The 72,089-nt window shown below is 39.4% G+C and overlaps 1 protein-coding gene across 9 annotated transcripts; it reads left to right on the forward strand.

Annotated features, from left to right (window-relative positions):
- The first annotated feature begins 33,703 nt into the window (after nt 1-33,703).
- On the forward strand, nt 33,704-47,508 carry LOC133128577 (phospholipid scramblase 1-like). Of its 9 annotated transcripts, XM_061242209.1 has the most exons (12): nt 33,706-33,820; nt 34,482-34,566; nt 36,400-36,438; nt 39,016-39,057; nt 40,365-40,454; nt 40,880-40,956; nt 41,788-41,830; nt 43,943-44,163; nt 44,795-44,956; nt 46,335-46,496; nt 46,947-47,001; nt 47,137-47,508. In XM_061242209.1, exons 3-11 carry the CDS (start codon nt 36,426-36,428, stop codon nt 46,974-46,976), a joined length of 840 nt encoding a protein of 279 aa, XP_061098193.1. In that variant the 5' UTR covers nt 33,706-33,820; nt 34,482-34,566; nt 36,400-36,425; the 3' UTR covers nt 46,977-47,001; nt 47,137-47,508. The 9 variants fall into 9 exon arrangements, with proteins under 9 accessions (XP_061098196.1, XP_061098193.1, XP_061098195.1 ...); XM_061242211.1 differs by lacking the exon at nt 39,016-39,057 and having other exon boundaries at nt 33,707-33,820; XM_061242208.1 differs by lacking the exon at nt 34,482-34,566 and having other exon boundaries at nt 33,708-33,820.
- Nucleotides 47,509-72,089: the final 24,581 nt, after the last annotated feature.

Genomic DNA, 72,089 nt, shown 5'->3' on the forward strand with positions numbered 1-72,089 from the left:
CTTACTGGTTTGTGAAACAATTACCTTTTTCAGTTATTACAATCGTTTGGTCTTACTGGTTTGTGAAACAATTACCTTTTTCAGTTTACAGCAAGCAGGCCTCACCAGGGCCACCTCATTCATAATGAATGCCACCATTTGCAATTAACACTGGAAGAACAGTGCTTAACCAGTCTGTAAAATGCGTTTATTTGTGCTCTGACATTTTAAATGTTAGATATTAAATATTAACAGAACGAGTTAAGATACACTAGCAAATTACAAATGGTGTATTTATTTATACTATTAATTCAAAAATAATTATGCCGGGAGTATTTCAAGTAATTATAACTATTCCCATCAAGGGAATACTCTGTTTCTTTCTTCTTTTATTATTCTCAGAAAGCAAAAGCTATTAACATTGTCATTATTAATTGATTTTGCTTTCCAGAATGTCAGGGTACTTTCCTCCCTGGAGAACAATGGTCCAGCGCAAATATTAATGAAAGGGTATGGCAGGGACCCACATCGATTTCCTGTTTGTCAGTTTCCCCACTGGCGGCTGCAGAGGGCATATTTGTCAGTAGAGACAGTGGGGTATAATGTTTGGGGGACCACTTTCTCTGCATGGTTTCACCATTCAGACCTGACCGTGGAAGAATTCAGGAGAACACAAGGTCACAAAATACAACATATGGACTATGCCCACTGAGGTTAGATGGCTTCACAGTGGAATATTAAAATGTATTGCACATTCTTAAAAAAGGGTTCTGAAAGGGTTATCTGGTATGGATGATAATTCTATGTTGAATCGTGTCCACGTGATGCTTCCTTTGCCATTAAAAATGCCCCTTGGAAATGGCTTCAGAGGTGATTAGTAGATCAGGTATAAGAGAGCTTTCAGGATCTGATTCTTAGCTTTCGATTGCCTTTCGAGTCTGTTATTGGCATTTGTTAACATGAAGACCAGAGTTCTGTTAATAAAAGCAACTCTGTTACAAAGCTGTGAAATAAAAATAAAATAACTGTCAGAGACTTAGGCTTAGGTCTGCCAAAATCAACTAAATGGGATATCATTAAGAAGATAGAGAGTGCTGGTGAGCTCAGTAATCACAAAGGGCCTGGCAGGACAAGGAAGACCTCCACAGTTGATGACTGAAGAATTCTCACCATTGAAGTACAACTCCCGAACACCTGTTCAGCAGATCAGAAGCTTCAGGGGGCAGGCGTGAATGCGTCAGTGACTACTGTCTGCAGAAGACTTCACAATCAGAACAACAGAGGCTACCCTGCAAGACATAAACAGCAATAACAGGTTGGTCAGGTTACAGTTTGCCAAGACGTTTGCCTGCAGAGTTCTGGAAAAAGGCCTCATGGGCAGATGAGACAAGGATTTGTATCAGAGTGATGGAGAGAGCAAAGTGTGGAGATCAAAGGGAACTGTCCAGGATCCAAAGCATCCCCCCCCCTCATTTGTAAAATATGGTGGTGGGGATGTTATGGTTTGGGCATGTATGGCTGCCACCTGTACTCGCTCACTTTTCTTATTTGATCGCCTAACTGCTGATTGCAGCAGTGGAATTAATTGACCGTTTGTTAATTATGACATTGCAGTCCACCAATCACTGCTTAGAAATGGTTATGTGGACTTCCACTGACATCCATCTCTGATCCTGTCTGCAATATAATTGTAGTTGATAGTGAAAAACAAAAGGTTATTTTGTAGGTGGTTAGTTTTTCGGGGGAATAGTAAAACAGAGACCTTCTGAAGGGTATGGAGGACTTTTTGACTCAAAATGAAATGATTAAATATACAGCTTTATTTTGAAATGTTTGTTGGAAACTCAAAATGAAATTATCAAATTATAACCCTTTTTTTTAAGATATTTTTTAGGCCTTTTTCAGCTTTATTGGACAGTATATAGTATAGAGAGACAGGAAGAATGGGAGCGAGAGAGAGGGGAAGATATGCGACAAATGTCGGACGGTCGGATTCAAACCGCCGACGTCGCGGCTCGCAATGAGCATGCGGTCAGTGCTCTACAGGCTGCACCACCGAGACACCCTAAATAATAACCCTTTGCTTTTCTTAATTTTACATTGTGTAATAACAGTTCATATTTTTTCCCAGTATTTCCGAATTTATCTCATTATATTGAAATAGCCTTTTCAGAATGATGGGATACTTTTCATAGATATCAATCAACAGCAAGGAGGCGGTGAGGTAGACATTGGGGAAGCTAGTACAAAGATTTTAGAGAGGATGGCCCAGTATGTTAACATTGTCAATCAGGGAGTTGTACCTGGAGGAAACCCAAACGAACACAGGGAGAACATGCAAACTCCACTCAGAGAGGCCCCGGCCGACTGGGATTCGAACCCAGGACCTCCTTGCTGTGAGGCGGCTGTGCTACTCACTGCAACATCCGTGCCGCTGCCCATATAAAGACAGAGTTGCATGAACTCCGTTCAATCCAATGGGACTGTTTTTTAGAGCAATGGCGGACAGTTTGAATAGTTCCAAAAATTGCAGCAGCACCTATATAGTTTTTGACTGTATGTGATGTTCTTTTCAAAGGAAAAGGAGGCAGTATTTTAATACTTATCTTATTACCATATTTGTATCAAATTAACAATGTATGCTTATTAATTTCCACCAAATTAGGAAACGTTAGCTAGGTTAAAGATAGCAAGCAACACATAACAATATTGATGGAACCAAATATCCCACCTGGTTATGAACTACGACTGTCTTCTGACTAACATTGAAGTTTATTTTGTAGTCCGTTCAGCCATTTTCAAGAAAAATATATTTCCCCCGGAACTATACCTAAGCAAATGTCATCGTGAACTACTAGTTGTTGTTGCGTAAAAGCATTGCTGGGTAATTTCAGTACCAAACTAATTTAAATCTTCTTGTTTCCTACCCTTTCCAACAAGGTATAATGTGTCATATTCAGTTTAGAAATATTGCTGCGCTCGCATGGCAGAATTAATATTCAGACGTGCATAAAACATCCAGTGAGCGTTTGCATTGGGATTTCTATGGATGAACCTGTAATTGTACTGGCTAATGGGGCTAAAGGGGCTCTAGTTTAGCTAATTTTGAAACAAAGCTTTAGTTAAAATGTGATGCAGGTTCATTAAAAAGCATTAGGGTGAGTAATCCTTCTTGCAGACCTTTTTGGACACCTTGTACATGCTTTCATTCATGTGTCTGGACAAAATGATATGCAGATGTTTTGTATTTGGAGAGATTTGGGGACACATCTGGATGCAGTTTTGGGAAAACTCATGTGGAATTTGAATGCCTGTAGATATCTTTACCAAATCTTACACACATTGACATCAAGTTTGTGCACAAATATAAAGTAGTTCTGGGTAGGTCCTTGACTTAGAAATTGAAATATTCAGTGCTAATCCATAAAAACACAAGACATTTTGTAATTTATAATTATTATTATTAAAAAAAAAAAAAAAAATCTTCAACCATTTGTGTGAAGTAAACTGTTTTTGAGATATTTACAATTTTATAGGACTAGTACAAAATAGGTGGAAATTGCCTTCTAGGGGGCTAAAGTAGAAATGATTAAGGGGTTACTTTGAGGCTATTGACATCCATATTGGGCAAATCATCTAGGAATTACATCTCTTTAATACGAACTCTCTCCATTTTAGGGGACCAAAATTAATTGGAAGCTTTCAGTATCACTTGAAATGTTTCTTGATTCTAGGCTTTTGATTGCCTTTAGAGTCTGTTATTGCCTTTGTCAACATGAGGACCAGAGTTATGCCAATGACAGTCAAGGAAAGTTAGAGACATAAAAAAGTCAGAGGCATAGGCCCAATAATAGGCTGACCGAAACAAATTGCTTGGATAAGAAGAAGGAGAGCACTGGTGTATATTTGGGATCATTGCCTTGCTGTGGGATGAAGCACAATCCGATGGATTTGGAGATATTTGTTTGAACTTCAGCAGATAAGATACTTCTGTACACTTCAGCATTCATTATGCTGCTGCCATCAGCAGTTACATTACAATTAAAATTATATTACATTTTCAACAAAGACAAGTGAGCCAGCACCTGTGGCAGCTATACATGCCCAAACTATAATACCCCCACCACCATGTTTCACCAATGAAGGGGGTGCTTTGTATCTTAGGAAATTCCTTTTAGCCTCCTCAGCTATGCTATTGCCATTACTCTGATACAAGTCAATCTTGGCCTGTTCCTTCTATAAGACCGTTTCACAGAACAAAGTACTTCTTAGCAAGCTGAATCCTGGCCATCCTGTTATGCAACTAGTGGTCTGCATCTTGCAGTGTATATCTGTCTTCTGCAGAGAGTAGTCACTGACACATCCACGCCTGCCTCTTGAAGAGTGTTTCTGATCTGTCGGACATGTGTTTGCGGGTTTTTCTTCATTATGGTGAGAATTTGTCAGTCATCAACTGTAGATGTCTTTTTCGCTCTTCCACAGTTAGTTAGAAAAAGTTTCTGAGAAACCCTCAACAATTATATTCATAACCAGACAATACCAAATGCTGGATTATCTATTTGAATAATCTCTCCAGTGAAAAGAATGTGTCTCCTTTCTGTGTGTGTGTGTGTGTGTGTGTGTGTGTGTGTGTTCACATGCATGAAGACTCAAAGATTAATCTTGTTTGAGTCAAATTTGATCCACAAAACTATCCACAACTTTTCAATGCTACATATCATACTATCAACAGCCAATATTCTCTGCCGGGTCATTTTTTAGAGACCTTCAGAATTTAATAAAATGCCACACTAGACTTGGCTTTAGCGATAGGTTCAGCTGCTTTCCATTAGTATAGGCCTACCCGGGCTTAAATGTGTTCTCTTAGTGTACCCAGTCAGAAACAAATACAAAATATAAAACCATCATTCATCGATACTATACATATAAATATGCTGATGTACATGTGCCCAAATATCACAAAAGTAAAGGTAATGTTACTTCTGACTCCAAATCTTTTCATATTATTAACGTGACATATTAATTGAAACCATAACAGATGCTAGTATGCCTTAGCAACAGGTGCAACTGCATTCCTTTAGCATACCCAGTCTGAAGCTAATACAAAATATAAAACCACCATTTGTCTATCCATATAAATATGCATATATATTTGGCCTATTTAATTCTGGAGCCCACTGTATATGTTACAAAGGGAGAGTTTTTAATGCAGACTGTTGAAAGTAAGACAACATGTGTTGTTCTTCGCCAGACATGGACAAGTGTTGTTTTTAACACATATCTATTAAAATTGTATGAGTTATCATGTAACTGAACATTAATTGACTGTTTATTTATGTAAAATATATCACGTGAAATACTTTCATGTAAATTGCTGACTTATTTTTCAGTTAACAACCGCAGGTTCCCTTTATGCAGTTTATATTAAGTACTGGGCATTCTATACAGGTATGTGTGGGAGTCTTGGAACATACAGGCCCAATCTGTCCTGTTTCAGTACATATTTATGTACTTAAATGAAATTAAAACGTAAATACTTCTTTCCATTTCTAGCAGGAGAATGATACACACACGACATGGGACTTTTAGGAAAGCTATGACCTCATTTAAAATCCACATGAGCATATAAGAATGTGCCCAGCGGTTGTCCTCTCTTAGTATGTTATTACAGAAGGAGAGCGAGGTCAAATAGCAAGGCTGATATATGGAGGGCGCTTCGAAATAAGCAAGTTCTCGTACTCCGAACGTTGCATATTGACCTTGGCGTTTCTGACAACGGCATCCATCATGCTTATGAAACCATTCCAACAGGCTCAACTGGCCTATGTTGAGCCCAGATCAACTGGATTAAGGAATAACATAATGAGATGAATGATCGCTGTCAACGGAATAGATGGATGTAGCTCTTTTTAAATGTATTTCCTTTTTTCTTTCCTTCAGGATGACAACATAATATTTCAACCCACCCCCTCGCCCCCCCCACACAAACACACCGTGTTTTTATATAATCTCCTTATTACGAGGTGAATCGAGTCAGTATCCAAACTTTCCTGTGGGGAAAATATAGGTGTCATATAGCAATGCTGACTACTTGAAATAAAATTATATCAAAATAAAGAGCTAATTTATATGACATTAAAAGATAATTGCATGGCAAGTGTTCTTATAGGAAATTAGAATCTATTAATGGAGTTGGGGCATTGTGTGCAATGTTTAGGAAATCAGTTTACACATTAGAGGCTCTGACGGCTGTGCATTGCAGTACTTCAGAACAACATATCCCACAACTGGAAGTCGCCCGTTGATACCAACCGGCAAACATCTCTTTCTGTTGTTTTTGATTGCAGCTGTGACACCCCTTTATGAAGGAGGTTTCACTTTAGAAGCCAGGGCTGCTCAGATAGTTCAACGTCGGGTGCATAGATTCTGCCTCCAGGGAGCCGGAACTTTCCGGGTCCCACCATGTGACATTTGTGTTCATACCTGCTCCCATCATCCTCCTCAAAAATAAGCATCCTTTCAGTTTCGGACAGTGAGGCAGCAAGGTCCACACAGACAATGTACATATTAAAATATATATATAAGTCTGCCTGTATGTGTGCATGCATGGTTGCTTCTTATAGAAAAATAAATACTGAAAGCTTATATTTGAGAATATTTGAGAATAAGATTTTTATATATTTGGCAAGGCTATATATGTAGAATATTATCGAATAATATAAGTGCTAGTGATGAGTTTCCTGACCATATTTTTATATTGTGAGCAAGAACAGGGTGTTTTCCTAAATAATGTCTAGACATTTTGAATATAGAACAGCATATGAATTGTGCTTAAATTGCATTTAAAATATGCTGGTGTGAATTATAATAATAAATATATATATATATTTTTTTATATAAGCAGTTGCAAAAAAAATGCATTTACAATATGATCTATTTATTTGAATTGATTATTATTATTATTATTATTATTATTATTATTATTATTATTATTATTATTATTATTATTCTGGCTGTCATCTAAATCTACAATTGTAAAATGAAATGTGCAATTTCATTTAATTTTCTTTAGTTTTTGTATTAAAAAAGTATTCTTCTCAAGACTACTTTCTCTATAATTCATGTTTATAAACTGTTCTGCAACTTAAAATAACCACATAGTACATAATCACTGAAAATTTAGTACTAGACTCAAGCACCACGATTTAATCTGTAGTTTTATTCTATTATTCTCATGTAAATAGCTGCGGTTGTCGGGAAAGTAACATTACCGACACTAATAATACCAGTCAAGTAATAATCATTTCTCTTTCACCCTGGCATGGGTTTATTTTGGACAATTACATTTTATTACTTGATAATGTGATGTTGACTCCATAGGGAACATCTGAGGTACAGTATGATGGGAATTCCAGTCCTCCATTTCTCCTGCTGTAACTGCGTAATCGCCATGAACTCGTCACATTTTACATGAATTGGCTGGTAAGAGTGAATCTATGGCTATGTTACCAATGTGTAAGCTGCTGAAGTTATTTAGAAGATTCTTCCAACCTTTTGACTCATAGCGCCACATTTGGAAACAGCCATCCTCGCAGGCTTAAGGACTTTGGGTCCTCATTTTGTCAGGCTAGCCAAAGCAGCGCCCGCCTGGTCCAACACAAACTAAAATGGAGAGGGTACATTTTGTTCTTTTCCAGTTTTGGAACTTGGGCTCACGGCACCCTCTGTTGGCAATGCGCGGTAATGAACCAGAGGTGCTCAAGCCGGTCTAGTGAGCCTGCTGTGGTAGAAGTTTAACAGAAACGATGAAAGGAAATTCTTGAGGTTTCATCTATCTACTGTGGCTGGCCTCGTCGGCAGTAACCCGTATTACAGAGGCCACGGTTATGACATGCTCGGTAGCCCCCCGGAGGTGGAGGTGTCTTGGAGGAACAGACAGCCTCAGAAGTTGCCCCACCTTCTCTGCACTGGTGCAGAGGATAATCTGCAGGGGTCCCTTGGCCCGCTTTGAAAAGTAACACCTTTGTTTTTTCAAGTGTTGAGGAGAGACGACGCACAGTTGCAGATGGGCCCAGAGTTTTTCTTGCACAAACCCAAAACCCTCCCCCCTTCACCCAGAAAAAAAAACAGATGCCGACCAGGCGCTTTTGCAACTATGATGTGGTGAAAGCTCACCGTTGCTCGCTCGCAAAGGAACCAGGCCCTGGAACCTCCTGCCATTTTACGGCCGCTGGCGCTGACAGCGTCATTGGACGGAAGATTTACAGGTCCATTCACAAGGCGAAGGACACTGATTGTCGCTTTAGAAGGCCAGATGAACACAGCGTGCAGCAGCTTGGAAGCATAAGATCACAGGAAACCATCCTACTATGATAAATAAGTAAAAAAAAAAAAAAAAAAGATAAATAAGTAACCCTATTGTTCGACATGTTTTTGTTTTGATAATACAACATTCTATTTTCACTGAAATAATGTGCTGGCCATTTGTCAGTTTTGTACCGTTATACTTGTGGGAATATCTGATGGGAAGATACTACTAAAAGATAATTATTTTATCTGACAGTGCAATATTCTGTATACACTGCTTTAAGTATAATGTGCTGACATATTTTCAACTCTAATACTACAGTGAGTTTTCAGTAGCTACTAGTCGTAAAAGGAAAACCGCACACCAGTAATTTCCTTTCCTTATAAAACAATAATTCTCTTTTCAAATAAAGATCACCCTCCTCCACAAATCTTCCTCACACAGAGTAAAGTATATAATGGTATGGTGTGGAAACTCATCAAATGTCATCCCAAGATATGTCCTGTGAAATCCATAAGTCCTGGGAGAAAAAGGAAATCTGTTGACTGTGGTCTCGTGTCCTCATCTGGGAGGGGAAAACAGTTCTGTCAAAGTCATCATCTGGAATTTGTATGTTACATCTGTGTTCGTAGCTAACGTGATGCAGTGCCATGATGGTGTTTTCCTGATTTCCAGAGAACTGGTCCATTGTTTTTCCCTTTTCATCTTAGGTGCTAGTTGTGGGAGACAACAGCTCCCAGTTTTACCCAATGCACCTAATGTGCAGTTGTCTGTCTCTTAAATACACTTTTAACCCTTGTGTAGTCTTAACATTCTCTAAACTCCCATTGTCCTAAGGGTACAAAAATTACCTGCCTTCACTAAACCCCTAAAATAAAGCAGTTTAATTGAATTGTAAATCCAAAATATATTTAGCATGAAGTAACAATCTGTCGCTCATCACAAACCTTGTCATCAAATTTCAAGTTGAAAAAGATAATTTAGGGGGTTTTCTCTGCTGGTAAACAGGGCGGTTCACTTTTGACCCTTAAGACAACACAAGGGTTAAAATAGCAATACAGGTAAGAGTATAGTGAAGGTTCCTATCCAAAATCCTCCTCCCTCAGTGATAAACACATTAATATACAAACATTTATAAAGCTATAACTTACAGTTATTTAATGGTATACAAAACTGCCATGACCTCCTAAGACCTTGCAAGTAATGTTTGTCACTTGTCGCAGACATGAGTCACTGGTCTTAATCTGAAGAACCATATATCCTACTATGCTGAAACCGACACTACAACAGACACACAATAAAACAAGTAAACATAAAAATAAATTATGTAAATATTTTCAATGTAAAATAACACTTCATTATGTAAATACTTACTAAATATGTTTTCTGCAGTGTCTGAGTAGGATGGTATCAATGTGATAAATGGTTACATAGGCAAAATTCCTATATAGTAGTTGTTTTGTGTTTATCTTTTAATCTACGAGTGGCGTCAGATAAAAATATTGTACTGCTACGTCAGTGATAGTTTTCTCATGTTTCTCTAAAGCTGTATAGCACTTCAACAGACCCCTGCTATCTCCTCTAGTCCATAAACAGATTTAAAAAAGTATCACTTCATAAACACTCGAAGAATATCCGTGAATGAGTCATAAAAAAAATCTGGCGGTTATGTGGGGGTGGAGGGGGTGGTAGGGTTGTACACCTTCCCAGCACAAACACCACAGACTGCATTTACGCCTCCCCTTTAACATTACTCCTGTAGCGGCTTTACAGAACATCGTTCTTCATTTTTTTGTTAACGGGTTGAAGAAACGTCAATGCTAGGTGCGGAAAGTTAATAAATAAATAAAACGCTTGTCTTCAGGTTTACGGACAATTACAAAAATAAAATAAAAAACCAATAGGTGGCATACTACCCTTGAGGCAATATGTTATTTTAATTAGTGTCACCGGCACAGTGGTTAGTGGGTCCCCTGGATCTCTGGCCCATGCAGTTCTGGATAATCACGCAACCGAAGTGACAGGTGCGACGAAACCTCGCACAAAGAGCTCGAGGACCCATTAGAGGAGATCGCTTCCTAGGGTGTGTTCCCTCGGTCTCGTGCGCCCGGTAAACTTGCACAAGAAAGGTCTCTGTGAAGGCTTCTTTCCAGTACTGGTCCTGACTGGCCTTTTCAGGCACAACCTTGATTCCATCAACATACATCCCTTACGGCAAATTTGTTTTTCATTATGAAAAACTGAGGGGTTTTTTGGCGGGCACATTTGTGTACTCTCAGTACAGGAGAAAAAAAAAAGTGAAGACTGAATACAGACAAAGGCTTCCGTTCTATTATCAAAACAATCAAGAGTGCAGCACACACCGGAATTAACTGGCAAATGCAGAAAACAGTTTTTAATCTCAATTTGTGCATGTTTTTAATATAAAAGAGATAATAGAGAGATTTTATAAACAGAAATTCCTGGATTTTTTTTGTATCGAACATACCAAAGTCACAAGAAAACAGTTATGGGAACTTATAATATATATTTTTTACTTGTTTGTATTTGAAGAATAAGATGACACAAATCAATGGAAGCTTAATAAATACTTGTACATTAAATATCAGGACATCCTCTGTCTTTATGAGCCTGGTTACAATAACTGAATCATTTATACATTAAGTATGTGGCCTACAGAAAAAACATGCATCAAGCATATGCTCAGTATGCAATTTATTGCAGAATTATACCTGAACTATCTTGCAAAGGGCTATATAATCTCACCATCTGGCAGCATATACACATTTTCTAATTTCATGTGTGTTTCGGCTGAGAGAAATGCTGCACTTGGAACCAAGTGGAGCTTGGAGCATTTCCAAAACAATTATAAAGTCACCGTGGAAACCGGAGTTGGGTGCCAGTGTGTGGTTCGCTGTTGGGCCTCTGTTATCGTCACAGAAAGTCACACCAAATGAAGCACGGCGCTGGACTGGAGGACACACACTGGCATCTGTAGGGCGAAGCGGTTGGCATCCAACCCCGCTCAAATTGCACCGACTCGCTTATTTTCCACCCTTGATTTACATTTCAAAGCTGTTACACGCTGTTCCTCTGTGTAGTTTCTGCACGTTGTGACTACTGGCACTACAGAATCAATTTTGTTTACGGCTCTAATCTAAAGTGGTAAGAGAAGAGTCTAACTGTTTGAGAAGGGGAGGTGCAAGCTTTCAGGGAGATGCTGTGTATTGTAACATTTAATTTAAGCTGAGATAATGAACTAGAAAATTAAAATGGCATAATGGAGGTCTTTTTACAAAAACACACACAAATAAACAGAGAAAGTAGAACATAAACTCACCCTGCTCCCCACCCTACACACACATACATACACACACACACATAAATATGAAATAAATTTGCATAAAGAACCATCTTCCCTCCACCCGGAAACATACACACTTACACAAAAACACAGACAAACCCCTACACAAGCACACATGTAAACAAACAAGTATATACTAACACACACACACACACACATGCATGGATGGACACACACACACACACACACACACACTAAAAAGGTAAAAGACTGGACCATTCTTCTCAGTGTGGGAAAACGTTTGGATTATTTCTTTTTCTTTTCTGTCCATAAATCTTGCACTGAGCGGTCTGGACGGTGGGAGAGAAGGAAGAGCTATTGACAGACCTCAGATCAGTGGGCGTGCATGGACAGCCTGCGGAGCGCCTTCAAAGAAGACCCCTGCCCCTTCCCCTGTCTGTTTGGACAGTTGGTGTTGGGGAATGCCTTGATTTTAAGCTTTTCAATAATTCCTTTTGATCTCAGCTAGAGAAAAAAAAAGTTACTGTGTGATTTGGACCATTTATTTCCCCCGTACAAATTATAACAGTTTCCTGTCCTATTGAGCAGGACTTGTGAGCTCATTGGTTTACATCCTGTGGCAGAAAAAATCCCCAGACACTTGTATTTACAATTCTTTATTTTATTGTGTTTTTGTGTTTGTGTGTGTGTGTGTGTGTGTGCGCGCGCGCAATGAAACAGAAAGAACTTTGATTCAGAATTATTTGTTATTAATTTGTAGAGTACATTACAACGGAGTTCACATGTCAATTCATGGCTGCTACTGTCTCTGCTGTCCATAATTGGTACTGCACCATTCTTACTCATTCAACTAACCTCCTTGGATTGATATACTGTATCTGGTTGAGTAACAAAAATATGAACCTGAGCCAGCATTAAGCTCACCATAAAATGTCACTATAATTTAACTACAACGCAAGAGCAAGAGCAATGGAAGTATTTCATTTTTAATGCAGGTGTTGCCTTTGCATTCAACTATATGCAACAACCAATAATAAACAATCTTAAAAAAGAAAGCATAATAATACTATTAAGATTTTTCCTACCGGTGAACTGGGATGCTACTGGCAGATTCCTGGCCACAAATGTACTGTGCTGAACATCATGCTATCTGACATTTTATGAGATTGTTACAATGCACAATATGAACCTTTCTTTGCAGTTCATATGAACTTCTTCCGCTGTTTATTTATAAATAGCCAAATGTTTAGACTGGCCTCTTGGTGACCCTTTTTTAAAGACGTGCACCCTGTCTAATAATATAACAAACTATTCACAGGGTAGATTCTGGGCCTAATTGGTCCATGAGAAGTCTGTATATACTGTCAATAAGTCTGTATGTGACCAGTGAAGAATCGCCATTGAGAGAATCGATAAAGCATTACCTACATTTTAGTAATGTAATCAGTTTAGAGATGTGCGCGTGCAAGTGTGTGTCCGTGTGTGTGCGCATGCCTGCACGTGTGAGTGCATGTGTGTGGGATTTTATATATACATATCTCCATTTAGTGGCGGCACGGATGGTGCAGTGGGTAGCACTGCCGCCTCACAGCAAGGAGGTCCTGGGTTCGAATCCCCGTCGGCCGGGGCCTCTCTGTGTGGAGTTTGCATGTTCTCCCCATGTCTGCGTGGGTTTCCTCCGGGTACTCCGGTTTCCTCCCACAGTCCAAAGACATGCATGTTAGGCTGATTGGAGAGTCTAAATTGCCCTTAGGTATGAGTGTGTGAGTGAATGGTGTGTGTGCCCTGTGATGGACTGGCGACCTGTCCAGGGTGTATTCCTGCCTTTCGCTCAATGTATGCTGGGATACGCTCCAGCCCCCCTGCGACCCTGATCAGGATAAGCGGGTTCAGATAATGGATGAATGGATGGATGGATATCTCCATTTACATCTCATTGTCAAACAGAAGACAGAGTGCACTATAAGTAGACTGAATGTGGTTCTGTTATGTCTGTGGTATTGCAGCCCCAGACATAATAGATTCTCCCCAAAGGATTATTTTGATGTTGTGGACAAAACAAAGCCAAACCCACATTTCTCATCAGGGGGTGATTCATGCACTAACCTTTTAATGTGGAGTGAGCTATCTTTTCAAATGCACTCAAATGTCATCTGGTGCATTTTTTTTTGTAGATAAAATATCTAAAATGTATCACCAATCTCGAATTATATGTGCAAACTTATCTGTTCAATATTTGGTCATATTGATAGAATGGCCAAAGATATTGTTTGATAAGAAAGAAGATTAGTCTTCTTACTATCAGCCTACAGTCTGTTATTTTTCAGGTTTAATTTTGTAGTGTATTGTTACATATTTCATGACAGAGATTGCTGTGTGACAGTGGCTCATTTCAGATAGAACTTCCTAAATTTAACAATATGCATGTAATGCAGTGGTGCTGGATTTACCAAACTGTTTACCAAACCACCACAAGATGGTGCAATTCATCAATTTTGAAACAAATGAATAATCTGCATCATGCAGTACAATACCGAATTTGACGGCGACTCCACTGTACCTGTTTATTCCTGTCTCATAAAAACCCACTGGTCTGATTGTAGATGTATAGCCTTCATTCATAACATTAACATATACACTCAGTGAGCACTTTATTAGGTATTTATTATTTTTGACTTCTACTGCTGTAGCCTATCCACTTTGAGTTTTGATGTGTTATGTGTTCAGAGATGCTCTTCTTTAAGGGGCCTAGCCTATCCAGGTACCTAATTTGAGGGAAACCAGTTTACATGCAACCTAATTTGTGTTATATATGAGAAAAGCAATACAAATATTCTTTAAAAAAAAAAAAAAGCTCTTCTGCTTACCACTGTTGTAATGTGTGTTATTTGAGTTACTGTCACCTTCCTGTCAGCTTTGACCAGTCTGGCCATTCTCCCCTGACCACTCCCCTGAACAAGGCATTTCTGTCTGCAGAACTGCTGCTCATTTGTTCACTATTCTTTGCAAACTAGTGTACGTGAAAATCCCAGGAGATCAGCAGTTTCTGAGACACTCAGAAACCTGTCTGTCAAACCACCAACAATGATTCCACGGTTAAAGTCCCATCCATCCTGAATAGGGTTGCAGGGGAGCCTATCCCAGCATACATTGGGTGAAAGGCAGGAATACATCTTGGACAGGTTGCCAGTCCATCGCAGGGCACACACACAATTCACTCACACACTCATACCCACGGGCAATTTAGACTCTCCAATCAGCCTAACCTGCATGTCTTTGGACTGTGGGAGGAAACCCATGCAGACACGGGGAGAACATGCAAACTCCACACAGAGAGGCCCCGGCCGACGGGGATTCGAACCCAACACCTCCTTACTGTGAGGTGGCAGTGATACCCACTGCATAATCTGTGCCACCCTACGGTTAAAGTCACTTAGATCTGATGGTTCATGTGAATATTAACTGAAGCTCCTGACCCATACCTACATGATAATATGCATTGCTCTGCTGCCACACAATTGGTTGATTAGATAATCGCATGAATAAGTAGGTGTAATAAAGTAAAGATGTTCGGTGAGTGTAAGCCCTTCGCCTTTCACATTATTGAACACATATCTATAAACAGCCATTGTTTGCTCCATTTTCTGAAAAAGGCAATGGCCAAATCTATTTGGAGCTACTGTAATAATTGGGTTAGTGATCCTGGTGAGAGACCATATGACAGTAGCTACGTTAACCATTGCTGCCTGGGCTGAGTGGCGTTTCGCAGTGGAACCTGACTGTACTGTGTGGTGACTGTTCTCCCTTTATTGTCGAGGGGTAGAATTCCCGGCAAGGTGTTATATATGCAGATGTGTACGTGTGAATGGGAGGCATAAGTGTGCGTGGAGTGGAGACACACCACAAGGTGGCCATGGTGTAATGGGGGGTATTGTGCTTGTTATGGTTGTATCCTGTGCCACTGAAACATAGCTGTAGGTGGAGTGATAACTGTGGGGTGAATTGGGAATGTTTGAAACATTGCATGATGTTTTTCAGAAATGTTCCACTTGTCCGTATCCCCCCTTGTGCTGTTAATAATTGTTTTTGTGCTGGTCCCGCGGTTCCCTGCCCTTTTATGAATTTATATGTTTAACTTTGTTTCAATAAACAATATATGTTTGCACCTTGTCAAAAGCAATGCCAGAAACAAGCATGGCTCTGTAAGGAAATATTTTGAATGTTCTAACCACCAATTTGCATCTTTTCCCAGAATACTGCCCAAACACTGGTGCAGTCATAAATACCACAGGCTGTACACAAGACCTGGAGAAACAACATACCCAGGCTACATTTGCAGGTAAATAACTTTGGATCATGTGATTAATGCAGGGGACTGTGAATAATATCAACTGGAATGCTGGAGATACTGTATTCAAAGCACTCTGAACTACTTTGGGATGGTATAAGGACGTTATGGGGGGCAGGGTTTCGAGCATAGACTGAAAAGTGTTTCCCCCAGAACTGCACAGTACTCAAGTGTGGTCTACCAAGAGTATTGCGCAAGGTGCGTATAACTTCCTTCAATAGTCTTGGCCATGTATCCTAGCATCCTGTTGGCCTTTTTGTACTGCTATCGCAAATTGACTAGAACCTGAAAGGCTTTCTTCAATTATTACCCAAAAGTATTTTTCAACTTTGTAAAATTTTTTATTTTGTACCACCCATAAAGTCTTATGTTTTTATTTCCCACATGTATAATTTACATTTATTCATATTGAATTTAATTTACCAGGTTTCCGCTCACTTCTGGATTCTGTTTACATCTTCTTGGATAATTCAATAGATTCCAAACTGTTAGCTAAACTTAATTTTCATTTCCTCATTTCCTCATCAGCAAATTTAACTAAGCAAATTTAATTTAAGTACATTCAATGCCTCAGTCAAGGCCATTTATGTAAATTAGGAAGAACCCTGTGAGACTCCACTTCCCACAATGCCCTGCTCAGATAAGGTCCCTCCTATGACTCTTTGTGTTCTATCCCGTACCCAATTCCCCACTCTGAAACGGCTCCTGTAATTCCTACCTTCCTCATTTTGATAGTTTGGCATGCGGTACCTTATCAAATGCTTTTTGTAAACCTAAATATACAGTATCAATTAGCAGCTAAGATCAAAACATTGGGCGAAAGGCAGGAATACACCCTGGACAGGTCGCCAGTCCATCGCAGGGTACACACACCATTCACTCACACACTCATACCTATGGGCAATTTAGACTCTCCCATCAGCCTAACCTCTTTGGACTGTGGGAGGAAAGCGGAGTACCCAGAGGAAACCCACGAAGACATGGGGAGAACATGCATACTCCCCACAGAGAGGCCCCGGCCGACGGGAATTCGAACCCAGGACCTCCTTGCTGTGAGGTGGCAGTGCTACCCACTGCACCATCCGTGCCGCCTTTTTTATATATCTTATACAATTTATTATTTTTTCAGAAACTCTTTACTTAGATGTATTCATCCACTGTGGAGACATCATACTTTTCTGCACCTTTGGAATGAACTTAAACTGTGCATCAAGTATGACACTTTTGCCCCACATTTTATTCGCAGTCCTGCAATAAAGAACTTGCTTATAGTCCACATTATTTCAATTTGACCGCTTTTTAAACTCGCCCCTTAAAATGAAAAATCCTGGACTTAAGGGAGCCCCTCTTAATTAGCCAAAATGCATCAAAACCTATTGTAGAATGATTACTTGTCCCAAGTGGTTCCATTACCTATATACTGCAAATTGTCAGAATTGTTACCAGATCTAGAATCAATTACTCTCCTGTAGGCTGACTAAAATACTGTGTCATTGATAACATAAAAAAATCCCTCTCACTCTTCCCTGACCAGTCGTCAAATTCCAGTTAATATTTGGGTAATTAGTCTCACCTCCCTGACTACTGTCTGTCTGGCTATGCAAGAATTTTGCTCTGGAGATGATCAACAAGCTGACAACAATGGTTTCTGTTTTCATGTTCTGTATCATTTCGTTACACTGCATATACACTCAGTGAGCACTTTACTAGGTTTTTATTAGAATTATTTTTTTACTTTTACTGCTGTAGCCTATCCACTCAGTTATGATGCGTTGTATGTTCAGAAATAACTACCACTGTTGCAATGTGTGGTTATTTGTGTTACTGTCACCATCCTGTCAGCTTTGACCAGTTTGGCCATTCTCCTCTGACGTCTCTCATTAACACAACATTTCTGTCTGCAGAACTGCTGTTCACTGGATTATTATATTTTTTGCACCATTCTTTGCTAAATTTGGGAATCCCAGGAGATCAGAAGTCTCTGAGATACTAAACCAACCCTGTCTGCCACCAACAATCATTCCGTGGTCAAAGTCACTTTTAAATTTTTTCCCCATTCTGATGGTTGATGTTATGGCAACCTGTAGCATAGTGGTTAAGGTACATGACTGGGACCTGCAAGGTTGGTGGTTCGATCCCCGGTGTAGCCACAATAAAATCCGCACAGCCGTTGGGCCCTTGAGCAAGGCCCTTAACCCTGCATTGCTCCAGGGGAGGATTGTCTCCTGCTTAGTCTAATCAGCTGTACGTCACTCTGGATAAGAGTGTCTGCCAAATACCATTAATTTAATGGAATGAAACTGAAGCTCCTGACCCGTATCTACATGATTGTCTGCATTGCATTGCTGCCACACAATTGGCTGATTAGATAATCGTATGAGTAAGTAGGAATATATATCTGCGCATGTGCCTGCCGTTAGGTTTACACCAATTCGTCACACTCACATTCAGTCTGCATGGGGCTCCAGTGACCCTCCAGCATCTGATGGACAGGCTGATAAGATTGCATTCACGCCTCTGCCTATCTGGCACATATCATTTGCACACTTCCCTTGGTTTCGAGTGAGCCCTGCCCTTCGCAACTCCAAACCAAGGGAAATGTGCAACTAGGTGGAGGGAAGTACGCAAGTTCCTCTTGGGGGTACGTAAGTTCCTCATTTCGGAGTCTATCAATCAGAATGCACCGAGGCTGCAACTTGTGGTGGAGGTGTGTGACAAGTTTGTGGTTTGCAGGAAGGAAGCAGGGCAATCCGAGGAGCATGCATTCTAGCCAAGTAGGCACACACCTTGGCTACATTTCCGATTAGTCTCGGCTGTTAAAATGGGTGTTACAAATACAAAAACAGTTAAACATACCACTTAACACTGGAAATAATAAAAAGAATGGAATGGTTGCAAACTTGCTAGGAAGGACAGCAAAAGGGATATCATAATGCAGATCTCAATTTTATTTTTTTGATGTGAAACTAGAAGATCTGAGCTACAAAATGACCACTTGTTGGGATGGACCATTTTGGAGATATGGCTCGTTAAATTATATGTTTGACAGAAGTGGTTTTGAGAAATGTCTCTTCAATGTTGTGAGTGATTGTCACAGATTCTCTCCTAGAATGGTAAATGGTTGGCATTTATATAGCACCTTTATCCAAAGTGCTGCACAATTATAGTAGTGTAGGGGGAAAATGTTTTGCAGGACAATACGGGCAACAGATTTACTTGTTTGTTTCAACAAATTTATTCTGAACCAATTGACCCATTTGCCTCACAGAACAACATAGAACTTTATCTTTGGTTGATTCCATTGAATCATTTCTAAAGCACACTACTTTACACATGTTGGAAAATAAAGCTTATGTCAATAATTGTATTGGTTTAAAGATTACAACAATTTTTACAGCACATTTATCAAGGGAGCTCGCGGGGCAATCAGTTGTGGTATTGTCAGTGAAAGACAGCCTGACTACATCAAGGCTTTTCGCAGTCAGGTGGGCATCAGCACAGTAAAGGGCAAAGGGCAGTTTTTAATTAGCCAATGTATGATGCCACCAGTGATTATCACATTCCATGGTTGGTTGCAAAGACTTTTAGTTTATACTCGAACAATGGAAGATTTGATGTCATTGCTATCATCGTTGTGCCCATCTCTGAGACATAAATTGTATTGAACTTTGACCCCATCGCTGGCTAAATTGCCATGACAAACTCTCAATAACAAGGTGTTTTCACTCAGAGCAGCTCAATAGATTTTTTGTGTAATTAAAAATATATATATAATTTAATCGCACCATTCGCTTTAAACTCCCAGGAGAGCTGCTGTTTCTGAGATGTTGGAATCACAACGTCTGGCGCAAACAATACCACTATCAGAGTCACTTAGATCTCATACATTATAGGCCTAATATTTGATTGAAGAACTTGTAACTTCTTCAATATGTGATATGTATCTATAGTTTCAGTCCAATGATTAGCTGGTTTGCCTTATAAGGTGACCACTGAGTGTATGTAACAGTCCTGTAGTATAGCCTTTCTAAGAATTTGATTGACATTGACAGCAGCAGCTCCTAGTTCCACCCTGTACTTAAGGCACACTGCATAACTGACATAGATGAATAATCATGATTGGTTCAATTGGGAGTAAAGCTATGAAGAGAACAGGCCCATATTGGATATTAAAGGTAATACATTATTTTCATTTTCTGAGGTAAAAAATGTTTTGTTTATCTCGTCTCAGAAATAACCAATAAAATGATGAACAACTAGTTGACTTTGCTATGAAGACAGTGAAAAAGGTGAACCTGTGTATTATTTTTGTTCTGAAATTTTTCATGTTTGTTCTTATAATTGCTATTCAACTTTGAGCATAAAGAAGCTGGTACCACTAGGTAAAGGAACACACAGCATGTTACATAAGTGGTGAAATTGATGTAGGATTAGATGCTGTCGTGTCTAGGAAACTACAGAATTCTAAGTCCAATCTCCAATTTGTCGAAAAACAACTTCACGAGGGAAAAGACACCACGGCAGCAAGCTCTTCAGGAAAATCAGACTTTATTAGCACAAGTGCATAAAGCCGGACCAGTTCTGCAGAAGTGGACCTCAAATCTAATTTTTACACCCATTATATGCCCTGTTCTTATTTTGACTCCTCCTAAAACATTCCAAAAAACAGGTGCAAACATCATTGTGGCAAATTGCCCAGGCCCTCATGCTCTGCCAACTGTCTACAAAGTTCAGGACGCCCCCGCCCCTTCCAACTACTTTCTAACAAACACTTCATTCTGTACTTTTCCAAGTTTTTTTTAAGCATGCACGTCATTTTATGCAACTCAGGTTACATATGGGTTACGGTGTACTTCTAACACAAATTAGCAATTAATCAGTTTGATACTTTACATATCATACTTTAATATTTGATTAATGTTCTCTTCTAAGTGAGTAAGTGTGGTTTTTCAGCCTGACACATTCTTTTGCTTTTTCTTTGCTCTCATTTTGACAGTTTACACTGTGGTTTCTTGCATTTTCATAAGCTCAGCTGCAATTAAATGTTCTAGGTTCATTTGATTTGATAACAAGCAGCATACATGTGATATATTGATTACAGGCCATATATATATATATATATATATATATATATATATATATATATATATATATACACATATATATACATACATACATACACACATACATATATATATATATATATATATATATATATATATACATACATACATACACACATACATATATATCAATACACATATTGATACACATATTTGATTGATTATCATGATTGGGAGGGAGATCTCTTGTTCTGTGAATTTTCTCCTACAATGCCATGCATTTTTATATATAGCAGGTGGTCTTTTTTTTCCAAATATGAAAAACTCTGCAGGTCCTGGAGCAGGTGGTCTTTTTTTTCCAAATATGAAAAACTCTGCAGGTCCTGGAGCATCTGTTAAAATAGACGTCATCATGAACACCAGTACACCTCCCCCCCAATTGTATTGTGTCATTATGCTTTACGGGTAGTGTACCGATATCACTGAAGCTAAGAACATCTTACTTATCTTCCTAGCTTTTTGTTTCAGCTCCCCAACCAGCAGAAAAAACAATACACAGCTCCATTCATCAACCCACTGCTGGTAAGTCTGAGAAGACCAAATCTTTATAATTTTTATAATAGGTGAAAAACTGAACAGAACCATAGAATGGATTGGAATTAATTATTTGTTTTTAAATGCTTTAATATTGTTCTCTCAAAAGGTTTACCTTGAAAATAAAAAATGCATTTAAAAAGTGCAATGCTGTGAAAAGGTGAGATTCACGGTCAGCGATAGTCAGGTATTTCAGTTTACCAACTACAACTGAAAAAAAATGTATCTGCAATGTAAGCAAAATTACTCTCCTGCTGTAGAGACCAGTCTAGCCTAGCCTGGTTTTCTGTGTCTTGACACAGAAAAATGACACAGCTTGTCTTAAATAGTGCTCAGGGGTGTTTGGTCTTTTGTCCTGGCAGCAGAATTCTTTGTCATAATTTTACCAGTTCCTACGAAAGAACATGTTGTCCTAACATTGTTGTTTGGCTCCACATGATCCAATTTATAGCTACGCATTGATTCCCAGCGGTGAATTATTCCCTTGTATTTCAAACCTTTTAGTTCTCAGTCCGTGCTCTTGGCAGGTTGTCAGATTCCCCTCTATCTCCTTCTACATAGATAAATAGGATGAGTGGTAGTGTGCTCTCATTCTCATCAAACTGGCATGAGCAGATCAAAGGTTGCACATAAAAACAGAAGATGCGCAATATAGTGCGACTGAGAGTATACAGTATGTACACAATTAGTTATTAGTTGTTTTAAACTTTTTGCCTGAGCAATTGTATTGGTATACATTGGTATATTTTCTCTCATATAATTAGATGCAAAAATCTGAAACTTACGTATCAGTAAACTGAAGAAATTTCCATTTCATCGTAATTTCAGTGATGGTACAAGCATCAGGTTCTCTTATCATTAGATGTCACTTTTATTAATGAATTTCCAGACAAAGGTGATGTTGTGCCTAGCCTTATATGGCACTTTTGGGGCAACAATCATGGTAATTCACAATTCTCGTGAAGGTGCATTGCATTGAGGACAGGTCTGAAGTCATGAGCGTTTGTTGAATCTGACGTGGCACACTCGTACGAGCACATTGTACAAAAATCCATTCATTCATTATCTTAACCCGCTTATGCTGAACAGGGTCGCAGGGGGGCTGGAGCCTATCCCAGCATATTGGATGAAAGGCAGGAATACACCTTGGACAGGTTGCCAGTCCATCGCAGGGCATACACACTATTCACTCACACACTCATACCCACGGGCAATTTAGACTCTCCAATCAGCCTAACCTGCATGTCTTTGGACTGTGGGAGGAAACCGGAGTACCTGGAGAAAACCCATGCAAACACGGGGAGAACATGCCATGCTGTGAGGCGGCAGTGCTACCCACTGCACCATCCGTGCCGCCATTTGTACAAAAATAGTAACAGAAATTTAAGATAAGAATATGAAAATGGTCTTGCATAAGGCCTAATGTTTGTTATGTAAGGCTTAGTCCCATACTTTCCTTTTACTTTTAATCAAAGTTATTAAATTAAAACTTATGCAGGTTTATCTGTTACTGGAATTGCCTCACTAGTATTTTTGGAGGAATATTACAGCACTGTTAATGAAATCTAGGGGCCTCATTTATGATGATCACTTATGATTAAATTATATAATGGCTTAGTGACAAAGTACAATAACATAGTAGTTGGCAAAAACAAGTTGGAAAAAGTCATTGGAAAAGTATTTGGAAAATGTAGTTCTCATTCCCACTTCGATGTTCCTCTCCTCTCATAAAGTTTATACTGGAGTTATGAAGTGCTGGTACTGCATTTTGAGGGCTTGGCTGGTTTGGCTTGTTGCCATTTGCTGCCAGTAAACTCCTTTCATTTTATCTGGGTGCCCACATTCTCAACAAACTTATTTCACCTGTCATCTTGTAATTCAATTCAATTGTTTAATTCCATGAATTAAAATTAATTTAAAATGGAATCCAGCACATTAAATTGAAATTCCTGGAATGCGAATATGACATTTATTTTTAGGGCATACATAACTATTTCTGACATAATGTCACTTTAGGAAGGTGACATTCAGAAGTGATCCTTCATTGGATATACAAATTCGAATTAAGAACCAATTGCAACTCATTACAATATGAAGTTTTTTACTATGTTTGGAAGAAAAACCAGCATGCCCAGCAGGACCTGGGTCTGGTAACACAGACTTAGAGCATTGCTGCCCAATAATTGGTCAAGAGTATGCAAGATTTCATTCTAACTAATCACTATACATGTTCATTTCACTAATTTCGCTAACACACACCTGCAATCAGAGAAGAGGAAACAAATGAGTGAAATCAGCAGGTGAATTGAAAATCTGTTCAGATTAAAGATGCAGACTCAGACAAAACCAACATAAGCAACTTTTCCGTCTCACTTATTTGTATAAATCAAGTGTAAACACAATTTAAGATTATTTTAAGATTATGTTTAAGTTTTAGCCCCTTAAATCGCACAGGCCTTTTTATTTTTATTTTTATTATTATTCCTTTTCACAGTGCAATTTCCAATCAATATGGTCGCAGCATCTACCATTTGAAAGCATTAAAACTCACAGTTCAATCTGTATAAACTTTTTTTTTATGATGCCATTGCTTTAGTGACAAAAGTTCTTTATTTTGTTAAATGTACCTTCTCTGCAATTTGTGAATCCACCAGCTACACGGGTAATGCCTGCGTCCTTTTCATGATGAGGATCCAGTGAACCAAATCCATAAGCAATCCGTGCTAACTAGGAGAAACATCAGCAGAATACATAGCTGCCAACTCTCACGCTTTCGGCGTGAGACACACGCATTTGCCTGTTTTCACACGCACATACAAATGTGGCAGCTATGAGAATACATATTTTTCACTTTTAATTTCTCCATAGCAATGATCATTTTTGTCCATTTCACCATGACAAGTTCAGTACTTGTGCATAGGAATGCTATTACCTACATTTAGTCTAGGCTCTCTCAAACACTATCACCAATATTGAACACTAAATATTTTCTCAATATTAATGAAAGATTTTTTAGTTTTTTTAAATACAAGTCAACTGGGTTAAAGTATTTGAAAAAAAGAGAAAAAACTAAATTAAATAAAATTCCGGAATGTACAACTGCTTTAGGTGTATTTCTTTTCTTTTCTTTTTTCAGTCCATTAATGAGACAATGAAAAAACAAACAAACTGACAGCTCTTTTTCTTAAGTTATTGCCGGATGTGTGGACAAGAACAGGTTTCATAGCACGATCACCCTGGGACAAAAGGTGCTCTATGCAAATGCAGATAATGACGACTGCGGGTCATTGCAGTCCTCATGAGAATCTTAGGCTTCCTTGGGCAGTAAATCCCCCCTTAGTTATGCAATCAACCAATTAAATTAATTGAATTAATAATTACATTCAGCAGATTTAACACAGCCAGACTTGATTGTAGCCAGGTTGAATATAAATTTCACCGTCAGAGTGAAGTAGTCATCAAATGTCTACTTCTGTAAGCACACTATACCATAATCAAAGAAAATTCCAGAAGAGGAACAAAGTTGTTGAGATATATCTGTCTGGAAATGGTTACAAAGTCATTTCTAAGGCTCTGGGACCAAACCAAAGCCATTATTTCCAAATTAAGAACACTTGTAACAGTGGTGAATCTTCTACAGTCCTTTCCAAAAATATTGGAACAGCAAGGTCAATTCTATTGTTTTTGTAATACATTGAAGACAATTGAGTTTGAGGTCAAAGGATGTACATGACAGATCTGAATTTCCGCTTTTATTTCCTGGTATTTTTATCTAGATTTGTTATACAACTTACAACATATCACCTTTTGTACCAGCGCACCCATTATTTAGGTGAGCAAAAGTATTGGAAAATGTGACTGACAGGTGTTTCTTGTTGCCCAAATGAGTGCTGTTATATTGATTGGTTAAAAAATAAATATTTCTGAATATCTACTCTTGGTTTTAGCTTTGGGATTGCCTGTGAAGACTGCATTAGTGTAAGCAATGATACACCAACATGAAGACCAGAGAGCTGTGTTTGGGAGAAAAACAAGCCATTTTGAAGCATTGGGAATAGCTTGTACAACAACTTGGAATGTCCTGGAAAAGAAAGAAAATGCTTACGTACTGAGCAACAGACATCGAACAGGTCGACTAAGGAATACAACAGCAGAACCTTTAAAGAAAAAAACTAAACATCAGTCAATGACATCACAAACAATCTCCACAGGGAGGGGGTGAAAGTATCTCAATCAACCGTTCGAAGAACACTTTGAGAGCAGCAATATAACAAGTGAAAGAAGCTGCAGTAAAAGCCTGGAAAAGTGTCACAAAAGAAGAATGCAAGGGTTTGGTGATGTCACAGGCTTCATGCAGTTATTGAAAACAAAGGATATGCCACCAAATATTAAGTGTTATTTAAATACTCTCTGTTCCTTTTGCTCACCTAAAAATTGGTTAGTCTGATACAAAGGTGCTATGTTCAAAGTACTTTAACATATCTACGTGTAAATACCAGGAAATAAAATCTGAAATTCTGAACTCTTGTCTCATGTTCATCTTTTCTCAACCGCAAATGTATTGCAAAAATGAAAGGAATTGGCCTTGCTGTTCCAATACTTTTGGTGGGAAATGTATATGGGCAGTATCCCACAATTTGTGTGACCGTGACAACTCATTCTGTAAGTTACAAAAGTTCCCAGAAGAAAATCCAAAGAACTGCAGGCCTCACAAAGGGCCATGATCATGACAGCACAATAAGAGACTGGGCAAAAATGGGATTCATGGGATTCAAACAAAACATTGCTAACCAAGAGAAACATCAATGTTCATCTCACAGTTTCAGAAAAGCGCCATGATCCCCAAGCCTTTTGGGATAAAAAAAAACTGGATATTTTTGGATGACACCAGTCCCATTATGTTTGGCGTAAAGCAAACAGCATATCATACCAACAGTCAAACATGGTGGTGGAAGTGTGATGGTGTGGGGAAGCTTTGCTTTGCCTGGACAACTTGTCATTATTGGAATCATGAATTCTGTCCTGTGCCAGACAATTCTCAAGGTGAATAACCAGTCATCTGTCCTTGAGCTAAAGCTGAATTGTAATTGGGTTATACAGCAAGACAATGTGCGTCATGCAAGAACCACTTATACGAACAGATTTTTTCTTAAAGGAGCACTGTCACACTTTTTCAGTTCAGCGTATTTGGATTATGCTTAAATTATGTGTGTAGCCATTTCCTAAAAATAGGGCAAGTCTTCTCAAAAGCAATCTCCAAATTCCTACATATTCTTAGATGACAGACTCTTCCAGACATGGGACTTCATGTCTAGCCTTATATATCATTTTTTGGGGTACAAATTAAAATACTAATGTACAATTCTAATTCTAATCTAATGTAGCACACATGGTACGAGCAGGAAAAAAGTAAAAGAAAGTTAAGAATACAGCTAATTTTCTTGCATGAGGCAAAATGATCCAAAATTCTAATGCAATCATATCTGAATGGCTGAAAAGAAACAAACTTAAAGTTTAGGAGTGGCAAAAGTCCTGACTGGACCCCAATAGATAATAATTTTGTTGCTATGATTACAGTTTTTTATGATTGCAAAAAAGGCACTTTTTCAAAACTCTTCATACAACTCTCTGCACCAACATGCAGCTGGTCAGTTAATTTCATTCACAAAATGGATCAAAACTACCAAACCACTGAACATGTCTCAAAGGAAAAGCATCAGCACTAGAATTCTTTGTGTCAATGGTGTGTGTGCCCTGTGATGGACTGGCGACCTGTCAGGGTGTATTCCGGCCTTTTGCCCAATGTATGCTGGGATAGGCTCCAGCCCCCCTGCGACCCTCTTCAGGATAAGCGGGTTAGGATAATGAATGAATGAATGAATGAATATACAGTACTATGCAAAAGTCTTAGGCACCTGTATAACATCCTGTACAGATAAGATTCTTTCAAAAATAATTCAATGAAAGGTCCTAAATAAACATACTATACATTTTACATTACATTTTAGTAATTTGGCAGAAAAGTTAAAAACTGAATCAAAGCAATATTTTTTGTGACCACCCTTTGGCATTAAAACTCCATCACTTCTCTGAGATATAGAATTGCAGGACAGCGTTGGCTAAGACAATCAGCAGGGAGGTTGTTCCAAGCATGTTGGAGAACTTGCCACAGTTCTTCTGCAGACTTTGGCAGACAATATGTTATTTAAAAAAAATTAAATACAAAAATGTCTCTGGATAATTTAATCTTTTGGAAAATTAATATTTGGAAATCTCAAATGTGTTCTTATTTCATACTATAGTAAAGTATTGTAAAAACAACTAAACAGTGAATCTATAGGTATCTTTTGTGTGGGCGATCTAAACAATTGTTCCTATAGTATTTCATGAAAAATTAGGACTTTGAACCAATGAGTTTGGAAGTGCAAGATTTCTTCAAAGATTTGAATGCGCAATGCATGTTTTGAACAGGCGAACGGGCTGTTGCAATGCTTACCATTTTGAGTGCTGTGTCTAAGGTTTTGAAAATTGAACACAAGCTTGTGAGATTAGGGTCAAAGTGATTGTTAAAAACTGTAATACATTCTTTTAAGCTGTTTAAAGAATCAGCACAAATAGTACTTCAGTAAAGCCAGTGAAGAGAAAATGAATTCTACAGTGCAACTGTCCAATCAATTCAATTTACCACAGGTTTACAAACAGTATGCCCCTGGCTGCAGCAAAGGGTCTGAAGACTTATGGAAATGAAAGATTTCAGTTTTTGATTTGTAATAAATTTGCTAATGTTTCTAAAAACATGTTTTAACTTTGTCATTATGGGTTACTGAGTGTAGATTAATGGCCAAAAAAAATCTATCTACAACACAATAAAGTGCAAAAAAAGTGAAGGGGGCTGGATACTTTCTGATTTAATGCCATTGTACATGCATACACACGCGGGTATCTACTTTGTTTGTTCATTTTTTTACATGCTTTTGGTTGTCCATTTCCTGTGGGCAATCATATTAGACACCCTTGCACTAAAGTGCTACCTTGTGGTTGCGCCATCTGTTCAACATTTAGAATTGGGGCCTATGGATCCTCACCCTAGGTGTGGGTGTGACATATTCTGTAGTAATACAAGTAGCCTATTGAGATGTAAATAATGAAGGAGGTACGTCTGAGAGAGGGTCCAGTTCCAGGCATGGGTCATCCCATATAGTTTCTGCAACACATACTCCGCCTTAGCTACACCAGGGTCTGGCTAAACCAGAATCATCTGGTTTTGTTTTTTTGTGATAAGATTATTCTTTGTGCATATTTACACTGGTGTGAAAAAGTGTTTGCCCCCTTCCTGATTTCTTATTTTTTTGCATGTTTGTCACATTTAAATGTTTCAGATCATCAAACAAATTTAAATATTAGTCAAAGACAACACAAGTAAACACAAAATGCAGTTTTTAAATGAAGGTTTTTATTATTAAGGGAGAAAAAAAATCCAAACCTACATGGCCCTGTGTGAAAAAGTGATTGCCCCCCCTGCATAACTTAACTGTGGTTTATCAAACCTGAGTTCAATTTCTCTAGCCACACCCAGGCCTGATTACTGCCACACCTGTTCTCAATCAAGAAATCACTTAAATAGGACCTGCCTGACAAAGTGAAGTAGACCAAATGATCCTCAAAAGCTAGACATCATGCCGAGATCTAAAGAAATTCAGGAACAAATGAGAAAGAAAGTAATTGAGATCTATCAGTCTGGAAAAGGTTATAAAGCCATTTCTAAAGCTTTGGGACTCCAGCGAACCACAGTGAGAGCCATTATCCACAAATGGCAAAAACATGGAACAGTGGTGAACCTTCCCACGAGTGGCCGGCTGACCAAAATTACCCCAAGAGCGCAGCGACGACTCATCCAAGAGGTCACAAAAGACCCCACAACAACATCCAAAGAACTGCAGGCCTCACTTGCCTCAGTTAAGGTCAGTGTTCATGACTCCACCATAAGAAAGAGACTGGGCAAAAATGGCCTGCATGGCAGAGTTCCAAGACGAAAACCACTGCTGAGCAAAAAGAACATTAAGGCTCGTCTCAATTTTGCCAGAAAACATCTTGATGTTGTATAAGACTTTTGGGAAAATACTCTGTGGTCTGACGAGACAAAAGTTGAACTTTTTGGAAGGTGTGTGTCCCATTACATCTGGCGTAAAAGTAACACCGCATTTCAGAAAAAGAACATCATACCAACAGTAAAATATGGTGGTGGTAGTGTGATGGTCTGGGGCTGTTTTGCTGCTTCAGGACCTGGAAGACTTGCTGTGATAAATGGAACCATGAATTCTGCTGTCTACCGAAAAATCCTGAAGGAGAATGTCCGGCCATCTGACCTCAAGCTGAAACGAACTTGGGTTCTGCAGCAGGACAATGATCCAAAACACACCAGCAAGTCCACCTCTGAATGGCTGAAGAAAAACAAAATGATGACATTGGAGTGGCCTAGTCAAAGTCCTGACCTGAATCCTATTGAGATGCTGTGGCATGACCTTAAAAAGGCGGTTCATGCTCGAAAACCCTCCAATGTGGCTGAATTACAACAATTCTGCAAAGATGAGTGGGCCAAAATTCCTCCACAGCGCTGTAAGAGACTCATTGCAAGTTATCGTAAACGCTTGATTGCAGTTGTTGCTGCTAAGGGTGGCCCAACCAGTTATTAGGTTTAGGGGGCAATCACTTTTTCACACAGGGCCATGTAGGTTTGAAGACTCAACCACAAGAATGCAGTTCATAGAGGTAAATGATACTCAATTTGTATTAAGGATCTGTTCCACTGAAAAAACAAACAAATTTTCAGTCAAATTGACCTTTTTCTGTGTACTGCTGCAAACAAACTATTCAACTTTCAGGATAATACCACATTTTGAATGATTGTGCCATGTTTGGTTAATAATTATTTGAGTTGACTTTCTCAACTTGATTTTGGACAATATTACAGGACTGAAACATTTTTCGCAATGCATAGTCATCCTATCATCATGGAACTTTGCAAACCTTTACTCAATATCCAGGAGAGTGTTGTCTTGTTATAAGCTTTAGGGGTGGGTACAATATCATAAATCTCATTGTTATATCCTGAAATTTCATCATTTTTCTTCATGAAAAATCCAAAATTTCTAGAAAGTTACAATTAGATACTGGTGATAAAAGAAATGGCTAAAAACAATCATGAAACATGTCTTATTTAGAATTATAATGATATCTTCAGATTATAAACTGCTTCAAAAATGTTCTAATTTGTAATTTAAGTAATCTTGAATAAAGTATATATATACACATATTTTGTCTGAATTTATCTTTTCATGTCCATACCTCATGATGATAATTGAAGAATGTAACTCTGAAATTATCTGGAAGACGAAAGATGTGTTTTCATTGGGACATAACCTAATGTGGGGCCTAATGTGTACCATGAAAACACACAAACAATTAAATCATTGAAACTGAAAGTGTCAGGGAAAGTACTGTTTCCTGTCCCTTCATACCCACAGGAAGACTTGTTTCTGATCAAACAGAAAGTAAGACTTTTATTCAGTTTTCAAACAGATAAAATAATGAGAGAGTACTTACATGACTCTCTGAAGCTCTACATGTATAGACAGTTTCTTATATATACTGTCTCAGTATTTTTCAATCATGTAGAGAAGGTGTGTTTTCATACATTACATACATTCTTTTAAACAATATATGAAGAGACTGCTGAATAAAAATATATAAACTGTTTATAAAAATGTACATTACATAAAGCCTATCTTTTATAGGAGATAATAAATAAAATAATAAATATTAATAACAAAGCTTAATAAAAGCTTTGTTACAACAGACAACATTTTTCTACTACACAAGGTAGTATAGATCCATGTATTCATGTTGTTTACACCAAATATTGAAGGTGCTCAAACCAAATACGGCGACCGCATATGGCAAGGGTTTCAAACTCCAGTCCTGGAGGGCTGCAGTGTCCGCTGGTTTTTGGTGTTTCAGCAACAGAGATGAATTTCAAAGTAAAGCCTTTCATTGGGTAAAGAATCCACGCACCTTGTTCTCAAGGTCCTAATTGGCTGTTGATTGAAAGGAAACCACAAATACCAGCATACACTGCAGCCCTGCAGGACTGGAGTTTGACACCCCTGGCATATGGTGATGCATTGTACCCCTAAGTTGTCTGTTTAATGGGCAATACTGTATTTGGGTTCTGTCTGACAGGTCGGTTCTCGGGAAAAGAGTCGAAGTCCAGGGCAGGCGAATAATACGTTTGTATTGCAATAATATTCTGGTCCAGAAGAGCAACACACAAGACAAAACGTATTGCTTTGCTAAACATCCCTTAGTTATTCCAATCTTTATAGCTTTTCAAAACTCGTTATTGGAAGGTGGGGTGTTCTGTCGAAGGTCACAAGATACTGGCTCAATGCCAGCGGCCCCCTCCCCACTCTCACTCGTTCTAGGTTTTACAGATAAATTGCTAAGTACCTTTGCATGGTGTATCTATTCTCTATAAGCATTTGACTCTTGTTAATGTTAGCTGATACATTTTATCATTCATTAGTACAATAATCCATAATGCAAACTATTGTTGTTAATACATTATAATTTTTTGGTATACATGTTAGATTTTAACATAAATTTTTAGTATTAAGGCAGTCTCTTCCCTTGACATACAGAGGCTTCCTATTTGTCATTGGCTCTGGTTGACATAAGAAATAAGCAATAAAGTTGCTGAATCTTGATTCATATTTTAACTGTAATACCTAGTTTGAAAGTACACAGCACTCGCTGGACTGTGAACATCATGCACTGCAAGGCTCTCCATAGAAAATTAATTGAATGCATTACGTGCTGAATTTGATTTGTGAGCACCTTCACCCTACCATCTGCATGTAGCAGCATAAATTGAGACACCATCGAGACACTTGAACTGCCACTCACTGAAGGTCGTTTTGTTGTTTTTTTGTTCGTTTATTTGTTTTTGCACTGAACAACAACCATGTCTGCATGCGTTTATGCATTGAGTTGCTGTCACATGATTGGCTGATTAGATATTTGCATTAACAAGCTGGTGTGCCGATGTACCTGTTAAAATGGTGAATTGTGACATACGAGTCCTGGGTGAACTGGCATTCAAACTCCCTGTGGTCTTTGCATTTTTGACCCCCTGAAATAGCTGAGCATTGCTTGTTGTAACTAGCTACTTTAGTAGATTGCTAGGCAAGAAGGTAAATATGCCTGAGACTGACATGCAGCCATACACAAGTCATATAATCAATCATTCCATCTTTCTTTCAATTGTCCAACCATAGTAGACTAAGTGAATGAGTCGGATAGTCGAGTTGCGATGTAGGCCTATTTCTACCTCAGAGAAAACATTCATTATGCTTATTGTAGGCTAGGCTACTTGCACACAATTACATAACGATTTAGGCTGAAAATGTTTTTACAGATCAAATTAAGGTGTTTCAATAAGCTACTAATTCGTGAAATGTGGACAGCTGGCCGCTAAGACTAACCATTTAGATAATGAAGAATTTGAAGAAAATGAAATTATGACAAGCCAAATCTGCATGGTGTTAATTAATCAGTTTAATTAGCAAATTATGAAATGACGTAAATTCAGAAACAAAATTAAGCAAGAGATTGGCTGTAGCAAGGACGAGCATGTATGGGTTCTCCGGGGACTGAGACTGGATTTCACTCACTCACGGCCACACCCACTCCTCCTCGAAGCCAAATGGTGTTCATTATGGCTGGGCACCAGACAAGTATAAAATTCTCTCTTAAGATCATCGAATCTGGACTTTATCTTAGTTCAGTTTAGCCCATTGAAACTTAAAGGTGACCCCCATGCCGCGTTTTATTTGATGTTTATTCAAAAATGAAACATAAAGGATTCGCATCTTTATATTCTTTATACAATCTATGATTCGCATACATGGTGCCATATTAGTGTTGCCAGCTGTGGCTCTTTCGGTTAAAAGACTTGTCGTGTTTGTGCATGTTCAATTGTAATGTGATTGTGTAAAGTCATAGGATTTCCTGGAATTAACATTAGGCCTACGTCATTTTGGCTGGTTGTTAAATCAACCTGGCAACACTAGGAAACGGCAAGTTGCAACGGAAGCGTCTTTATTAACTGCGCCCTGTGGTGTTCTTTTCCTACGCGTATCCTTGTGGTGAGTTCAGTTTAAATTTCCGAAGTGTGATATACAACAGATTTCTAGCGCTAAATCCATTGTATAATGTAATTAGTAGTTCGCCTAATTACACAGCGCAGTTACAATACAGATAGCCTGTGGGATGCCTGCGGGATCGGAAAACTAACGTTATATTTGCCATGTTTAGGATAACGTTAGCCCCCCACATACTATGTTGCTATGAAGGCTACTTTTTAAACTTTTGGAGAATATGTATTTTCCACTTATGTCTTTGCATTCATGAACCTTCGAATAGTAGAGCATTGTTCTATCAGATAATAAAAAAACTAACGATGTGACAGACTATTAATTGTTCAAAGAAGCTATTCATTTTATTCAACTGCTATTATAATTTATGCTATCATCAAAATGTTGGAATGGGCAATTCCACACAGTAAATAAGTCAGATATTTGTTTGGTTGTATTTTGATGTGTTATATGAAGGACATTCACATTTCAGAAGACGTCATACATGTAGGCTGCCCTGCTTCCTGAAGCATGTGATGCACAGGCTACTGTAGCACGCCTCATTTTGGCTCAAGAATTCTGTCATGTTCATTGGTGTTGCATAATAAAACGCTCAAATTATCTTACCCGTTGCTCAACACGGTTTCCTGTGGCGGTAAAACAAACTACGAAGTCGGTGCAACTGGTAAAATCGTTCACGAATAAGTGAAGGGACTGGAAGAACTGAAGGAACTGGAGTAATCGTTTGTGAACAAGAGGTAGTGCGCTCGTTCAATAGCCTAGCTTCTTGTGCCCATTCCATTGTGTTGTTACGTAATTTTTTATGTTTTAGGCTACAACTGCATATATTTTTATTTTTATTTTCTGCACATGGAAATACATGTGCACGACGTAGCACATAGCCTATCTATCCCATGGTTATGGTTATGCAATATCCGTCTAATGTCTTTGTCAAGTCAAACCCCTGACCCTCTTTAGCTATTCTCTGTTATCTGGATTTTATTTTGTGGTAGCGATGTCATAGGCATAGTTAAAAAGGCTACTTTTATTTAGGGATGGTATCACATTTCTGCATTCTCGAGACTGACACTTACGAAACAAACGTTTGGCTCTGACGAAGAGTGTTGGCTATGTGATTGTAATGTGATGTCATGAAATGAAATGAATCCTGAACAGCAATAACGCAGAACATGGGGAAGCGGCTGCCAGAAGTTAACAGTGGTACTTTTTCTCCCGAGGAATGTAGTTTATGATTGTGGTTGCTTAATGACTGTCAAATAAACTACACAACGTCCCTGTGTTCGGAAGACCGTGTTAGCTCACGATGGTCCGAACACCTGTTCACTCAGGAATTAGACTTTACACACAGAAAAACTGATGTATGCGTATTTATTTAATTAATTAATTAATTAAGTTTTTTCATGAAAGTTGCACTGTTCAGAACATAGTGAACTAACTTCTTGTTCGGACCACGGTGAGTTTACGTTACTAGTTTAAAAACGAATTCAAAACATAACAGTATTTCATGTGAATTAGGCTAACCAGTGACACAGTAAAACCATAATGGCAGTAAGCTGGCAAACTAAACTACATGAACACTTATCTTTTTAACTTATTTTGAGGTCTTGTGTTTCACCTAATCTCCAAACATTGAAGGTGTTAAAGAATATGACAAGCTACACTCGGTGAGCATTTTATTAGGTATCTGTTAGACCTATTGTTTAGACTTCTACTGCTGCTGCCTATCCACTTTGAGTTATGATGCATTGTGTGTTCAGACATGCTCTTCTGCATACCACTGTTGTAATGTGTGATTATTTGCCTGGTCAGCTTTGACCAGGGTGGCCATTCTCCTCTGACGTCTCTCATTAACAAGGTGTTTCTGTCTGCAGAACTGCTGCTCACTGGATTTTTGTTTATTTTTTGCACCATTCTTTGCAAACTCTAGAGACTAGTGTGCGTGAAAATCCCAGGAGATCAACAGTTTCTTAGATACTCAAACCTCCCTGTCTGCCACCAACAATCATTCCATGGTCAAAGTCACTTAGATAAATGTTTTTCCCCATTTTGATGGTTGACATGAACATTAACTGAAGCTCCTGCCCTGTATCTACATGATTGTGTGCATAGCACTGCTCCCACACCATTGGCTGTTTAGGTAATCGCATGAATATGTAGGTGTGGTAAAGTAAAAATGTTCCTAATAAAGTGCTCCGTGAGTGTATGTCCACAGCGTACACTCAATGTTATTCCATTGTACATTGTTGGGTCAAGTCAGCACTTGAAACATTCTCACATGCCTTTCCTACTCTGCAGAATAAGCTTATCTTGATGGAAATAAATGGTCGAGTCACTACCTTAACCCTAACAGTACCTTACGCCTCTGTATAGTACTATATTTTAGCCATGTATGTGCAGTTTGTGGTAATTGCTGTGGTAATTGCTTTGTAGGACATTCATATTATTAATTCATATTAATTTAAGAGATTCATATTATTTTCATTAATATTAATATTGTTTTCCTCGTGGCTAAAGGAAAGCGACCTGTAGTAAAGTTGGAAACCTGCTAATCCAGTTTCTCTGCATTTCAGATTTCCTGGGAGGAGTTCCTGTTGTCATGGCTGTACCAAGTACGTTCAATCCGGCAGGAGGAAGCAAAGAGTGCACAAACAGTGCAACAATAACTTCTAGAATTAAGAAAACTTGTAGCACAGTCCTGATGAACAAATTCAGCTCATATTGATAATATCATACTTCCAGTGCACTGCTCCCTATTAAATAGAGCTGCGAAAGCTGAATATAATAAGCTGAAACCAATGTCGAGCGCAATTGGGGAAGAACCCCATGAGTGCAAATGTGTTGGTTCGTCCAATGAGAGTAGCCAGCTGGGGATAGACTCATCTTTGTTGTTGTATTTGGTACACAAATCTTACCGTGTGCTCAAACTACAATTCTTTTTTTTTTTTTTTTTTAAGAAAATCTAATAATTTACTGATGATACAGAGTCTTGTAATTTTGTGGTGATGTATTTCTTCTACTATTAGATTTACCACAAAACAATTTGATTTTACAACACAAAAAAACATGTCTAAATAGATCAATCAGTATTCTAAGAAAATCAGCAATAAGCCAAATTAATTCGTTATGTTCAAATTGAATACAGTAACACGTTTATTTATATGTACACAATTATGGAAAAATACTGCTCATTTGTCACATGTCTGATTTGAGAAAAAAACTTAAGACCAACTTTAACACTAAGACTAATCCTGGGGCTCATTCCAATCACTTTTATTCACCATCTTTCTTCCTGTCCTTTCATCCTTTCCTTGCTCCTTGCTCCATCCATTGGGGGAGGCAAGGAAAGGAAGCAAGAAGAGGTTGTGAAGGAGGGGAATACAGAAAATGTCAATAAGGCAAATGGCCCAGTCCTTTTCCAGTTACAGACTTTGCAGATGGGGAAGAGGTGGATCCACATCTATTTGTCACGTATTCAGAAAAATATACTTTCGCAAAGGATGCCATTGTGTGTCCTTGCTCAAGAAATCTTTGGGAGCCTCCTGGCTCGTAGATCCTTGAAGGAACAGTTAAAGGAGCAGAATATCCGTTAAGGATATAAGGAGACAAGGAAGGATACAATAAGCTAATGGAATGAGCCCCCAGTCTTGACTATTTAAATCAGAAGTGGGCAACGAGGGATGTATCTGTTCCTGATTTTCATGCCAACTCCTGGCCTTTTAATTCACAGTAACATTTATGACATCTGACATTTTAGTTGCATTACTTGAAAAGCCTACATGAATCACAGCCAAAAACTATGTTTATTTCCCTATGTGGAATGTTTGGTCCCTATGTGTGATCTAGTGGACCGGTGATGGCATCCAGCAAGTTAGCTAATTTAGCCAGAGTAGTTGGTGGAAAGAAACCTGCATTCCTGCATTCACAATCAGAATTGCCCCGCCCCTGATTTAAATAAAGAGTCCTTTTCATTCTCTGGGCTCTGTGCATCAAGCCTCTTGCTAACACAAAGAAAACCGTCACAAGGGCAGATTGATATGTTGGAGCTTGGCTTGAGCATGTTTATTTTCTTGCCTGTTTTTTGTGCTTGCTCTGGGTGGGCTAAACTGGGCTTTGTTTGTCCTTTGGAGGGTGTGGGTTAGTGCAAATGCATGGCATACTGTTCCTTTAACAGATTTAAGGGGTTTGAAAGTTCTGCCTCAGAAACCTGGTAGTGGAACAGAGACGACCTTGGGCAGCAATACCAGGGTCATTGAAGTTTGGCTGAATAATCTGCTGCCGTCCACATATACAGTGGCTTCAGAAAGTATTCAGACGACAGTTTACAGTGTTGAAAAAAACATTTTAATGGATAAAATTGAAAAACATATTTTTAGACATTTTGGAAAATTTATAAAAAAAACTGAAATCTCTTATAAGCTCAGGAGATTTACATTACTTGCTGGCTCACTTTTCTTGGCGATTTTATTGTATTTATTCATTTTTATTTTTTCCTTTCCTGTTTCTGCATTTCTGAAATTTCTGACTGAAAATATGAGAGACAGCGTTTCAATCCCCCAGGGATCTTCGTCAGATCCTTTGGCAATCGAAACTTGTCTGTCCTGTTTTTTAAGTGTCGTGGATTCATTAAACTGTTTTCTTTTTGTTTTTTCATGTGTGCACTTTCAAAACTATACTAAAATTTCAACCGTTACTTTAAGAATGTAACTCCACCTGTGTTGATGTCAAACATAAAATATATTTAACTATAATAATGATGATGATAATAATAATAATAATAATAATATAAATATATACATATTTATTTCATATAAACTTTCATATAAATGCATACCTTATATTCAAATGTATTTGCAAGAGTGTAAAATATTTTTTTAGAATAATAATAATTATTATTGGGGGACATGCACCAGTATTGTTAGTTATTACTATTTGTATCTCTAATTATTATTTTTTATTTTAATGGCATTGCAGCTATTAAGTCCAGCCAATCAAGCTCTGCAGGCTCTTCACCTCTGATCATTCTTGCAGAACTGTTCTTGCATAAAGCCATTAGTTTCATTTTCTGGAATTACTCTTAGCCTTAGTCCCTTCTGATTTGTATTGAGACATTCACAAATACAGCTAAGCTTACTGGGCATGTCCCTGCTGTGGTATGCATTCATATATAAACTGTGTTATGCTTGTAGGTAACAAAATCTATGCTGATAACAACCTACACATGCCACCAGGTATGTCTCTTCCACTGCCCCCGAGACTCCTTGTATCTACATTAGAGTTCTAAAGACATTTTCCCATTTTGAGGAAATTTGGGGAATTTATACTGTTCTTATTGTTTGTACTGTGGGGTGCAAAAGTCTGAGACCACTAGTGAAAATGCTTCTATTTTGCCTTTCTTATTTAATCCCAACCGTATAATGTGAATGCATTTCAAACGCAGTTCAACAAAAAGCGTATTACATAAGGAAACATAATTTTATAATTTTTTCGGGGAAGCAAGGATTATTTTCTGAATCCAACGTTTCCAACAAACAATATCCTTGTTAAGATGTTCAGCACTCTGAATACTGAACACAAGTGGTATTGCGTGCTGGAACCCCTCAATTAACCTTCATATAAAATATATTTTATGTGATTTTAATTAATAATTATTGTTAGGAATGCCAATTATCAATTAAATTGCGGAGTTCTTTGAAAGGTCAGTCTGCAGTAAACTGGTGAAATCAACCAATAAGTCAAAACAAACTGTATCAGGTCCTAAGTTTATACTAATTTATGGCCAGAACTAGCCCAACCTTAGAGGACAAGGTGCTTATTAATTTTGCTGTTTCTGGTGTCTCTTCAGTGACAAACTGCCTAGATTAGGGTATCAGAGTAGCATTGATGACAGAGGACATCATAGAAGCAATAAAATATTGCCCCATCCAATTACCCTGTTCCTTTCTCTCAGGCCATAATCTCAACACAAAATATCTCACAACACTTTATTTTCCACAAACATGTCAGTTCCCGTCTAGCTTTTGCCACAGTCACATGGAAGCAGAACCTTTGTGGCAAATATAAAGTGCTTAACTAAAGTAAATGTTTAACCATTTCCGTCCCAAGCCCAATAATATCAAGCCCAAAGTCAAGGGGTTTTGGGTTTGGTTGAGAAAATTTAGAAAGTTGAGAATGTAGTAGGGTTTTAATAGGGACTCAAAACAATAGTATAGCAGTCATTTGGATTGGTTGAAAAGGTATCAGGTCAAGAGTGCCATGTGCCCCTCTTGGGTTTTCACAGTAGTTACACTTGAGTGCCGTATGGCTCTCTTGTGACTGAAAGGGTTAAATCATGTGTCTTTAGGAGATGATCAGTAAAGTGCAACAATATTTTCATCATATTTATTTACCTTTTTAGCAAAATCCCTGTCATTGTGAATAACATTTTGACAAGTTAAGTTCTTACATTGACCAGGAACTACATTTCATTACATTTTTAACACAAACAACATAATATATGGTGTCACTTTGCAATGAGTGGAAAATGCTGTTTTTGCAGTGTATGCGATTGATATGCAGCCCAAGTCTGCTGGCATGGCCTCTGATGGACAGCCCCAAAGTACAGCCACTGCTGTCCCCGTGCCACCAGGTAAGCAAGTCAACGCAAGTAAATCAAACCGGTGTGATAGGTGTAGCCTATCAGTCAGTGCTGCCCGACCCTGTTTCTGGAGAACTGCTGTCCTGTAGGTTTTCACTCCTACGGCTAGAGATGTCTTTGAGCTGATAATTGGTAGAATCAGGTACCAGATTCATGTTGAATTTGAAGCCCGCAGGGCGGTTGATCTCCAGAACCGGGCAGCCTTGCCCTAGATACAGATGGCTTGACCCTTGGCTATGATGGGGAGTTGCCAGCAGAGGGACACAGGAGTCGGGTTGGTGTAAGTCCGCTGCGTTATTTCCTCCCGGAGACACATCAGGTGTCAACCAAACACTGGTGAGTGCATTTGAGGGGGAACCTTCTCAGGTAGCACAAAGTGTTCTCATAGTGTTAACTGGAATGTTTTACCACCTTAGGCTACGTGCCGCCTGCAATGATGCCTGTCCCTCAGAGACCTCCTGGTTGTCCCCCAGGCCTGGAGTACCTGACTCAGGTAACTGTCCCCTTCCTCAGTGGGCATGTTTCTATGGCTGTGTTGTGCACAACATCCCTCTGCACCGTACGGACTAGGCTCACTCATGGGATGACACTCATGGGATGACACTCATGGGATGACACTCATGGGATGACACACATGGGATGACACACATGGGATGACACACATGGGATGACACACATGGGATGACACACATGGGATGTGGCGCGCCCAAACTCTACCTGTTCGCTGGCATGTTGACAGCAAATCTGCAGTAATTAACTGGGTAGCCTTGTTAGTTGAGCAAATGCATACATGTATTGTTGCTGTGGACAGTAAATTTGAGCGAGAACTAAAAAATATCAATGTTGGTTAATAATTCAGATTGATGAAGTGGCAAATGTTATTTAGTCATTTTAAAGTCAGTATGTGTGAATGATTATTGTCTGTGAAAGCAAGACAAAATTGGAGCAAATTTTTTTTTTTTTTTTGTATATTCACATTTTGAAAATGCATCATTTGCAATGCTTATTTAAATTTTTACGACTTTATCCAAGCTTTTACAGTTCGCACCAGCCTCCCTCTGAGGTCAGTTATATGGGTGTTTACCTTATTAGCCTTTGAAGTTTTAGCTTTGAAGAATTGTTCATGGATTACACACTTTGGGTTTAAGTTGTTCATTCAAGATTCGACATATTGTAGTCTCTTTTTTTGAGTTGGGTAATTACAGCATTCTAGATTGGAGATGCCTCTCAGTCCACGGTTGCCTTTAACTTATTAGTTTTGGGGGGAATGCTAAAGCTGGATTCTTTAGTAATTAAAAAATTGTTTCATTCCTTCTTCTCACAGATTGACCAATTGCTTGTGAAACAGAAAGTGGAACTTGCTGAAGGTAATAATAGCTTTTATGGGTAACACTTTATTTTTTGTTAAGATACATACTGCAGCATTTCCCCAGGGTCAGTTTTCTTATTTTGTCTTTTCAATGTATTGAAAGTTCACATGTAGGTTGTTACACCAGTTTTTAGTGTCATTATATCCAAGGGCCTTTTCCTGGCCTTACTTAAGTACACACTGCTATGCTGGGTGTATCTGTAATTTAGGTAGGTATTTACAGTGGGAGCAATAATTATTTCATCCCTTGCTGATTTTGTAGGTTTGCCCACTTACAAAGAATGGAACTGTGTAGAATTTTAATCATAGGTACATTTTAACATTGAGAGACAGAATATCACAAAATAATCCACAATAACAACATCATATACATTTAATAAATTTATTATCGTATTTTTGCTGGAAATAAGTATTTGATCCCCTACCAATCAGCAATAATTCTGGCTCCCACAGTTAGTTTTCCATTAAGAAGCACTCCTAATCTCAACTCATTACCCAAAACACCTGTGTCAACTCGTTACATCGTTATGTAGCTGTATAAAAGACACCTGTCCACACAATCAATCAGATTCCAACGTTTCCTCCATGGGCAAGACAAAGGAGCTGTCTAAGGACATCAGGGACAAAATTTTAGACCTGCACAAGGCTGAGATGGGCTACAAGAAAATAAGCAAGCGGCTTGGTGAGAAGTTAACAACTGTTGGAGCAATTAGAAAATGGAAGAAACACAAAGTCACCGCCAATCTCCCTCGGTCTGGGGCTCCACGCAAGATCTCGCCTCGTGGGATATCAATGATCATGAGCAAGGTCAAGGATCAGCCCAGTACTACACAGGAGGAGCTTGTTAATGACCTGAAGGCAGTTGGGACCACTGTCATGAAGAGAACCATCAGTAACACACTACACCGTGAAGGATTAAAATCCTGCTACGTGCGCAAGGTTCCTCTGCTGAAGAAGGCACATGTACAGGCCCGTCTGAAGTTTGCCAAAGAACACCTGGATGATCCAGAGGAGGCTTGGGAGAAGGTGATGTGGTCAGATGAGACCAAAATAGAGCTATTTGGCATCAACTCGACTCGCCATGTTTGGAGGAAGAGAAATGCTGAGTACAACCCCAAGAACACCATCCCCACTGTGAAGCATGGAGGTGGAAACCTTATGCTTTGGGGGTGTTTCTCAGCTAAGGGGACAGGACGACTTCACCGTATTGAGGGGAGGATGAATGGGGCCATGTACCAGGAAATTCTTGGTGACAACCTCCTTCCCTCAGTGAGAGCACTGAAAATGGGTCGTGGATGGTTCTTCCAACATGACAATGACCCAAAATATACGGCCAAGGCAACAAAGGGGTGGCTCAGAAAGAAGCATATTAATGTCCTGGAGTGGCCTAGCCAGTCTCCAGACCTAAATCCCATCGAAAATCTGTGGAGGGAGCTGAAGCTTCGAGTTGCTAAGCGACAGCCTCGGAACCTTAAGGATTTGGAGAGGATCTGCAAAGAGGAGTGGATCAAAATCCCTCCCAAGATCTGTGCAAACCTGGTGAAAAACTACAACAAACGTCTTGCCAACAAAGGTTTCTCAACCAAGTATTAAGTCCTATTGTTCTATGGATCAAATACTTATTTCATGTGAAAATATGATATAAAATTTATATGATGTTGTTATTGTGGATTATTTTGTGATATTCTGTCTCTCAATGTTAGAATGTACCTATGGTTAAAATTCTACACAGTTCCATTCTTTGTAAGTGGGCAAACCTACGAAATCAGCAAGGGATCAAATAATTATTGCTCCCACTGTAGGTAGAAACCTGAAATTCAAAGTCTTATCTAGTCACTGACTGACACAATAACACTTAAAGACTTCTCAGTATTCATTGTAATGGAAGTACTCTGTTAAGATGTTTCCAAACTTGTACAACAATGATTTAAACTCACTCTCATCGCTCCGGTGGCTGCAAACCAGCCATCTTTCTTTTTACGGATTTACCAAACGGCAAAGAAATATGATAATGAGGGTTACGGAGTTAATGTCTCGTGTTTAAAAAAAACCAAAAAAAACATGCAGGTTAAGAAAAATGTGCTAAATATTATCTCCTTCCCACCTGCAGTTGTCTTTGGATGGGAGACAAACAACAAGTACGATATCAGCAACAGTGTGGGGCAGCAGGTGTTCTACGCCGCGGAGAAGACGGACTGCTGTACACGGCAGTGCTGCGGGCCTTTGCGCCCCTTCGTCATGCACATCCAAGACAACTACGGGCAGGAGGTCATCACCTTAACACGCCCATTGAATTGTGGCTCCTGTTGCTGCCCCTGCTGCTTGCAGGAGGTACTGCGCCCTTTTCTCCTGCCGCACCTTGCCCACCCCGGACCTTTAGACTACTATCTCTGTGCTGTTACTAGACACACATTGTGCAGTCTGGTAAAGAATTGTGACCTTGGTATTATAAGGTCATATATTTAGTGCCATATATATTAAAAAAACACATGACTACAGTACTTATGACAACTTATAACACAAACTCAGTTTTGTCAAAAATGCCAGTTTGAACCGTCTATGGTCATTCTAAGGTCTTGAAATGCGGATGAATGAATTGTAAATGTCCTTACGGCACTGCAGACAAAATGACTGATTTGTGGTGGTTCTGAAGTGAACAGAAACAAGATGAGGTTAAGAGTCACTAGGTTTGTGTTTTGGGTAGGGATGTGACAAATCATGAGTTGTAGTAACCATCCCATTTTTTAAAAGGTTAACTGGTTAACCGATACTGCTTATGACTGCTAGGGGTCGTTTCTTTTTTTTTAATTGTTTTTTTTAAGGGTAACCGTTTAACCGTTCACACCCCTAGTTTGCTATTTCATCCCTGGGAGGGTTTTTGCTCATATGTGTCAGGATTTTTGTTACTTAGTTGTGAGTTAGTTTCATTACTGCATTCAGATCGCTGTCCTTCCTTTTTCAGTTGGAAGTACAGTGTCCGCCTGGCAACCCTATTGGATACGTCATTCAAGACTGGCATCCTTACCTTCCCAAATACACCATCCAGAACGAACAAAAGGAGCCAGTTCTAAAGATTGTGGGGCCGTTCTGTTCCTGTAAATGCTGCTCAGATGTAAACTTTGAGGTATGACAAGTAGAAAATGCTACAAAACATTTTGGGCAAAAGATACATTAAGAAGTCAGACCTGGAGACAACAACTGATTAAAAAGAAAGTGCGTTATATTCCACACACACACAAACCTGGACAATCAGCACAAAGTGTTGCAAAGCTGACTCAAAGATGATTTGAATGCGACAGAGGAAAATCCAAACCCTTACACAATTATTACAGTCACATACCAAATCATCCTTGCTAGCAAGCTGACTCGTGTGCAAAGTACAGCAAAGCTATGAAATTGTATCGACATTCAATGATAAAAACCCTTGGCATTAATATACAACACACAGGTTATGGTTCCTTGTTTGGATACTTCTGTATTAATGTCAGTTTTAGTTGAGTTGCTTGCATATTGAACAATATTATCCCTGTATAGTCCACTAAACAGATACCTGGTACCCATATTTAGTTATATACAGTGCAGTCTGTAATTATTTGGACAGTGGTAAAATTTATTGTCCAAACTATAACACCCCTGCCCCCATGTTTCACAGATAGTTTGGTTCTTGGGCAATTCCTGTTAGCCTCCACATTTCTTCATCTTGGTATCATCAGTCCACAGAACATTTTTTTCAGATCTCTACTGGCACTTTTTAGTTCTACTTTGAAAACTGACCTGGACATCCTCTTTTTGCCGTTGGTGGTTTGCATCTTGCAGTGCTAGTCTGTAGATCTGTGAAGTCCATGGTTGAGAGTAGTGACTGACATATCCACACCTACCTCCTGAAGAGTGTGCCTAATCCATTGGACTGATGTTTTGGGGTTTTTCAACTGTAGCAGTCTTCCTTGACCTACCAGCCCCTTTACAATTATTGAACTAAAATTATTATTTCGGGCATGCGTATGTCTCTGTTTTGTTTTTTTTAACCAGCCTCATAGCAGCTTCCTTGACTGCTATTGGCGCAACTCTGGTCTTCATGTTGACAAACACCTATAACAGATTCAATCGAAAGCCTAGAATCAAGACTAGATACTTGAAGATTTTTATACCTGGACTAAAGAAGTTACTGAATATCTGACTGTGATCTTACTAATCAGAAACAGCTGAGAAGCCAACTGTACAATTACTTTTGGTCCCCTAAAATGGGTGGACTATGTATAAAAAGGGATGTACTGTAATTCCTACACAGATCACTCAATATGCACATAAATTCCCCCTGACTGGAGGTGACAGTGATGGGCTGCCTGTAGCCGAGTGGCTAAGGTACATGACTGGGAACCGCAAGGTTGGTGGTTCAATCCCCGGTATAGCCACTTTTAAGATCCGCAGCTGTTGCATCATCCCCGTTTTAGACTGCAGCATTTGCACTTGCTGTGAAAGGTGAAATGTGTTTTTAATTCCAGGTCAAGTCTTTGGATGAAACTGCCATGGTCGGCACCATCTCCAAGCAGTGGACGGGATTTCTGCGAGAGGCGTACACCGACGCAGACAACTTCGGCATCAAGTTTCCCATGGACCTCGATGTGAAAATTAAAGCTGTTATGTTAGGAGCCTGCTTCCTCATTGTGAGTTCATGTCTGACAGTGAAATTTGTCTGCTTTCTCATTGCAGAGTATCAGTTATTATGATGTTTTTGACAAAAATATATTTCATTAAATATTCCCTTGAATTCATTTGCAAAACGGTTTTATGTAGAGATAGCAGTTCAGGAATGAAAAGAGTGTAATGCAGTGTAGCAGGTTTAGCCTTGTTGGATATAAACACCAACCTATTTTGGTGGTATTCCTTCATCAGTGTTAAAAAAGGTTATGTTCCATAGCTTTTCACAAAATTTGGCAATTTTTTTATTCTTCTGTGCAAGTAACACCAGAGAACCTCATTACCACTTTAATTTAGCCTTTTGTGTTGTTCTCTACACTTTCCGGCATTAATTCCAAAATGAAAAAAAAAACAGAACCGTAGAGCACTATTTGAGTATGACCTTTTAAAATCTCATTTTAATCTTACTTGTGCAGGATTTCATGTTCTTCGAGCATTCGAAATGATAGGACACAAGGACTTTAGCATGCGGTAAGTACTGTGAGTACAATCTCAAAATCCATATGAGCAAATGTGGCTGTGTTGTATTGTGTTCTGTGAGTCCTGTCAGAATGGATTCATGGAATGAGTGGTTCATGTTGTAATTGGGTGTTTTCCTTGTTTTAGAGCACGTAACTGAATAAGAGTGACTATCCCAACACTTAGAATGGCTTACCAGATGAAGCAGGGAGTTCCTTTTCAAGTTGCAAATTTTAATTACTCAGAAGAATGGTATGGATTAATATACACACATTTCATTCCCAGTAATGTGAGTGAATATTGCTTTTGATATTCTTTTTCATGTAGCACTTGGCATGTTTAAGGATACAGTGGTTCTGCATTTAACCCAATATTAAGGCAATTATATAAGCCATGTGAAGAAATACAATGAAGGACACCTTGTGTTTATAGCTGCAAGACTAATATTGTGAATATTGTTCTTGCGTTCTGATTGATTACATTACTAACAAAGGAAAATAAAAATATTACCTGCATTAATACCTGTATATTGTATTCGTGAATTTAATATTTGGGCTCCTGAGTGACTCGATTACAGTTTTTTACAATCAGTTTAACACTAATTTCAGAACCTTGAGGTCATTTTCAAAACAGATAATCACGTGTGACTATCATTTCATGTAATATTGCATCACCATCCTTTGTCACCGCGGTTTTCAACCTTTTTTGACATGCATGTTCGGTGGTTAAATGACTGATGATTGATTTCACATAGTGGTAAGAGCAGGAGTAAGGATGTGTAGTCATCTGCAACAACATAGCGACAACATGGAGCAGTCCGATGATCCATGTTAGAACAGAGATCAAGCAGTGAGGAAGAGGAGGAGGAGGAGGTGGTCAATGGAATGGCAGATGACAAGTTCTCCTTCAGAGTACTCGTTTCACGTCTTACAGGTGGGGGGGGGGGTTGTCCTAGTAGAGGACAGTGTCTTTCACTGCTGTTCAGGATTTTTTCCCACTTTGTACCTATAATTTTGTTTTACAATTGCTAAAAACTCACTTTTTCAAAACTCTTCATATAACTCTCTGCACCAACCGGTTAGCAGTTAATTTCATTCACGAAATGGATCAAAACTACCAAACCACTGCGAATATGTCTCAAAGGAAAAGCACCAGCACTAGAATTTTTTGTCATAGAGCAATGATCTAAAAACACTAACAATTACAGTTGATGCACTATTTTCTGTCAGTGATTTTCAAATTGGACGGTAGGAATGTACAGTTTTTGGTGGTTCAGCCTGATTTTTTTGTACAAGCAATGAAAAAATCATTCAGTTTGTTCCACATACAGTGCTTTTGTGCTAACTGAAAAGTTCTAAAAAGTATCAAAAAATGCTTGTTTGCAATTGTAAAAAAAAAACCTGAAAGAACCCACAGTATGTTATAATTATATATATATTTCTTACAGTATTCTGATTTTTTCCAATGATTCCACTCTCTTCTACTGTTTCCACTATTCCCTTTATTTAGAACCACAAAAAGACCATATTGAAATGTGAAAGTATTTTTTCATGCTATAGTAAATTACTGTAAAAACAACAAAACATGAAGCTATAGGTATCTTTTGTGTAGGTGATCAAAACAAATGTTCCTGCATTAAAAATGAGGAATTTGAACCAATGACTTTGGAAGTGCAAGATTCTTCAAAGATTTGAATGCACAATGCATGTTTTGAACAGGGGAACGGGCTGTTGCAAGTGCTTACCATTTTGAGTGCTGTGTCTAAGGTTTTGTAAATTGAGCACAAGCTTGTGAGATTAGGGTCAAAGTGATTGTTAAAAAACTAAGATTCACATGTCATCTGCTATTTAATTATGTTCTGTGTAGTACCACTGTAGAGACACTGGAGGGCACAATATCACCACTTCATAACATGCTGTATGAATAATGAATATGTCCAAATGAATATGTCTGCTCTCCTTGTTTATTTTTGAGGTGATTTTCTTTTTATTGTTTTCATTGTTAAGTCTACAATCAATACCAAAAACATGAAACAAGTACATTGGATACCTCGTCATGACAAGCCTAATTTAAAAAGAAAATCAATTGGTCAGATTAATAGGAAAGGAAATCATTGGATATAGTCAGTTAAGAAGTCTTCAACATTTTTTAAAAGTTGGTTTGAGGTTAGTAAGTACACACATGCATATTTATACTAGCTTATGCTCTGCTTCTGTGTCCAGAAGCAGAGCATAGCAGAGCATTGTTCCTTTTCGTTTTATTACTTTTACAATTAATATTCTACTTGGAGAAACAGTGTGGTTATTGAGGCATAAAATGACTAAAACATGGTTATACGCCTAACGTTTAAATTTATCTTTTGACTTTTACGATGTTAAGTTTAATTTAACTTGTAATTTACACAGTGTACCAAAACCATTTAAAGGGACCAGCACTTAGCCAGCAAGAGGAAAAGGCATTTTAGTTATAAGAAATTGCAGAGTCATGCAGTATATACTGTATAAATCCTGTTTTATCTTTCTTTATTTTTGTATAATCTTATTACATTTCATTTTTTAATTTTCATTTCAGTCTTACATACATGCACATCTTGGACATTACTGAATTTACTACGTTTTGCTATGTACTAGGAAATTAAAACTTAAATGTAAATATACCTTTACATATAGGTCTACCAGGAATGCAGGCTGCTGACTACAGTATTCCTTCAGTGCAAAGTCACTGAAATGCTTCCTGGGAAAGTTCCAAGTAATGTAATGGAATCTTACAGTCCTTCTAAAGAAGTTTAATTTTGTTCTCTATGCAGATTTAGAAATACACAATGATTTCATTTCCTTGAGCATCAAAGCCGAAAAACGCACTATGTCTTCGGCTTGTGATTAAAAAGTGTTTTTTCTTTCCTTTACAAAACGGTTTCAGTGATTTCTGAGATCAAGAAACTATTCATGAAGAAGGAAAACTCTATTAAAAATGATCATTTTTGTTTTGCACCCATCCTAGAGAACTCTTAACTGTTTTCTTGATTAATGGTAATTAATTATAAGTTTACTATTCAGTTGATCCTTATATGACTTTATGGAGACATAAATGCACATATTTTTTTCTGCTTCCAAACGTACATGTTTGGAATAGGTTTGGGAACAATGTAATGATTCACTGTTACTTAAGATGAAAGATTCTTAGTCAACCAGGTTGCCTCACCAACAGGGGGCAGGAGTGAGCCATACATTGATGCGAAAAACGTTAATTCCTGTAAAACAACTGCAAAACTCACCAATGCTCTTAATTGTAACAACTGTATCTTGGTGCATTTTGAACTGGGGAACTAATCAAGCAACACAATAAAAATAATCATAATTAACAAACATCTCATAGTAATGATAATTCATTACTTAAAGACTAGCACATTTTATATCAGCAGGGTGTCAAAATCCCATGTAGATTTTGAAAAGCCAAAGGCAGATACTGTAATGAGCCCTCTGAAAAACTGTACAGAAGTGCTGGGAAATAGTTTATTGTGTTCACAACCAAAATAAGGGTACGGGCAGTGGAGTGGTCATGCAAAACTGCTGTAGCCTGTGTCAGATTTAGGAATGCAGACATCTGTCTTACAGAAAAGAGCACAGAGTTTATCATCGAAGAAGTAGCCTTGTAGCATTAATGTAATTATCCCAATGTTCCAATCATTGTAATTTGTTGAATTACTTAAAGTCCTAAGGATACCTCCACTGTCAGGATGTGTGATGTATGATATCTAGAGTGGATTAGAACATAATGAGGTAACTGGTATTTTGCAAGCTTCATTAATTGCTTGTCAGAAACCAGCACTGCATGATTAATTATCTCGACAGATTTCTCACAGACAGCCTGTCCACAGTCAAACGGCTTTGTTCTTGCAAGCGGGAGATCCACACAGCGAAGCTGGAATCTACATACCCTGTTGAAGTCTTATTTTTTGACAAGGCCCCCACAGGTAGATGACAGGAGTGCAAGTGATGGCTGATGTTAACTTTTCTTCTGTTTTCATACCTCAGATAAAGAGAGATTATTGGGCTGATCTAGCTGAGAGTACCTTTGATCAGTTTAGCTGATACAAACCTTAAATGTAATGAAATCTGCAAAGGGCATCTGAACGGAAAACCCAGATAGGGAGAGAGGGAGGGAGGGAAAGTAGTAGGTTGTGTTAAAAATCACATCAAAAAGAAATGCAGTTTTTTTGGAAAAGGTAGGTATACATATTCATCTTGAGGTTCTGTGAGAACTATTTAGCTATTTAATCAATCATTGGTAGATTAGTACCCTTCATAATTCACGATTTTCTCATTGCATTTGATGATGGGTCCAACTGGAGACACCAACTGGAGACAACTGTGCTAATATTTTGATGTGCCTTTTTTGTTTTGGGAGGAAGATCGACCACAATTGAAAGGTGCCGGACATCTGCTGAATTCTTGCATGTTTTTCCAGTCACGCGAGACATGGTATTCAACGAATTACTAAATAGGACGGATCCAACCCCTCGCCACACATGACTATGAACACCCAAGACAGTAATAACACAGGGTGTGTCACCAACCGTGATTCCACTATACTCGGTGACATGTTGAACATACCTTCGTAGAAAATGAAAATATCAGCCTTTGCAGGAGACATAAAACTGTATGCGCCGCTTCCTTTCAAAGTAACATTGCTGGTTTTAAACTGTCAGGGACTCGGGGACACTGCCGTTCTGCCTAGGTGAAACGAGGGGGGGGTATGTGAGTGCTGCACCTTTGAGTTCGGAGGCAGATGTGTTGTGCTGTTTATGCGGTGGCATTGTAAGCACACGAGCCAGCTGCCGTTCTGGGTGGGTGGGGGGGTGCTCTCGTTTGAACTGGAAGCAGTGAGCGTCCTGGGAGCGGAAGAGCAGGGGGCCCGGCGGGGCGGCTGCAGGAGACGCTCGGTTTGATCAATAATGAAGGACTCATCTGCCTGCTACGGCGCTCACGGAATTAGACAGCTTTTAATGAAGGGACAGATTGATGTGGGGGTCTGATGTCAGACTGCAGACAGCACAAACCTCCCCCTCCTCACACACACACACACACACACACACAAATGGGTGTATGGCAGCCTGAAATTTAAGTGGCAGGGGTACCAGTAATTGCTTTATCTGGGAATCTGTAATCCCCCTAGTGGATTACACCCAGCCATCCGCCCACCCTCAGCAACACACACACACGCACACAGGGACACAGGTGGGCTGTATAACAACACTGAGGAATTAGTATCCTTTTCAGAAACCTTAAGTCTGCATCATTTCAAGCCCTCTTTATCTGCTGCTTTCACAGCATTGGAAATTCTACAGCGCATTCACACTCGGATGGCAGTTTATTTTTTACACTCATTCATTTATACAGTTGGATAGTGGAGTTGGATAAGGGTCCACCTGGACCTTTAACCCCACTCTCTTTACAGTAGACTTCACTTCGGGTTACACAGAGGTCAATGGCAAACAAAAAACATCTTCAACAGAATCCCAAAAGGAACATAAAACTGGAAATATTTACACTCTCATTGATTGGTCTCTTTTGCTGTATAAGGCTCATTCATTTCTGTCAATAAAATGAATTCCAGGCAGGATTCATACTAGTATGAGATAAAAATTTTCTCTGAAAATGATATACAGTGAATGGGCATAGGGAAGCAGCAACTAAAACCAAACCTACAGGCAGGGCACCATGTTATTCTAGGTATTCATGATGTAATTTTTCAAGGGGTTAAATAATTTAATGTATGTGCATTGATTCCACATTCATGTTTTCAGTTTGTATTGTGGTAGAGCAGATACAGTGTTGGTTCACAGGGGATCGCAGGTTACAAAGCCATTAATAAACATGCAGAGGGTGGCATTTACACAGTGGACAGCCCTTTGTATGTTAGTATTAATAATTGATATTAAATAGTGCATATAGTTTGAGCTTCTGCCAAAAAAAAATTCTTTTTGATAAAAAGGTCAGCCAGGTACTCTGTGGTTGCTTCTCAACCTGTAAATTATTTAAATTATTGTCATTGCTAATACATAGCCTCATAAAGTATTTAGCACATGCCCATTATCCTAGATCATGGAATGTGCTACACATGGACATGCACACATACCTGCAGTATATATACCTGCAGTGCCCTCAAAAAACTGATTGCCCAAAATACATATTTTTCTCTATTTGGCTTCACAATTTCACAATTTTAGATTTGAAATCAAGCCATTCACATGTGGTTAAAGTGCAGATTATCTGCTTTTATTAAAGGGTATTCTTTAATACATTTCACCAATTGCATAGCCCCCCATTTCAGGGAAACATAATGTTTGGGACAAAAGGCTTCACAACTGTTTCTGAGTGAGTCAGGTGTGTTCGATCTCTTTACTGTAGGTATAAGAGCGCATTCAGTATCTTGATTCTAGGCTTTTGATTGCCGTTGGAGTCTGTTATTGCATGTTCTTTCCACGGTAGGTGGTTGAGACCGGGGAATCACGTCTGTGACCGCTGTGTCCGATCCCAAACGAGAGCTGAACAGCTACAAACCCAAGCCTGCTGAAAAGCTACGCAAGTCGTTTTTTTTATTCCAATTATTATTTTCATTTATTGTTTTTACTCAGATCCCCTGAGGGTGACGGGCGAAGACTTTTTGTTTATTTGTAAGTTTGCACTGGCTCTCTTTCCCTTCCCTGCTCAGCAATGCATTAAATAAAATGACGGTTCAATCCAGAATTCCCCTATTTGCCTGTGTCCAGCTCTTCTATTCTCCCTGGGGTGTGTCACACTTATATGCTCAAGTTCAATCAGTACTTCCAAACCCATTGGACAGTGCTTCATCCCAGAGCAAGGCAATGATCCTAAACATACACCACCACTCTTATTTCTTCTTAATGTTGTCCTACATGGATTTGGTGCACTTTAACCTCATTTATTGTTTCATTTCAAATCCAATGTGCTGGAGCACAGCACGAAAAGAACAGAATTTGTACCACTGTCCAAGTACTTATGGACTGCACTGTATGGGGTTGAAGAATCAATTTGTCTGAAATCTCTCTGCCTCTCACCATAGGGACTATTAGCCTCATTACACAGTTGCTTTAAATTCTCTGCATGTTCTGGTAAAAAACAGGGAGTCAACACGCACTGAAGGAAAAAAGGCCAATCTTAAAGGGGCTACTCCTCTTGGGGACAACACTTAGATTCAATTAAAATTGTGTAAAAGATTACTTTCTTTTGCAGACTTGACAGCTTCTAATTATTCAGCTCTGATAGGCTTGGCCATTTATGAAAACCTTTTGGAGATGTGGAGATGTCAATGCTGAAGTAAGCACTACCATGTACAGTTGGTCAGTTGCTACTTTGTGTACTCTTGTTATTGGCCTTATTTTACCAAATGTCATTGATCTTATTAAGAACAATGTGTCTTCAAGAAGAAATGTAATTTTAATGTAGAATTCCTCAGGCAACCTTACCACGGTGCATCAGAATGGTAGAATAGGGATAGAATAGGAACAAGGTCACAGCTTCACAATATTGCAGTACTACCATTTTTAAAGTTTAAATTCTTAATATTTGCTCTTCATTACAAATGCTACCTTGCTCCTTTGACCCAGTCCCTCTCTGTCTTTATCGCTTTCTTGCAAAGCGTAACAGTGATGATATCACTGTTTTACAGGAGAAGTGAATTGGAAGTAATTCCACCCCACTCTGAAACCACAGCATCTTAAAGAGCTGAAACACAGCTTATCTCAGCAGGCCTTGCTGCTCAATGATACTGGCTTTTGCATTTTCGCGGATGAGACACAACACCAAGGAAACACCCCTTTCTGCTAATGCATGTCTCTTGGTCTCTCTCCCTCTCTCTCTCGCTCTCGCTCTCGTTCCCGGCAGCTATGCTGGGTTTCTTTATCAGACCATTGGCCTCGCGGTCTAGAGGCAGGTTGGTTTAATGGGAAGATTAATGACCAGGTCCAATGTGAGCTGAATACCACAAGAGCGTATTCACATGTTGTTGGCAAGCATCCTCTCCTGACTCACGCATGACGTATGATTGCTGGTCAGTACACATATGTGTGTGCATGTTTCGGTGTGTTGTGTGTGTGGTGTGATTGCGTATGTATGGAGGCCTGTGAGCATACAGCTTCTCCTCTGAAAAAAGGACCTTCATGGGCTGGCTAACGAAGGATCCTGGTGTCCCTGAATACTTGCAGCCCGTTCCTGCTGGAGTTCTGACCCAGATACGCGCCTGCTTCCTGTGTCCCTCTTGGAAGGGGATTACCAGGGTGGAAAAATCCTCATTAAAAATAGATAAGAAGTGAATAAATACCAACACGAGTAAGCTAGATGCTGAAATGCAGGTTACATAGTCATTCCTCCTTTTTGTACTCTTGCATAGGCGCAATTCATCTCCTTTAACAAAATGTCTCATACCACATGGGAAGTGTAGAGATGTTTTTGCTGTAGTATCCAGATGATGAGACAATGTGGTTGTGCTTCCCCCACTGCCGTAACCTTCAGCAGCATAGGTGGCACCTTAATACAGTTGTTTCTAGGAGTACAGATTGCTGTTATAGGCTCCAGTTAACTTTTCCACAGCTGTGATTTTCAATTTAGTGTCGTGAGGCACACTTGCAAGCTGTAGTGCTGCCATGAAAAGAATGAGCAGATAATGGCCTCTGCTGGAACGAGGACAAAGCGCACAATACCCATTTTTACTTTGTGAAAGGAAGATGGCATTTTAACACATGCTCATTTCCTGTGCAGAGAAAACCTTGGTACAGTTTGTGAAACATGAAGGACCATTAGTGATGGACCAAGGCCGGTTTTAATGTTGTGGAAGAATGTGAGGCTCCCAACGAAGGGCAATTTCATTTAGATTGACCTTCTTCTGTAGAAAGGTTTGCAGATTCTTGAGGGGGTGAATGAACACCGGATGAGGGCAGCTCTATGGACGTTCTAGTTCTCGTCAAGCTCTTAATGTTGACTGAATCTACCAATACAGGCACAACAATAAAGAAGGCCACATAAACATAATGGCCCAATAAACATAATAGTTAGCTCCACCACTTTGTCTCCTCCATGTGACCTGCAGGGATTTAAATTTGCATTTCAATTGTTATCCTCCAGGGGTCCCCATAAGCTCTCCAAAAGCACAGTCAAGTGACTAATTGTACAACAGTTTATAATTGAAACAATTTGCTGATCAAATCTGGGGAGAGTCAGGGTGGAGAGTGAACATGGATGGAAGTATAAATGCTGTGAGATGTGAAATGTTTGTATTTGCTGAAAGCCTCAAAAAACAGGAAATTGAATTGATCAGCCCTAACGCTAATATCAGCCTGCTCTCCATCAAGGTAACAGGACATCTGACCTCAGCCATGTATAATGCCTAATGTATATCTTAAAACAATGTGCTCACCACTGGGCACATTGTTTTCAGATTCAAACCTCTCAAAAAATGTATTGTAGAGTAGTGCACTGTAAAGTGTATTGGCAATTTTGCATAGTCAGATATAATATTCTTATTTTGCACTTTTATAAAGCATGCCTGATTTCCAAAATCTCCAATGTGTCCCATTCGGCACCATTTTGTATCACTCTTTCAACATAGCTTGCCCAGAAACTGTCGGTCTGAAGCATACCATTTTTAAACTAGTGTGATTAATTGATATATCCTGCATTAAATTGTATATTGTTGTAGTCCCATTCATATAGGCCTACTTTATGGCATTCTGGAAAAGTGTAGAAGTAGTTGGCGAGTCCATTGCCATTGCAGTAGACCTGCGGGATGGCATTGAGATTGGTTTTGAAACAGGTGAGATATTGAGGTTACAAATTTGCTCTTTTGAATGGAACGCTGAACCAACTCAAACATATGAGCTACCGGGCTCATTATAATGAAAAACATGTATTTGAGCCAGTGGTCCTCACTATTTGTCCTGGAGATGTGCAGGCTCTGCTGGCTTTCGTTGTTACACAGCAATTGAGAAGCACAGCAATTGATCAGTTAAAGCAGTTGTCCAATCGTATCTGAAAAAGGCCAGTGAGGTGGTAGGTTTTTGTTATAACTCAGCACTAAGTCACCTGATTCTACTTAAAGTTCTGATTGAAGACCATGATGAATTAGTTCAATCATGACTTTAATTTAGTTTTATGTTATGTTATATAACTGATCTCAATTTCCCACTGCTTCTTACAAAACCTATCATGCCCTTGCACAACATTTAAAAATACTGCAGTATGTCCACAGTAGTAAGTAATCAAACTGGATTTAACACGTGAGTGTCTCTTGTAAACAATGCTGTCAATCATAATCGGTGCTTAATTAGTGACAATTACTTCATCTCATTAGATCATTGAGGTGGTTCAAATGGATCGTTTGCTTAGGGGCTTGGCAATGAGGCTATTGCGACCTCTAGATGGTGGAGGGCTGAAGTACAATGTGAGAACACAGGGGAAGATAGTATATGTCAACCATGGGGAGACAGTATATGCCACAGACAGACAGAAAAGAGTCAAAGAGAAAGTGTATAGTAACACATGATGATAGAGATATAAGGGACGAGACAGACCATAGACTAAGGGATGGACTGGCAAAGTCCAGTGCAGATATTACCACTTACTTTGTCCTCCGAGCAAGTGTTTTGAATTGGCCTTCGACGCAGATGGAGGCACAATTTTGGTCCTAGTTGACAGACTCAGAAGCAGCTGGTGATGAGGGCTACCCTGGGTAACCTGTGTGTGTGTGTGTGTGTGTGTGTGTGTGTGTGTGTGTGTGTGTGTGAGAAACTCGGCTCTGCTGGGCTTTTAAGCAGTGAGTCAATAAGGGGATCTGATGAAGGTCTGTGGGAGACATGATTAAAGGGCTTGGCACAAAAGCAAGGGGGCGAGGCAGAGGAAGGGAGGAATCACACTTTTCCACACCTGCCAGGGACATCTTCAGTAAGATTAGTTAAAGGTGGGTGGGAGAGTAATCAGCACTCCTTTCAGATCTGAACTAAAAATGCCACTGACTTACAGTGACTGGAATAGCATGGCCACATGCAGAGTGATGGGAGGGGTCCAAAAGAGCTTGCCTTGTGGAATGATGCTCTACAGGTAATGCTAAATAGTGTCCCAATGCTAAATAGGCAACCCAATTCACAGCAAGTGATAGGACACTCAGTGATATCGTGCTGTAACATGTGGGTCATGAAGAATCTCAGGCTGTTAACTGCTTTGCCATCCTGACAAATACCAACGAAATGCATTTGGGGTCAAAAAAGCAAACGCTGGTATTGCCTGCTCCACTCCCAGACCATGTGTAGCCATATTAGCAAAGAGTTGTGGGAGTTATGGGAGTTCCACATTCGCTGCCATATGTGTTACACAGCAGCAGGTATCAAATCACATAGGTGTACATCAGACCAATGGGCACTGAGGATCATTTATTTCCTCAAAATGGCTGTGATGAAAGTGGATATTCAACATAAATGGGGCCCTCAGAAAGGTTTTGATTTTGGTATGAGTTAGGTATTGTACACTCGGGCACTCTGAAGTTTGCAAGGCCCAACTTGCTAATTTGATTGTTTTTCGTGAACAGGCTTTATGCACCTTGTGTTTGTTTTTGCTTTTCAGTTTGTTTCAGCAGTCTCTCTCCTTCTGTTATGTAGTCTCTCATTACCCTCTGAGGCCTTCAGGCCCATGCTCCACGCCTAGCTCCCAACTCATATTTATTCTTTGTTAAATTATTCACTAATAAGCCTGCCTGGCAAAAACCCTTTTTAAACTTGACCTGAGTTTTCAGTAATTTGAGTGTGTCCTGCGTGAGCAAATCTGAACTTGGTCACTAATAATTTATTCTCTTCTGTGGATGGCATTATTCCCAAAGATTCTAAGGAATATTGTGAATATTGAGCTTTTCTGTTACACACATTCTACCTTTCCACTTTGCCAGCCAGTCGAGGTTGGGCTCCCCCCCACCCCATACCAGGTTCCTCCCGAGATTTCTTCCCATCAGGGTGTTTTTTCTCACCACCGTTTGAGGATTTTTCTCCCCACTAGGGAGTTTTTATTTAATTTTTTTACCTCATGTGCTATCTGGGGGCTCAGGGCTGATATTTCCCCTTTTTCTTCCCTTCTGTTACTTTGTCAGCGTCTATGTGACAGGCTTCCGCTATACAAATTTAAATTAATTGAACTGACTCAGTGGGTGGGGTGATTTAAGGGATGGGGTGATTCTATGGAATGAGAAACTGTAATTGCAAAAGGTTATTTATATTATGAGCATATTTCCACCTTACATTATCCCTTTCTTCAGCATAAGCATATATTTGCATTAGTATGTTGAACTAACAGCAACCAATGACTGCACTGCAATGACTCATAGCCAGCTGAGTGCTACTTGTTTTCTTTTCAGTTCCATCTGTGCTGTTTGTTCAGCTACTTTGTTCCAAAGAAATCTATCACCGGAATCTCTTAATATGATGTCTGTATCTATCTTTTGTATATGCAATATGTTTCAAGTGCTGCATTTGGCTTTCATCCTTATTTACTTGTTGCCTGTGGACATTGTGTGCCTTTCCAAGATTGTTCATGGTTTCCATCCACGTAAGCAAAGCAGCAGTCAGAGGGGGGAAACATGTCAGGCTTTATTTATTGGTCACATTACACTAACTCAAAGAAGTCAATCTTCCAGTCACTTTGGAGACGCCTATGACATGCACTCAAGTGCTAAATATGCATATGCATTAGCAGGAGTGTCAGGTCAGTATGTTACAATACCAGAGTTTAATCTCAAATATTGCTGCCAATCAAAAAGACAAGTGAGGCTGTCAATAACTATAGGCAGTTGTGACAGATAAAGCAGGGATCAATATTTGAGGTGAAAATTTACCTTGGAAATGAATTGCTGGAAATTTGGAGAGCAGATGGCGCGGGCTGCTGTGATCATGTATCTGTTTTGTGTCTGTGTGCGGAGGGGGGCTATATTTTCATTTTTTAATGGCGAGGATATCGCGAATCCTGTGGTGGAACAGCCGGTTTCTTGTTCTCTCCTGATCCTCAGGGCCTCTGCTCTGCACAACCAGAGCCTCTCTGAGAAGGCGCAACACTCAGGAGGTAAAAAAAAAACAATAACAACCTTGTTTACCGAAAAGCCGGCCATTTCGCATACCGTACGCATCTACTTTACATAACAAAGGGGAGCATGAGAATTGAAGAGCTCATTATTTATCTGATATTTACTGTGCTCCCATTTGCTCTAACATGCCTGAGGAAGAAAATCCTTTTTTCTTTTTTTTTTTACTTTACATGCTCTGCCACACTTAACAGACTTTTAACAAGCCGTAACCTACTACCTCTCTCCCTCCTGTACAAGAGTGGGAGGGATGGAAAGCGAGAGACAGGGTATGAGAGAAAGAGAGCGACAGATGAATACCAAACACAAAATCATTATTTCCACCCTTAAGAACTATTAAAAAGAGGGGATCAGACTTGACCTGCATGTAATCGTTTATTTTCCCAGAGTATCGCTCAATTTCCGATGTCTGGCAGCATGTTTTCTGACACAAACCGGTGCCCCACTGTTTCTGTCTGTGATGGACAGAAGGGCAGGGAAAGCATATTCTCCTGAACAGCAATGGTGTGGATTTTCCACATTTTGAGGAGCGAATAGGATGCCACAGACTGTATCAAAACAAAATCAATCAACTTGTAGTCACATTTAATAACATTCAATAAGATACACACCAAGAATTTCAGTTCAATCAGGCCTTAACTCATTATTTAAATTAGAATGAATCTATCACTCAGTCACTGTCAATCTATGTCAAGCTATGTCTTGCAAACCATCCCAGAAAACCAGAAAAACACTGCAACTGCAGTTGCAAAAACATTTTTTTCTGTGATTCTTATGAAGACCGAGGATTACTTTATGTGATTGAAGCCCAGAGCCCATGTCCTGTAAGCACACGTGTTTGTTTGTAACAGCCCGGTTTCTGTATTCTTTACTTGCATTACGTCTTCAGCCTGCTGTTTGTGATCATTTGGGGCCATATGGAGGTCACAGAGGAACATATTCAGCAGGTGATGGTCATGGGCTGTGAAGATGTCAGGCTTCTGGCTGGGTCTTCCTCAGTCTGGTGTCTGGGTGGCTGCTGGCAGATGGTGACGTGGCCTGAGTCTGTGAGCGGGTCATGAACATTTGCATACAATGGTGCCTGGAAAGATATATGCTTTCAATTCAGGCCTACTTATTCCAGTTGACTTGTGGGTGTACATGCATTTAAGCGTATGAGACTGTGTGGCCTGTGTGTGTGTGTGCATGCGTGTGTGTGTGTGAGAGAGAGAGAAAGAGAGAGCGCTCTAAAATGTTGAAAACGGTTTTACTTTATCCTAATTGGCAAAAGTAAAAAAGAACAAACTAAACAAACAAACAAAACTTTAAAAGCAACTAAAAGCATATCCAATAAAATAAGCTGCGCAACTGGCCATCATTTCAAGTACCAACCCCCCCAAAGAAAGCATGAAGGCTCAATGTGAAATGTGTGCAAGGGCCCTCGGCTAACTGTCAGCTCCTGGGTGCTTATAAATATTTCTGCAGTATAGCAGGCTTCTAGCCTGAGATGCTGCTCTTTTGTGGCATTGTTAAATAGATCGCACTTAAGGCACAAATGTTCAGCCATAAATATGAGCATGAAAATGCAATTTATCTCAAACCCTTAATGCCTGATTTCGGCTGACTCCCAGAAATAACGGTACGCATTAATATGCAGCAGAAAAACGGGCTCCCTGCATCTCAGAAAGGATGTAGGTACAAAGCCAGAAATCATCTTGTTAGCAGCTTAGTTCAAGTATCGATGCGCACTTTACTTAGACCCGAAGTTAAAGTCGTACGTGCTTTGAACAAAATATGTGTTCTTTCTTGTAGAAACAGCATAGTGTATGCAGGGGTTCACAGATTTTTGAGCACACACCCTTTTCTTCTGCGTACTTTCTGTGACAGAACTTGCTGTAAGAATATGTGCTAAAAGGTTCAAATATTTTTTTGTCATTTGTCAAAACAACTGTGTGTACCCTGTAAACAGTTCAGTCCATGTAAATGTGAAGTTCATTATACTGCTGTGAATTATACTGCTGTGAATGTCAATGGAAAGTAATAGTAAGTTATTTTGTCGCCCAGTGGGTTTTGTGTGAGTATGAAAACAGCCACTATCAGGAATCTAAAGAAACAAGTCTGTCTGTTTCCCCTTGGGAGGTTTATACATGTAATTTCTGTGTGCAGGTTAGAACATGCACACAATCCTGTAGATAGACCCAGAGCCAGAATATGTTTCGAGTGGCATTATGGATGTTGACAGTAAATGCATGCGGGGAAGGAATAGGTCACTTGGTTTGAGTACAAATAAACATTTCTGGATTTAGTGGGCTGATAACCCTTCAAAATGTTAGGGTAGTAGACAGAAACCACCTAGTAGCAGAAGGTCAATTTAACATTTCAGTAATACAAATGGCAGAATATTTTTAACACAAATGCTGGATCTCTGACCTATTTCTGGATATTTGTGTTGTGTTGTTAACTTTTGGTATTTTGGTATTAATGTACCAGTGGGTCTGGTAATTTGCATGATTCACAAGGGTTAATTTTTTTTATTGCCATAGCATTTTTATGCCTCCTCAATTTTTATCTCGCTCTACAATTTGGAATTCCCATAATTGTTAGGTGTCCTGTCAATGCACATTTTCTATCAGTTCAGGAGGGCACAGACCAGCGCACTTACACTTTGTTTCACTGCAGTGCACTAGCTCCACTACGCAGTGATCCAGACAGGACGCAGGTATGTATAGTAGGCTACCTTAGATAAGGGTAGACAGAGGCATCGTTATTGAGTGATAAAGTAGGGATACCCAGCCAGATCTTGGTAGGAAATCCCCTCCTTCTCTTTAGTGATTTCATGAACAATTACACATTCCCTCACAGTACCCTCTGCCCCACAGTCAGCTCTGACATGGCCATGATTAAATTCCAGTCCATGGGGTGCATAGCGTGCAGCGAGCCATCATCAATTTTATCACTAGCATATCTTCACACGTGGGTCTATGTGCAACATGCATTTTTAACAAAGGAATGGACTGTATTCTTGTTTCAGCAGTTCAAAACTGGTTCTCCAGTCAAAATAATTAGTTTATTATATGAATATGTAATATGTCTATGTGCATACAGTTTGGGCCCAGGTTCAGAGGGGTGCAGTAGTGGGTTACGCTCACTGCAAATTAGTCCTTGCCCCCCCAAACACTTCAGTTACGATACGCATGTCCATGGCTGAACCAATAATAGACCAACTTCTTTCACCAGCGTTCAGGCTTTCCAGAGTCACTAGCATTTTCTTGAATATTTTTTTTTTTTACTTCAGAAAAAATGCTACCATTTGGTTGGCAGTGGGTGTTAATATGAAACCCTGGTTCTTTGCCTGATCAGCAATAAATTATTTTCAGCATGAATAGGTTTTTTGATAAACATCACAACGCACCCAGTCTGTTTAGCTGAGATGCTGACGATGCTTCCCCTGTGCATAGACCCAGCACCCCCGGCCCCCAGCATTTCCCAACTGGAGGCAGTTGGTTGACAGAGCCTCCACACAGCAAAACTGTAAGTCATTTAGTGGGCCTACCGGGCCCAGGTTCACAAGGTGATGAGGTTACGCGACACACAACTTTGTGGAATGATTGCAATACAATACAAAGAACTGTCTGAGATGGTGCTCACCAAACATCTTTGACTGCATTCCCAGTGAAAGCAGTCTGATCCCAGGCCTGATACACTGTGAGAAGAAGGGCTCCTCTGTGTCTCTGCAGACAAACCCTATATAGTTCAAGGGCTCTTTGCTAGGCAAAATTATTCAAAAAATCTGGGAGCTTTTCACACCTACCAAGAGGGTTACACGAAGAACTAAAAAAGGGTTTCCCTATGGAGATGAGCTAAATAATCCTTTTTCTGAGAGTGTAGTATTTTCATGATACAGTACACAGTGGTTTTTAAAAAGCTGTGAAAACCGCATACTTTCTAGTTCACTTGGTATTAGCTGGTGCAGGTTTATGAGTATCATCTCAACTACACCCTGTAAAAAACCCTGTATTGACCCTGTTAAAAGAAACCCAATCCAGATGAATTATAATGAGTGCTGGAATGTGGACCCACCGGTTCCACACAGCATGAAGGAGATCCCGGATAGACTAGAGCTCCCAGCCTTTTAAATAAACTCAACAGATGTCTCCCTTTTAGGTAATCACTTGATAACACTCCATCTTTTGATCCCTTTAATGTTTTTTATAGGAAGGGGGAATATGAAAGGGACAGGGCGATCTTTTGAAATATCAAAGTATAAACATGGCTAATGATTTGGCAGATTCTGTCAATTCTGGACTAGAAAAAGGGTAGGGGCATTGATGGACTTTTTTGTAGAATTCTTCCATCTGTGAATGGTATCCATTTTGTATTGTTTTAAACACATCACCAAAAATCCCCTAGTATGACACAATCCAGCAAAAGATTATTTCTTTATTTAACCTAAATTCCCTAAAGTTAACAAATGTGGTATCTGTGTTATTGCTTATCTTTATAAAAATGTGTCCCTCTTAGATTTTTCTGGCTACTTGGCTTTTCTGCCTAAGTCACCCATTTTTAAATGTGGCTGGGAAACTGTAAATCAACCTCTCGTGGGGGAGTAGCACACAAAGAATTGCAGCATATTTAACGTTAGTTTAGAAACGTAGAACACGGGGCCGCTTCCACCAGAAGCGTCTGTTCTGTTCAATTTTATTATTTCTCCTGAGGAATGTGGTTTATGATTATGGTTGTGTATTGACTATCCCAGGCACTAAAACATTTCGATTTATGTGACTTAGACCAATAATTAGGCTATAGAGAAAACGATAAATAACTACGCAGCTTCCCTGTGTTCAGAAGACCGTGTTAGCTCACAATGTTCCGAACAGCACCCGAAGCACAACTACTACAGTTTTTCACAGGTTTCTTTGGCTGAGCCATATAAGCCTGCCCGGTTCGTAGTCTCTTGTTAGAAACAGCTTCCACACCACGCTGTCAGGGGGGCACCATGACCTTGTCTCTGTATGCTGAAACTGATCGTATATGTGACTCGTGCCAAGTTTTTATGAAAATGAAAGCAATGTCTTATTTGTCATGAAATTTGCAATGTTTGGAACATCATGAGCTAAATTGGTGTTCGGAACATGGTCAGTCTATGAAGTGGGGGGGGGGGGGGGGGGGGGTGGAATTTTTTTTTGCAATCAGCATACTGAACACATCTGGACTTCCTTAGTTGTCAGTAAGTAAATACCATTTTCTTCACTGATAAACCTTGCTTGATCCAAAATCTTAGTTGAAAACTAAAATCTGATTGGGTGGGGGCATTATATTTACATAACACCTGTGCTACAGCAACAGCTTAATCACCATGCTACATGTATGCATATTAACAGCCAGCCCCCGAAGATGGAGATGAACATGTCCCTCTATTTCAATTCAGAAACAAAAAGCCGCAAGCACCCAAATGATCCAAACAACTAACAAATCATGTCTGTTACACTGATGTGAAGCAAGTCTGAAGAGCTACTGACCAGGACAGAAAGTTGTGAAGTCGAATGCTGTTTGGGTCCAGCTGTGAGCAGTTCCAGCAGCATCCATGTCCTTATCATATTGTCGTTGTAGCCTCTGCTCAGGATTCGAAAAAGGAATCAGTTCAGAGACAGAAGCAGAAAAAAGTAACACTGTCAAAAGTACCAGTTTTAAAAGTTGAGGTCCTCCCATGTTTGTTTTGTCACCGCAAATGTTATTAAATAAGGAACCTGACAATGATGATGTAAATGTTAAAAAGGATTGAATGGAAAAAATGCACTGTGGCCATGCCGGTTAAGGATTTGAACAGGATTCCTAAGTATTTTGTATTAGAATGACTTTATGCTGTCATTATTACGGCAATGTTAGGCCTATGTCTTGCATATGTCACTGTGTGAACGCCATTAAATATGCAAACAAAGTCTACAGTTAAAAGAAAGGACCATGTTTAAAATTAAAGGGACAATAGGTAAGCTTTTTGTGTTGGGGGGCTTATTCAAATTGTTCGCATGTAGCTGCACAAATTGCACTCCAGACAAGCTATCACTGAAACTCTGTATACTACTGCTTATTATCCAAGCAAAGACTACATATCTAGGCATAAAACAATACCAGTTAACTATTGGTAGCAACAAGCAAATTAGCGATAGTTAGCTTGAAGAATTTACAAATATCCAGGCAATACGAACATAGTAGCGAGCGTTGCAAGCATTGTTGTGTCTCAGGTGGATATTTTTTAAATCTGGCAAGCTAACTAATAGCTAATTTGCTTGGTGCTACCAATAACGAACTGGTATTATTTTATACCTAGATATGTATTCTTCGCTTGGGTAATAAGCAATAGTATACAGAGTCTCCCTGATAGCTTGTCTGGAGTGCAATTTGGGCAGCTTCACGTTCCTTTAATCTGTTTTATCTCGTGTTGAATCATGCGTGTTTAGCTAAACCTTTATTTGTCTCAAACTGTAAGTTGCAGTTACATTGTTTGTGGCACACTATCATATCTTAGATATATAGCCAGCTAGTTCCATAGCCAAATAAGTTGCTTGCTTATAATATAGTTGGTTAGCTAAAGTGAAAACTTCAAAAAGACAAAACAAATAAATATTGTTGTGCTGTTCTCAGAAGTCAACATTTCATAAAGTCACCTGTTCGGCGAACATTTTCTTACTAGAACACTACAATAACACAATTAAAATAATGCGCATGTTGTCATTTCACTAGCTCCTGATAATGCATCAGCTTATATTTATCTTAGAATTTATGGGCTTGTGATGCTGAGAAGGCAGTTTATGTAAGTTTAGTTTGTGATATAAAAAAACTGGGCGCATGAGGTCAAAGGCCATTTGCACATTAACACGCAATTTAATCGCTGGGCCTCCGGTAGATTTAATAAAGAAAATTATTGAGCATATGATTATTATCTGTGTTTATTGTATGCAGATTTTTTGGAGCTGACTGTATACTTCAAAGGGAAAAAGATATTGTTTTCTACATTTCTGAAATTGTTTTACTCTTGTACTCAAATAAACTCAAAGTCAATTCTAAGGCTGTTCTGTAAATAGTTTGCTTGCTCTTGATCCTCAGCTGTGGTAGTTCTAGTCTATATGCGTTTCATCCAGTGACTTCCATATGGATTGGTTTTCCTCTTATGTTCTTGGTGTTTTGGAGCCTTAGTTTTGGCCCTTTATTTCTGCAATTTAAAACTTCTCAACAATTACAAAAACATTCGCCTGATTTAAATTTTCGATTAGCAAGTAAGTAAGTAAGTAAATTTTATTTATATAGCACCTTTCACAGACAGAGTCACAAAGTGCTTCACAGGATCAAAAATAAATGAAAAAATAAGTAATAACAATAATAATACATAAAACAACAGTCAATAAAACCAACAAATCACAAATAAACGAACATGAAATAAATGGAAATACAGTCACAAAAACGGCTAGATGAACGCCTGTCTGAAAAGATATGACTTTAGCTGCGTTTTAAAAATTTCCACAGACGCCACAGCTCTTAAGTCCGGTGGAAGAGAATTCCACAATTTAGGTGCCACTGATTCGAAGGCTCAGTCACCCTTAGTTTTGAGCCTAGTGCGAGGGACAACCAGTAAGCCCTGGTCAGAAGACCTCAGAGACCTGCTGGCAACATATGGGTGGAGGAGATCACGAAGGTAAGCAGGTGCCTGACCATGGAGGGCTCTAAATGTGATGACAAGAACCTTGAACTGGATCCTGAAATTGACAGGTAGCCAGTGTAAGGAGACCAAGATTGGAGTGATATGACATGACCTCCTGGACCTGGTCAGCAGCCTGGCAGCAGCATTTTGGACCAGTTGTAGGCGGTCTAGAGATGATTTGCTGAGGCAGGTAAAAAGCGAGTTACAATAGTCCAGGCGTGATGAAATAAAAGCATGAATAATCATTTCCAGCTCAGCGTGTGATACAATAGATCTGAGTTTAGTAATGCTTCTAAGGTGGAAAAAACATGTACGGGACAAAGACTTTATGTGCTTGTCAAGATGCATAGCCTGATCAAAGATAACACCAAGATTTCTCAATTCCGAGCGCACATTTGATTTAAGAGACCCAATACAATTTTCAACATTAGAAACAATATTATCAGTAGCAATGATGAGGACTTCAGTTTTGTCTGCATTTAACTGAAGAAAATTACTGGCCATCCAGTCCTTAATAGCAGACAAACAGTCGTGCAGTACATTAAGTTTATCAATCCTGTCAGGTTTAAAAGAAAGATATAACTGAATGTCGTCCGCATAGCAATGGTATGAAATACCTTTGAATTTGCTAATAATGACACCTAAAGGAAGCATGTACAGAGCAAAAAAAATCAGACCCAGAACAGAACCCTGAGGGACACCACAGGATAAGGCAGCAGACTCAGATTTGTAGGGGCCAACAGCCACGGAAAAACTCCTATCAGAGAGATAAGATGAGAACCAATCTAGAGCGCTCCCAGAGACACCCACCCACTTACTAAGCCTATCTATCAGAATGCGGTGATCCACAGTATCAAAAGCTGCAGTCATCAGCATCAGAGGACATCGTAATGTAATTTGAAACTCTGAGAAGAGCCGTTTCTGTTGAGTGCTTCTGGCGAAAACCAGACTGGAATTTGTCAAAAATGTTGTGGTGATTTAAAACATCAGTGAGCTGATAGGCAACTATTTCTTTTTTTTTTTTTCTAAAATTTTTGAAACAAAAGGCAGCTTGGATATAGGCCTGTAGTTCTTGAGAAGAGATGGGTCTAAGTTAGGTTTTTTAAGGAGCGGCTGGACAACTGCCTGTTTAAAATAGGAGGGGACGCAACCAGATTCCAGCGAGCTATTGATGATAGAGACCAAACATGGACTTACTGAGCTAATAACATCTTTCAACATAGACGTTGGTAAGATGTCTAAAGGGCTGGAGGAAGATTTCATAGAGCTCACTAGATCAGTTAGGTCTTGCAGGGAGATGGGAGAAAAACAACTCAGAATAGACTGTTGGGTAGGACATACAGGAAGGGTAGAGGAAAAGGGGATGATTCTAGACCTGACACTAGCAACCTTGTCCACAAAAAACGAAAGAAAATTACTCCAGTCCCTATTTGAAAAAACAGGTACAGCAGGAGGTGCAGGGCTGACAATGTTATTAATTGTGTCAAAAAGGACTTTTGGATTTCGCCTACTAGAGGAGATAAGATTGGCGAAATACTTTGCCCATGCGTCCTTAACCATGCTGTTAAATTCAGCTAAAAGTTATTTTAGGTAAATGCGATGAACCTGGAGCTTGGAGGAAATCCACAAGCGCTCCACTCTCCGACATTTGCGTCTAAAACAACGAATATCGTCATTTAACCAGGGGGATGAAATTAAAGAGGGCACAGATCTGGTTTTCAAGGGAGCGACTTCATCTAAAATGACGGAGCAACGCAAATTAAAAGAGCGGACCAAACAGTCAACATTAACCTGCGGCGGCTGCACTAGACCTACACAACTGTCAAAAGCAGTGGAGAATTTATCTGCAGAAGAACGATTTAACATGCGCGAGCACTTCACTCGCTTACCGGTTTGACAATCGGTGTTAAAAGATAAATTAAAAAATACACAATCATGGTCTGACACAAGCAGCTCCTCAATGCAAACGCTGTCAATGTCTAAACCAAGTGTGGAAACAAGGTCCAGCCTATTACCCCTAATGTGCGTAGGGCCGGACACATGTTGAGTAAAATTAAACGATTCAGTGACATTAAGAAAATTAACAGCAAATCTGTCAGTGATGTCATTTACGTGCACATTAAAATCTCCAAGCATTAAGACTCTCTCAAATTTAATGATGGAAGCTAAAAAGTCACTGAAATCAGACAGAAAAGAACTGTTTGCACCAGGAGGGTGATAAAATAAAATACAATAAAACGAGTTAGAACGTCCGACTTTAGTCATCAACAGTTCAAACGAGGGAAAAGTTCCAGAGCTCACCCTCCGAGTTGAAAAACTGTTCTTGTACACCACGGCTAGACCCCCACCTCGACCCGTGGCCCTGGGGGCGCAGGTAAAAGAACACTCTGGTGGGCATAGTTCGTTAAAAGATTCATATTCCTCGCTTTTTTGCCAAGTCTCCGTGAGAAGCAGAAAGTCCAAGTCTTTGGAGATGAAAAGATCATTTAATATGAATGATTTGTTGGCTATTGAGCGAGCGTTTAACAACGCCAACTTGATGAACTCAGGCCCAGAAGCTCCGCCTACTGTAGCTGCCCGAGCTAACGGCCGCAGACACCGGGAAAACACTCTGCCTCGCGCCGAAGAACGAGGGGGTGCCGACTCCTCAACTTCACCGAGGCCTCTGCACGTCTTCCCCGCCTCCTGGCTCGCTTGCCACGGAGGCGATTGCAGCGCGGATCCCAAGTTCCTTCAGGGATGCGGTAAGAAATCCTTTCCTCGGGGTGACGAGTGCATGAATCCACTACCGAGGCACCAATCTCAAGTAGTGTTTGACGATCATAAGTAATGATAGATTGTACGCTCTGCAAACATATTGACAAGAACAGAGACAGGACAAACAGACATGGCAGCAAGCGGAGACGACAAGCAGCCGAGAACAGTAGAGGTGCGGCCATTCCACCAGCAGAGGTCAGAGGACACAGGGTGAGACCCATCAAGGCCCCTGGGTGGACTACAGAAATGAGAGACAATTCTTTGTAAAGGTGAGAGTCAGAAGTAACCATACTAACCGTTTGGACTGATCAAACAGCTGCCGGGAAAAACCCCACCCGGGTAAGCCTCGCCCATTTAGAAGTATGGATACGGAAACAGATAATATAATTGGTTGAACGGCTACAGATACAGATGCAGATAATCGCTCACTCCTAACCAATATTTTGTCAGTGTAAGCTGAAACAAGACTGAAATTTCAGCTGATAAAGTCCAACTATAGGATCAATTTAAATCTTTAAAAGTTGTATACGAGATGCCAGTCCTAACAAGGTGAAATGCAACCCGACTACTGGTGTCAGATCCTTATAATTATTTTTTCTCGGCCGGCAAATTCTTACCGCAGAACCGAACCGCCAAATGAAACACAAAACCACTGTAGATACTTAATTATTTTCATTTCTTGTGTCTAAATGTTTATCTGCATTATGCTTCTGTTTTATTGAGCAAGCTTTTGTACGTATCAATGCCATCCAGCACTATGGTACTATTTTTGCCCTTGTACTTATTTGCAGGAATATAACATCCCTCCTGAGTGATTAATTGTAAGTGTTATGGTACCTGCATCCAAGCTATGTTGTTAAATATGGTCACATAATGAATAAAAAAATAAAAAAAAACGGCTTGGTGATGACCGACCTCATTGACCAGCACCTCCACCATACTGTCCATAAATGTTATTTTTGGTCCCGGGTTTAATATCCCACGTATGTCCTGGGTTTTGTGTGATGGGTATAATAGGCGGTGTAAAATAACATGGGGGACTCAATAAGGAAGCAGCCAGCAGCCAGCAGACTGTTGTCAAACTTGTGTTGTCCATTACTCGCGGCCAGGTTCAGCATTCTGTTTGAAGCCAGTAACACACACACAGTCAACCACTTTTTTGATGTTGAGTCCTCAGCCAGGGGGTTTATGTTTTTGGGAAGCTTGAGATAAAGGTAGGGAGTCCCTGAGATAGCTTTACCTCAATTTCAGGTTTTTGAAGCACTCCGCTGCATTGCAGCTATTCCCTGTACACTGGTTGTTGTTCAGCCCACATGCCAATTATTGGAAATGTTATACATCCAGGAATGAAGAGCTGTGAAGCACAAAACAGCAGCGATTGTCATCACGGTTGCCATCAGCATCATGAAATCACCCCATATGCCATATGTCCGATGCCCATATTCATGGACGAGCTCAGTGGAGCAACATCAGCACACAGCACCTGAATAGCTTTCATGTTCTGCTCCAGCTGAAGATACGACAAGGAAGACAG

This window comes from Conger conger, chromosome 5 (genome assembly GCF_963514075.1).
Source record: "Conger conger chromosome 5, fConCon1.1, whole genome shotgun sequence".
Classification (NCBI taxonomy): domain Eukaryota; kingdom Metazoa; phylum Chordata; class Actinopteri; order Anguilliformes; family Congridae; genus Conger; species Conger conger.

Excerpts from the sequence above, each read along its gene's own strand:
- LOC133128577 (XM_061242209.1), top strand. Across the intron at positions 40,957-41,787 it reads GCCTGGAGTACCTGACTCAG|ATTGACCAATTGCTTGTGAA; the intron begins GTAACTGTCCCC and ends TTCTTCTCACAG. Across the intron at positions 46,497-46,946 it reads TAGGAGCCTGCTTCCTCATT|GATTTCATGTTCTTCGAGCA; the intron begins GTGAGTTCATGT and ends TTACTTGTGCAG.